General features: G+C 45.0%; 1 protein-coding gene across 1 annotated transcript; it reads left to right on the plus strand.

Moving 5' to 3' along the window:
- Nucleotides 1-13,433: 13,433 nt before the first annotated feature.
- On the plus strand, nt 13,434-47,775 carry slc52a3-1 (solute carrier family 52 member 3-1). Its single transcript, XM_068048849.1, has 4 exons — nt 13,434-13,470; nt 24,578-25,718; nt 40,230-40,353; nt 47,127-47,775. The coding sequence occupies exons 2-4, from the start codon at nt 24,661-24,663 to the stop codon at nt 47,337-47,339; spliced, it is 1,395 nt and encodes a 464-aa protein (XP_067904950.1). The 5' UTR covers nt 13,434-13,470; nt 24,578-24,660; the 3' UTR covers nt 47,340-47,775.
- Nucleotides 47,776-72,089: the final 24,314 nt, after the last annotated feature.

Here is a 72,089-nt window from a genome sequence, read left to right on the forward strand (position 1 = left end):
GTGCGGGCGGTGAGGGGAGCATGTGCAGTGCGGGTGGTGAATGGACCATGTGCAGTGCAGACGGTGACTGGAACATGTGCAGTGTGAGCGGTGACTGGAGCATGTGCAGTTTGGGTGGTAAATGGAGCATGTGCAATGCGGGCGGTGACTGGAGCATGTGCAATGCGGGCGGTGAGGGGAGCATGTGCAGTGCGGACGGTGACTGGAGCATGTGCAGTGCGGACGGTGACTGGAGCATGTGCAGTGCAGACGGTGAATGGAGCATGTGCAGTGTGGACGGTGAATGGAGCATGCGCAGTGCGGGCGGTGACCAGAGCATGTGCAGTTCGGGCGGTGACTGGAGCATGTGCAGTGCGGGTGGTGACAGGAACTTGGGCAGTGCGGGTGGTGACTGGAGCTTGGCAAGTGCGGGTGGTGACTGGAGCATGTGCAGTGCGGACGGTGACTGGAGCATGTGCAGTGCGGGTGGTGACTGGAGCATGTGCAGTGCAGACGGTGAATGGAGCATGTGCAGTGCGGGCGGTGAGTGGAGCATGTGCAGTGCGGGCGGTGACTGGAGCATGTGCGGTGCGGGCGGTGACTGCTGCATGTGCAGTGCGGGCGGTGACTGGAGCATGTGCAGTGCGGGTGGTGACAGGAGCTTGGGCAGTGCGGGCGGTGACAGGAGCATGTGCAGTGCAGACAGTGAATGGAGCATGTGCAGTGCGGGCGGTGACTGGAGCATGTGCAGTGCGGGCGGTGAGTGGAGCATGTGCAGTGCGGGCGGTGACTGGAGCTTGGGCAGTGCGAGCGGTGACTGGAGCATGTGCAGTACGGGTAGTGACTGGAGCATGGGAAGTGCGGGCGATGACTGGAGCATGTGCTGTGCGGGCGGTGACTGGAGCATGGGCAGTGCGGACGGTGACTGGAACATGTGCAGTGCGGGCGGTGACTGGAGCATGGGCAGTGCGGACGGTGACTGGAACATGTGCAGTGCGGTCAGTGACTGGAGCATGGGCAGTGCGGACGGTGACTGGAACATGTGCAGTGCGGGCAGTGACCGGAGCATGTGCAGTGCGGGCAGTGAATAGAGCATGTGCGGTGCGGGCGGTGAGGGGAGCATGTGCAGTGCGTGCGGTGACTGGAGCATGTGCAGTGCGGACGGTGACCGGAGCATGTGCAGTGCGGGCGGTGACCGGAGCATGTGCAGTGCGGGCGGTGACCGGAGCATGTGCAGTGCGGGCAGTGAATAGAGCATATGCGGTGCGGGCGGTGAGGGGAGCATGTGCAGTGCGGGTGGTGAATGGACCATGTGCAGTGCAGACGGTGACTGGAACATGTGCAGTGTGAGCGGTGACTGGAGCATGTGCAGTTTGGGTGGTAAATGGAGCATGTGCAATGCGGGCGGTGACTGGAGCATGTGCAATGCGGGCGGTGAGGGGAGCATGTGCAGTGCGGGCGGTGACTGGAGCATGTGCAGTGCGGGCGGTGACTGGAGCATGTGCGGTGCGGGCAGTGAATAGAGCATGTGCGGTGCGGGCGGTGAGGGGAGCATGTGCAGTGCGGGTGGTGACTGGAGCATGTGCAGTGCGGACGGTGACTGGAGCATGTGCAGTGTGAGCGGTGACTGGAGCACGTGCAGTGCGGCCGGTGACTGGAGCATGTGCAGTGCGGACGGTGACTGGAACATGTGCAGTGTGAGCGGTGACTGGAGCATGTGCAGTTTGGGTGGTGACCGGAGCATGTGCAATGCGGGCGGTGACCGGAGCATGTGCAGTGCGGGCAGTGAATAGAGCATGTGCGGTGCGGACAGTGAATAGAGCATGTGCAGTGCGGGCGGAGAATGGAGCATGTGCAGTTTGGGCGGTGAATGGAGCATGTCCAGTGCAGGTGGTCACTGGAGCATAGGCAGTGCAGGCAGTCACTGGAGCATGTGCAGTGCGGGCGGTGAGTGGAGCATTTGCAGCGTGGATGGTGAATGGACCATGCGCAGTGCGGGCGGTGACTGGAGCATGTGCGGTGCGGACAGTGAATAGAGCATGTGCAGTGCGGGCGGTGAGTGGAGCATTTGCAGCGTGGATGGTGAATGGACCATGTGCAGTTCGGGTGGTGAATGGATCATGTGCAGTGCAGGTGGTGAATGGAGCATTGGCAGTGTGAGTGATGACTAGAGCATGTGCGTTGTGGGTGCTGGAGCTTGACGGGGAGTCTGTCATGTTGGATCTGCAGCGGTTGAGAATCCGTCACGTGCAGGAGAGGATTGGAGCTGTCAGGTCAGTGAGGTGTCTTCATAAACACCCCCAATAAGAAAAAAAGCACAATACTGTGGATGCTGGAAATCTGAAATAAAGACAGAAATTGCTGGAAATATTCTGCAAGTCTGGCATCATCTGTGGAGAGAGAAACAGAGCTAACGTTTCCGGTATGTGACCTTTCATGTTCATTGCAGGCATTGCTCACAGAACTGAGTCGAGAAACACAGCTGGTTTGTTGCATGCAGAATTCAGTCCCTGGCCTCCTGTGTAGCTCTTTTTTGTTGCACCCAGTTTGAGCTGGAGTGGAGATGGCGGAAAAGCTGCAGGGTTTAATCCCAAGAATTTTTGAGCCTAGTCAGGCCCAACAATTTTCAATGTGAGACTGTTAAGGGAGGTAGATTCCAGGGGAGATGACATTGCTAAATGGATACCAACCACTTAACGAAGCTGCTACAGGGCTTCTGGACACCGGCAAGTACAGTGATCCCCTGTCCAGGCTTACATGAAGTGTCAAGTATCACATTGAAATAAAGTTAAGATCAGTTTTCCTTCATAGTAAATATAATACTATAATATTTAGTACTACATATTTAGTTTGCATTTATCTATCCGTATTTTTTCAATATATAAGTGGCTCATTTATCAGAACTAGCTCTCACTGAAGAAAAGTTTGGTGACCCCTGTTCTATGCTCCCCTTATGGGTTCGGATGAGGTGGAGGCAACCTGCTCACTTACATCTGCTTGTGGCTCAGATGCACTTGGCGGTCGTCGTGTAAGTGCCAGTGCGGCACCTCCAAGAGGCTGCTGCACTGACCACGATGCAAGGGCAGCCTCTGACCCAGGGCCCTGCTGCGCAGGTGGTGCCTCAGTCAGAGGGGCCCAGGAGGCTGGTGATGATCATAAGGATGATGATGGCACCCTGTAGGGCGGCAGCCTTGTCCCCTTCGATGACTGCTTGAGCTAGCTTCGCAGTACCTGGCGAGATCAGGTCTCCACATTGCCAGGCAACCTGCAGCAATCCTGGCACTTACACCAGAGTTGTGAAATCAATGCCATCGTTTGAAGTCCTCCATTTTGAATAGTGGTGATTGCAGCCATTTTAAAAACTGTATGAAATAAAGACAGAAATTTCCCTGTTTGTCAAAGCCATCTTAATTTCCATACTGAGTTACAGGTAGCAATTGGTCAAGATAATCACTGAGCATTTAGTTCCTGTAGTGTAATGGAACATTCTCTTGTACTTGCTTCATCTCCTTTCTTCATGCATTCTTTCACTGTTGTGCTTGCTCTATTTTGTCTCTGATTCCTCTTAACACTCTTTTCTCATTCTTGGGTAGTTGAGCTTGGCTGGCAAAGCTGGCATTTGTTGCTGATCTCTAGTTGCCCTGAGAAGGAGACAGCTTGATTAAATTGAGCTGCTGCAGTAGCAGTTTTGATATAACTGTTTTTTTCATAATTTCATAAGAACTAGGAGCAGGAGTAGGCCGTCCAGCCCCTCGAGCCTGCTCCGCCATTCAATAAGATCATGGCTGATCTTTTCGTGGACTCAGATGCACTTACCCGCGCTCCCACCGTGTCCCTTAATTCCTTTATTGTTCAAAAAGATATCTACCTTAGCTTTAAAGACGTTTACTGAAGAAGCGTCAACTACTTCACTGGGTAAGGAATTCCATAGATTAACAACCCTCTGGGTGAAGAAGTTCCTTCTCAATTCAGTCCTAAATCTGCTCCCTCTAATCTTGAGGCTATGCCCTCTTGTCCGAGCTTCACCTGCCAGTGGAAACATCCTCTCTACTTGTATCTTATCTATTCCCTTCATGATTTTATATGTTTCTATAAGATCCCCCCTCATTCTTCTGAACTCCAACGAATATAATCCCAATCTACTCAGTCTCTTCTCATAAGCCAACCCCCTCAACTCCGGAATCAACCTAGTGAACCTCCTCTGCACCCTCTCCAGTGCCAGTATATCCTTTCTCAAGTAAGGAGACCAAAACTGCACACAGTACTCCAGGTGCAGCCTCACCAGTACCTTATACAGCTGCAACATAACCTCTCTGCTTTTAAACTCAATCCCTTTAGCAATGAAGGACAAAATTCCGTTTGCCTTCCTAATTACTTGCTGTACCTGCAGACCAACCTTCTGCGGTTCATGCACAAGGACACCTAGGTCCCTCTGCATAGCAGCATGCTGCAACTTTTTACCATTCAAGTAATAATCCTTTTTACTGTTACTCCTACCGAAATGAATGACTTCACATTTATTAACATTGTATTCCATCTGCCAGACCTTTGCCCACTCACTCAATGTATCTATGCTCCTCTGCAAAGTTTCACAGTCATCTGCACACTTTGCTCTGCCACTCATCTTAGCGTCATCTGCAAATTTTGACACCCTACACGTGGTCCCCAACTCCAAATCATCTATATAAATTGTAAATAATTGCGGTCCCAACACCGATCCCTGAGGCACACCACTAGTGACTGATTGCCACCCAGAATAGCACTCATTTATCCCCACTCTCTGCTTCCTGTTAGTCAACCAATCCTCTATCCATGCTAATACCTTACCCCTAACGCCATGCATCCTTATCTTATGCAGCAGCCTCTTGTGCGGAACCTTGTCGAAGGCCTTTTGGAAATTTAGGTACACCACATCCACTGGGTCCCCATTGTCCACCTTGCTCATAATGTCATCATAGAATTCCAAAAGATTTGTCAAGCATGACCTGCCCTTCATGAACCCATGCTGCGTCTGCCCAACGGGACAATTTCTATCGAGATGCCCTGCTATTTCCTCCTTGATAAGAGACTCAAGCATCTTCCCCACTACAGAGGTTAAGCTAACCGGTCTATAATTCCCCATCTTTTGTCTACCTCCCTTTTTAAACAGTGGCTGTTTTCCAATCAGCTGGGACTACCCCAGAGTCCAGTGAATTTTGGAAAATTACCGTCAGTGCACCTGCTATTTCTCCCGCCATCTCTTTTAGTACCCTGGGATGCATTCCATCAGGGCCAGGAGACTTATCAATCCTTAGCTCCATTAGCTTGCCCAACACTACCTCTTCCGTAATAATGATTGTTTCCAGGTCCTCACCTACGTTCGCCTCTTTGTCAATTACTGGCATGTTATTAATGTCCTCCACTGTGAAGACCGATACAAAATACCTGTTCAATGCCTCGGCCATTTCATCATATCCCATAACTAAATTCCCCTTCTCATCCTCTAAAGGACCAACGTTTACTTTAGCCACTCTTTTTCGTTTTATATATTTATAGAAACTTTTGCTATCTGTCTTTATATTCTGTGCTAGTTTTTTCTCATGTTCTATCTTACTTTTCTTTATAGATCTTTTTGTAGCTTTCTGTTGACCTTTAAAGTTTTCCCAATCTTCTAGTTTCATGCTGCTTTTGGCCACTTTGTATGCCTTCTCTTTCAATTTGATAGCCTCACTTATTTCCTTAGACACCCATGGCAGATTACCCCTTTTCTTCCAGTCCTTCCTTTTCACTGGAATATACTGTTGCTTGTCCACTTCAGAGGGCTATTAAGATTCAACCTGGATTGGATGTGGGATTGGAATCATGTATAGGTTTTTATGAAAGTGCTTCATTTTTTTGGTGAATATTTTTTGAGGACTTATATTTAAATTGTGGGAATGGATTTTTTTTTTGAAAGGCTGAAGATTTCATAGTTGCTGGGCTCTTTTTTTAAAGTTCACTGAGAGGACACTTGAGACATTGTGATGAAAACTTTACTGGAAGTCACATGTCTTAAGATAAATAAACAACAGAAACTTTGGTGTCTTGGGGGAGATGTTTACAGAGAAGTGACAAGGCAAGATTTATGAGCGTCAGGAATTGGTTTTCAGTTCTGCAGTGTTGTCTTGGTCAGTTGGGGTATGGACAGTGTTGAAAAGCAGTTGGAGATGAACCTGCCAAGAGAGCAGCCACCATCAGCTCATCCTTTTCCATCTCTTTGAGAAGCCCTGAGAATCAAGTGTAAGAAATAGAGAAAATGATGCCGCATTTCTCCTGGAAAGCCTGCCAGACTGATCCTCAACGTTGCTTGAAAAGAACTGCTCTAGAAAGATCCCAGCGACATCCGTCTATGTATATTTGGGACACCAGCATAAAGGGACAATTGATATCATTCCAAATCTTCTTTTTCTTCAAGAATTGACAAGTACTTTGGCCAAAGCATCTTTATTTTTCTTTTAACTGGTGTGGGTATGTGCGTGCATGAGTATTTAGAACGGAATGTATATATATATATATGCATTGTCATATTTCAAACTGTGTGGTAAAGCTTTGCATCTTTATTGACTTAGTCTTGTTTTATAATAGATTAATAATTTTGTTGTTTATTAAAGAGACCTGGTTGGTGGATTTTATTCTGAAATAAAAATAGAGTCCATGATTGACCATATTGGTAACCGGGTAAACATTTAAATATATGTTGTGACCTGTGGAGAAGTGGAACTAGAAAAGACAGTGCACTGCTCCCACTCGGTCGTAACAAGGTCCAGACCAGGTAAGGATGGCAGCTTTCCTTCCCTAAAGGACATTAGTGAAGTAGCTGAGATTTTACAACAATCCAACAGCTTCATGGTCACTTTTCCTGATATCAGCTTTTTATTTTAAACCAAATTCAAATTCTCAGACTGCTATGGTGGGAATGAACATTCTCTGTATCACTCGTCCAATAACATAACCAATACACTTTCATTGCAGCAGCTTTTTCGGGAGCAGAGAGTGCGAGCGAGTGAGCAGCTGGGAAGCAGCTTTTTCGGGAGCAGAGAGTGCGAGCGAGTGAGCAGCTGGGAAGCTTTTTCGGGAGCAGAGAGTGCGAGCGAGTGAGCAGCTGGGAAGGTCAGTTTGAAAGTAAACTTAATTTCCTTTTGTTTTCGGCGGAGGCCAGGGGGCTGCTGGGGAAGTAAAACACTATATATTTGGGCGGTTTCTGAACCCGAGACACCACACTTGTAGTGTCTCCCACCCGCCCTCCTCCTCTAACCAAAAAAAAGGACTCGGTGGGGTGTATATAAGGTAAGGCTTTTTCTATTTCTCTGGTTTTATCGTGATTGGTAAAAACTTTTCGTTCCTTTTACATTTAACTAAGTTAAGCTTAAGATTAAAAATGGCAGGAGATCTCAGACCCGTGTCATGCTCCTCTTGCTCAATGTGGGAGCTCAGGGACATGGCTGATGTCCCTGACTCCTTCACGTGCAGGAAGTGTGTCCAACTGCAGCTCTTGTTAGACCGCATGACGGCTCTCGAGCTGCGGATGGACTCACTTTGGAGCATGCGCGATGCTGAGGAGGTCGTGGATAGCACGTTTAGTGAATTGGTCACACCGCAGATTAGGATTGCTGAGGGAGAAAGGGAATGGGTGACCAAAAGGCAGAGAAAGAGCAGGAAGGCAGCGCAGGAGTCCCCTGCGGTCATCTCCCTCCAAAACAAGTATACCGTTTTGGATACTGTTGAGGGAGATGGCTCACCAGGGGAAGGCAGCAGTAGCCAGGTTCATGGCACCGTGGCTGGCTCTGCTGTTCAGAAGGGCGGGAAAAAGAGTGGAAGGGCTATAGTCGTAGGGGATTCGATTGTAAGGGGAGTAGATAGGCGGTTCTGTGGTCGAAAACGAGGCTCCCGAATGGTATGTTGCCTCCCAGGTGCACGGGTCAGGGATGTCTCAGATCGGCTGCAGAACATTCTAAAGGGGGAGGGTGAACAGCCAGTTGTCATTGTGCACATAGGCAGCAATGATATAGGTAAAAAACGGGATGAGGTCCTACAAGCAGAGTTTAGGGAGTTAGGAGCCAAGTTAAAAAGTAGGACCTCAGAGGTAGTAATCTCAGGATTACTACCAGTGCCACGTGATAGTCAGAGTAAAAATGAAAGAATAGTCAGGATGAATGCGTGGCTTGAGAGATGGTGCAGGAAGGAGGGGTTCAGATTTTTGGGACATTGGGACCGGTTCTGGGGGAGGTGGGACTATTACAAATTGGACGGTCTACACCTGGGCCGGACTGGAACCAATGTCCTTGGGGGTGCTTTTGCTAACGCTGTTGGGGAGGGTTTAAACTAATGTGGCAGGGGGATGGGAACCAATTGAGGAGGTCAGTTGACAGTAAGGAGGTAGTAACAAAAGGCTGTAAGGAACTAGATAATGAAGTCAGTGTGACTAAGGGGAAGAGCAGGCAGGGAGCAGATGATGAATGTAAAGGGACTGGTGGTCTGAGGTGCATTTGTTTTAATGCAAGAAGTGTAGTAGGTAAGGCAGATGAACTTAGGGCTTGGATTAGTACCTGGGAGTATGATGTTATTGCTATTACTGAGACTTGGTTGAGGGAAGGGCATGATTGACAACTAAATATCCCAGGATATCGATGCTTCAGGCGGGATAGAGAGGGAGGTAAAAGGGGTGGCGGAGTTGCATTACTGGTCAAAGAGGATATCACAGCTGTGCTGAAGGAGGGCACTATGGAGGACTCGAGCAGTGAGGCAATATGGACAGAACTCAGAAATAGGAAGGGTGCGGTAACAATGTTGGGGCTGTACTACAGGCCTCCCAACAGCGAGCGTGAGATAGAGGTACAAATATGTAAACAGATTATGGAAAGATGTAGGAGCAACAGGGTGGTGGTGATAGGAGATTTTAATTTTCCCAACATTGACTGGAATTCACTTAGTGTTAGAGGTCTAGATGGAGCAGAATTTGTAAGGAGCATCCAGGAGGGTTTTCTAGAGCAGTATGTAAATAGTCCAACTCGGGAAGGGGCCATACTGGACCTGGTGTTGGGGAATGAGCCCGGCCAGGTGTTTGAAGTTTCAGTAGGGGACTACTTTGGGAATAGTGATCACAATTCCGTAAGCTTTAAAATACTCATGGACAAAGACGAGAGTGGTCCGAAAGGAAGAGTGCTAAATTGGGGGAAGGCCAACTATACCAAAATTCGGCAGGAGCTGGGGAATGTAGATTGGGAGCAGCTGTTTGAAGGTAAATCCACATGTGATATGTGGGAGGCTTTTAAAGAGAGGTTGATTAGCGTGCAGGAGAGACATGTTCCTGTGAAAATGAGGGATAGAAATGGCAAGATTAGGGAACCATGGATGACAGGTGAAATTGTGAGACTAGCTAAGAGGAAAAAGGAAGCATACATAAGGTCTAGGCGGCTGATGAAAGACGAAGCTTTGAAAGAATATCGGGAATGTAGGACCAATCTGAAACGAGGAATTAAGAGGGCTAAAAGGGGTCATGAAATATCTTTAGCAAACAGGGTTAAAGAAAATCCCAAAGCCTTTTATTCATATATAAGGAGAAAGAGGGTAACTAGAGAAAGGATTGGCCCACTAAAGGACAAAGGAGGAATGTTATGCTTGGAGTCAGAGAAAATGGGTGAGATTCTAAATGAGTACTTTGCATCGGTATTCACCGAGGAGAGGGACATGACGGATGTTGAGGTTAGGAACAGATGTTTGATTACTCTAGGTCAAGTCGGCATAAGGAGGGAGGAAGTGTTGGGTATTCTAAAGGGCATTAAGGTGGACAAGTCCCCAGGTCCGGATGGGATCTATCCCAGGTTACTGAGGGAAGCGAGAGAGGATATAGCTGGGGCCTTAACAGATATCTTTGCAGCATCCTTAAACACGGGTGAGGTCCCGGAGGACTGGAGAATTGCTAATGTTGTCCCCTTGTTTAAGAAGGGTAGCAGGGATAATCCAGGTAATTATAGACCGGTGAGCCTGACGTCAGTGGTAGGGAAGCTGCTGGAGAAGATACTGAGGGATAGGATCTATTCCCATTTGGAAGAAAATGGGCTTATCAGTGATAGGCAACATGGTTTTGTGCAGGGAAGGTCATGTCTTACCAACTTAATAGAATTCTTTGAGGAAGTGACAAAGTTGATTGATGAGGGAAGGGCTGTCGATGTCATATACATGGACTTCAGTAAGGCGTTTGATAAGGTTCCCCATGGCAGGCTGATGGAGAAAGTGAAGGCGCATGGGGTCCAAGGTGTACTAACTAGATGGATAAAGAACTGGCTGGGCAACAGGAGACAGAGAGTAGCAGTAGAAGGGAGTTTCTCAAAATGGAGACGTGTGACCAGTGGTGTTCCACAGGGATCCGTGCTGGGACCACTGTTGTTTGTGATATACATTAATGATTTGGAGGAAAGTATAGGTGGACTGATTAGCAAGTTTGCAGACGACACTAAGATTGGTGGAGTAGCAGATAGTGAAGGGGACAGTCAGAGAATACAGCAGAATATAGATAGATTGGAGAGTTGGGCAGAGAAATGGCAGATGGAGTTCAATCGGGGCAAATGCGAGGTGATGCACTTTGGAAGATCCAATTCAAGAGTGAACTATACAGTAAATGGAAAAGTCCTGGGGAAAATTGATGTCCAGAGAGATTTGGGTGTTCAGGTCCACTGTTCCCTGAAGGTGGCAACGCAGGTCAATAAAGTGGTCAAGAAGGCATACGGCATGCTTTCCTTCATCGGACGGGGTATTGAGTACAAGAGTTGGCAGGTCATGTTACAGTTGTATAGGACTTTGGTTCGGCCACATTTGGAATACTGCGTGCAGTTCTGGTCGCCACATTACCAAAAGGATGTGGATGCTTTGGAGAGGGTGCAGAGGAGGTTCACCAGGATGTTGCCTGGTATGGAGGGTGGTAGCTATGAAGAGAGGTTGAGTAGATTAGGATTATTTTCATTAGAAAGACGGAGGTTGAGGGGTGACCTGATTGAGGTGTACAAAATCATGAGAGGTATAGACAGGGTGGATAGCAAGAGGTTTTTTCCCAGAGTGGGGGATTCAATTACTAGAGGACACGAGTTCAAAGTGAAAGGGGAAAAGTTTAGGGGGGATATGCGTGGAAAGTTCTTTACGCAGAGGGTGGTGGGTGCCTGGAACGCGTTGCCAGCGGAGGTGGTAGATGCGGGCACGATGGCGTCTTTTAAGATGTATCTAGACAGATACATGAATGGGCAGGAAGAAAAGAGATACAGACCCTTAGAAAATAGGCGACATGTTTAGATAGAGGATCTGGATCGGCGCAGGCTTGGAGGGCCGAAGGGCCTGTTCCTGTGCTGTAATTTTCTTTGTTCTTTCTTCTTTGTATCTAATGCTAGATCAAACCCCCCCCCCCCCACCCCCACCCGATGGCTTCATGCATGATCGCTAGATTCATATCTGAACACATAATTTTTTTTTTATTCATTCATGGGATGTGGGCATCGCTGGCCAGGCCAGCATTTATTGCCCATCCCTAATTGCCCTTGAGAAGGTGGTGGTGAGCTGCCTTCTTGAATCACTGCAGTCCATTTGGGGTAGGTACACCCACAGTGCTGTTAGAAAGGGGGTTCCAGGATTTTGACCCAGTGACAGTGAAGGAACGACGATATAGTTCCAAGTCAGGATGGTGTGTGACTTGGAGGGGAACTTGCAGGTTCCCATGCATTTGCTGCCCTTGTCCTTTTAGTTGGTAGAGGTCGCGGGTTTGGAAGGTGCTGTCGAAGGAGCCTTGGTGCATTGCTGCAGTGTATCTTGTAGATGGTACACACTGCTGCCACTGTGTGTCATGGTTGAGGGAGTGAATGTTTGTAGATGGGGTGCCAATCAAGCGGGCTGCTTTGTCCTGGATGGCGTCGAGCTTCTTGAATGTTGTTGGAGCTGCACCCATCCAGGCAAGTGGAGAGTATTCCATCACACTCCTGACTTGTGCCTTGTAGATGGTGGACAGGCTTTGGGGAGTCAGGAGGTGAGTTACTCGCCTCTGACCTGCTCTTGTAGCCACGGTATTTATATGGCTACTCCAGTTCAGTTTTTGGTCAATGGTAGCCCCTAGGATGTTGATAGTGGGGGATTCAGCGATGGTAGTGCTGTTGAATGTCAAGGGGTGATGGTTAGATTCTCTCTTGTTGGAGATGGTCATTGCCTGGCACTTGTGTGGTGTGAATGTTACGCACAATTAATGCATGATCTGCCAGCATTACAATTCAACCACTCGAAAGGTCATTTTGAAGGTGTCAGAGTTTGCATGTGATCAAGGTGAGGATTAGCTAAATGATTAGATCTAACTGAACGCATTAAGGAGCAAAAAATAAAATTATGCAATGGCGATTTGTTGTAAGGTGTTTTTATAATGGGTGTTGCTATCAGCCATGGTTCAGTTGCTAGCACTCTTGTTTCTGAGTCGGAGGTTTGTGGATTTAAATCCTACTCCAGGACTTGAGTGCAAAATTCTAGGCTGATGCTCCGGTGCAATACCTGAGGGAGTGCTGCACTGTCAAAGGTGCTGACTTTTGGATGAAGTGTTAAACTGTCTCAGGTGGACATAAAAGATCCCATGATGCTTTTTCGAAGAAGAGCAGGGGAGTTATCCCTCTTATCCTGGGCAATATTTATCCCTCAATTATTACAAAAAAACAGATTTTCTGGTCATTGCCACATTGTTGTTTGTGGGAGCTTGCTGTGCGCAATTTGGCTGCTACGTTTCCTTTATTACAAAGTGACTGCACCTCAAAAATACTTCATTGGCTATGAAGAGCTTGGGATGTTCTGTGCTGGTGAAAGGCAAGTATAAATGCAACTTTCCCCTTTTCGGGAATGTCCTCTTAATTGATGTGATCTTGGGAATTACATTGTAATGCCTCTCTGTGATCAATGGAGGGCACTGCTGTTTCAATTGTAAACTGTCAGCAAAGTCTGCAGAACCCTGTCAACTCTCAATTGAAAGTTACTGAATTAAAATGATCTGATAATTCAAATGCTTTAAACATTAAATTCCGACTATGCTGCATTATTTGTTATCTGACTCTTTTTTAGGTCAAGAATTGTGAACAATTAAAAGCATTAGCTTGTGCAAAATTACCTGGGCTGTGGGTCAGGCTGTTCCCAGTGCGTGACCAAATAGCTTTCAGTCATAATGATTTAAAAACCCCTTTTGTTTTTAATGTGTGCAAGTGAGACATGAAGATTAAAACGATTCATTCTGCTAAGTCTCAACTCATAAACCGCACCTTAATCTTATCAGGTAGAGCATGACTGTTGGAATGAACAAAGTACAAAGTGATGGTAGGGGAAAGTGTTATTGGCTAAAGCAGTCATGAGGGTTTGGTTTGGAATTATGCCCATGAGAGTTGATACTTAAACAGTGTAACAGTCCCATTAGCGTTCACTCTAAGATAAGATTACAAGAATTTGATTGCCCATTTCCTTCGGCAGGTAAGAAACTCTCTTGTCTTTTTTAGAGGTAGTCACTTTGTCTGAGCCAGTCTGACCACTTTCAGATACTCGAGCTTTTGGAGCACTGTGGTGTGTAGCAAAGCCTTTCAACAGCAACAACTTGCATTTATATAGCACCTTTAATGTGGTAAAACATCCCAAAGCGCTTCACCGGAGTTCTATCAAAAAATTTGAAACTGAGTGACATAAGGAGATATTAGGGCAGGTGACCAAAAGCTTGGTCAAAGAGGTAGATTTTAAGGAGTGTCTTAGAGGAGCAAAGAGAGGGAGAGAGATGGAGAGGTTAAGGGAGAGAATCCCAGAGTTTAGGCCTAGGCAGCTGAAGGCACGGCCGCCAATGGTGGAGCAATTATAACCAAAACCTATGTTTTGCAATTAGAGGATCAGGTCATTAATCTAAAATGTGCTGAAAGGGTCTTTACCTCCCTCTTAAATAAAGAAAATGCAAATTTCCCAATCATGCCTCCCACATTTAAGTCCAAATCATTAATATATATCACAAACAGCAAGAGACCCAACACTGAGCCCTGTGGAACACCACTGGAAACCACTGTCCATTCACAAAAATCCGTTGGCTACTACCCTTTGTTTCCTGTCACTGAGCCAATTTTGGATCCGGCTTGCAACATTCCCCTGTATCCCATGAGCTTTTATTTTTCTGACCAGTCTGCCATGTGGGACCTTGTCAAATGCCCAACTAAAATCCACGTAGACCACATCCACTGCACTACCCTCATCAATCCTCTTTGTTACTTGCTCAAAAAATTCAATTTAGTAAGACATGACCTTACCTTAATAAACCCATGCTGACTATCCCTGATTAATCCGTGCCTTTCTAAGTGACAGTTTGTCCTATCTCTCAGAATTGATTCTAATAATTTGCCCACCACTGACATCCAACTAACTGGCCTATAATTATTTGGCCTATCCCTTGCGCCCTTTTTAAGTGGGAGAGCAGAGGACAAGAGCTGATCTTCAGGAGGAACACAGAGCGGGGAGCAGTTAAATAAAGCCTGAAGATCGCGGCCTACAGCACTTACCTTCCAGGAGAGCAGCGGACAGGAGTGGACCTGTGGGAGGAACACGGAGTGGGGCGCAGTTAAATAAAGCCCGAGGATCATGGCCTTATAGCACTTACCTTCCAGGAGAGCAGCAGACAAGAGTCCAGGTTGCGCCTGAGATTGAAAAAAAAGTGAACAATGATATCACAGGAAATGTGTAAGGTCATTGGTTGGTGAGTAACTGCTGTTAGGGAGTAAATAGCTGGGTTAGTACACTACAGTTAGGGTGCATGTGTTAATAGCTACAAATTAGAAAAAAAACTTAAAATTAAAATTTATGTAACTACCTTCTAATTAGTTAAGGCACACCAGCAGAAGGGAAAAGCTGGTGAGTCCACTGTTCTGTTTTATTTAAAGCAGTAAGGTTTATTACTGAGGTTATTATTACCATAGGTAAAATTTTAGTATTGGTAGGGTATCTAAGCTACTCTATATGGTAGTGAGTTCCACATTCTAACCACTCTCTGGATAAAGAAATTTCTCCTGAATTCTCTATTGGATTTATTAGTGGTTATCTCATATTTATGACATCTAAGATTAGATACTGAAAATTATGATTAGCCTGCATTTATGCATTCAATTCTGGGCAATGCCCAGGAGTGATAGAACCTTAGAAATATTACGGCACAGAAGGAGGCCATTCAGCCCATCCTGTCTGCGCAGCTGGAAAAACTAGCTGCCCAATCTAATCCCACCTTCCAGCACCTGGTCCATAGCCTTGCAGGTTACAGCACTTCAGGTGCATGTCCAGGTACCATTTACATGAGTTGAGGGTTTCTACCTCCACCACCGTTCATGGCAGCGAATTCCAGACACCCAACACCCTCTGGGTGAAAAGGTTTTTCCTCACGTCCCCTCTAATCCTTCTACCAATCACCTTAAATCTGTGCCCCTGGTAATTGAACACTCCGCTAAGGGAAACAGGCCCTTCCTGTTCTAGGCCCTAATAATTTTGTACACCTCAATTAAGTCACCCCTCAGCCTCCTCTGTTCTAAGAAAAACAACCCTAGCCTATCCAATCTTTCCTCGTAGATGCAATTTTCAAGCCCTGACAACATTCTTGTAAATCTCCTGTGTACTCTCTCCAGAGCAATTATATCCTTCCAGTAATGTGGCGACCAGAATTATACGCAATACTCCAGCTGTGGCCTAACCATCGTTTTATACAATTTTTAAAAAATTCATTCACGGGATGTGGACGTCGCTGGCCAGGTCAGCATTTATTGCCCATCCCTAATTGCCCTTGAGAAGGTGGTGGTGAGCTGCCTTCTTGAACCGCTGCAGTCCATGTGGGGTAGGTACACCCACAGTGCTGTTAGGGAGGGAGTTCCAGCATTACATCCCTGCTTTTGTATTCCATACCTCAGCCAATAAAGGAAAGCATTCCATATGCCTTCTTCACCATTCTATCTACCTGTCATGCCACCTTCAGGGACTTGTGGACATGCACTCCAAGGTCTCGCACTTCTTCTCCCCCTCTCAACATCCTCCCATTTATTGTGTATTCCCTTGCTTTGTTTGCCCTCCCCAAAGGCATTACCTCATACTTCTCCAGATTGAATTCCATTTGCCACTTTTCCGCCCGCTCAACCAAACCATTGATATCATTCTGGAGTCTACACCTATCCTCTTCACTATAAACTGCACGGCCAATTTTTGTGTCATCAGCAAATTTCCCAATCATGCCTCCCACATTTAAGTCCAAATCATTAATATATACCACAAACAGCAAGGGACCCAACACTAAGCCCTGTGTAACACCACTGGAAACCACTCTCCATTCACAAAAACATCCATCGACTACTACCCTTTGTTTCCTGTCACTGAGCCAATTCTGGATCCAACCTGCCACATTCCCCTATATCCCATGAGTTTTCATTTTACTGACCAGTCTGCCATTTGGGACCTTGTCAAATGCCTTACAAAAATCCATGTAGACCACATCCACTGCACTACCCTCATCAATCCTCCTTGTTACTTCTGCAAAAAACTCAATCAAGTTAGTAAGACACGACCTTCCCTTAACGAATCCATGCTGACCACCCCTGACTAATCTGTGCCTTTCTAAGTGACAGTTTATCCTGTCCCTCAGAATTGATTCGAATGATTTACCCACCACTGCAGTTAGACTGACCAGCTTATAATTATTTGGCCTATCATTCACACCCTTTTTAAACAAAGGTATAACGTTCGCAGACCTCCAATCCTCAGGCACCTCGCCTGTATCTACTGAGGATTTGAAGATGATCCTCAGCGCATCCGCCATTTCCTCCCTGGCTTCCTTTAACAACCTGGGATGCAATCCATCCGGACCTGGTGATTTATCCACTTTCAAGGGTCAGACCCTCCAGTACTTCCTCTCTCATTATGCTTATCGTATCTAATATTTCACACTCCTCTTTAACTACAATGTCTGTATCAACCTCTCCTTTGTGAAGACAGAGACAAAAAACACATTAAGAACCCTGCCCACATCTTCCGCATCCATGCATAAGTTCCCTTGTAAATCTCAGATAGGCCCTACCCTTTCCTTAATTATCCTGTTGCTGTTAATGTACTGATAAGACATCTTTGGGTTTTCTTTGATTTTACCTGCCAATAATTTTTCATGTCCTCTCTTTGCTTTTCTAATTTCCTTTTTTACTTCACCCCTGCACTTTCCATACTCCTCTAGGTTTTCTAAAGTATTACGTTTTTGTGATCGTCATAAGCTTTTTTCTGCTTTAACTTACCCTGTAAGCTTCTAGATAACCAGGGGTCTCTAGATTTAGTCGTGCAGCCCTTTATCTTTGTGGGGACATGCCTACACTGTGCCTGTAGAATCTCGCTTTTGAATGCCTCACACTGGTTTGCCACTGATTTTCCTTCAAGTAGCTGTAACCAGTCCACTTTTGCCAGGTCACTTCTTGTAAAATTTGCCTTTCCCCAATTTAGAATTTTTACTCCTGTTTTATCTTTGTCCTTTTCCATGATTATGCTAAAACTAACTGTATTATGGTCACTCTCTCCAAAATGGTCACCCACTACTACTTCCTCCACTTGCCCAGTTTCATTACCGAAGACTAAATCTAGAATTGTGCCCCCTCTTATTGTGCTTGTTATGTGCTGGCTAAAAAAGTTCTCATGAATACAGTTCATGAATTTTGTGCCCTCTGTGCCCTTCACATTGATTGTATCCCAGTTGATATTAGGGTAGTTGAAATCCCTAACTATTATTGCCCTATAGTTTTTGCACTCAGAAATTTGCCTATGTATTTGTTTTTCTATTTCCCCCTCACTATTTGGGAGTTTATAGTACACTCCTAGTAGTGTGGCTGCCACTTTTTTATTTCTGAGCTCAACCCATATGGCCTCATTTGATGATTCATTTAACATATCATCCCTCCTCACATATATAGGCCTTGGAGTGGGTGCAACGCAGAGTCACCAGAATGATGCCGGGGCTACAATGGTTAATTTAAGAGGACAGGGTGCATAATCTAGGCTTGTATTCCCCTGAGTACTAAAGCTTGGGGCAGCCATGGCAAAGGCTCAATGGGGAAAGACCACTGTGTAAGGTCCCCCCACCAAGCTGAACTGAGGGGCTGGATCCATGGAAAACCCCTCGAACTGTATTCGGAAAATCTTTGTTTGCTGTAAAATATATATGGCAGGAAAAATGAAATGGAAGGATGGTGAGGCAACTCATTGAACCTGTATTGAAGGATCTCCTTTGCACTCTTTGTATTTTTTGATTTGGTGCTGTTTGGAACTGTTTTGTAATGTTTTTTTTTTACAGATTTTTATGAATAAAGTATATTTTGGAAATTATTGAAAAGTATTCCCTTGAGTATAAGGGGTGATCTAATTGAGGTGTTTAAGATGATTGAAGGATTTGCTTGGTTAGATAATGAGAAACTATTTCCTCTGGAGGAATCCAGAACACGGAGTCATAACCTTAAAATTAAAACTAGGCCATTCAGGGGTGATGTCACGAAACACTTCTTTACATAAAGGGTAGTGGAAATCTGGAATTCTCTCCTCACAAAAGCTGTTGACGCTGGGGGTCAATTGAAAATTTCAAAACTGTGATGTGATATGGAACCAAGGCAGGTACATGGAGTTGAGATACAGATCAGCCATGATCTAATTGAATGGTGAAACAGATTCGAAGGGCTGAATGATCTCCTGTTCCTATGGAAGACCCACCACCTGTTAGACAAAGCAGGAAGCCCTCTATTTCAGTCCCTTGAGTCGAGGATTAAATGGTTCTAGTCACAACGGCAGTAGCACAGTCACAACGGCAGTAGCACCTCCACAATTAGCTTTACTGCTCATCAGCAAAGTCGGTGGGGGGGGGGGGGGGAAATGTCAGCCAGCGTTCTTGCTTCTGATCGCTATCCAATGACCTGTTGGCTGGTGCAAGCGTGTGGATGTTGAAAGAGAACAGGATTGAATTTGACAGTGATGGTTCCTCCCCCTCCGCCATCAAATATTCTGTAGACATGACTACTGGCCACTTGGCAAGGACCTGGAGAGTGACTATTGCCATGGCGATATGCCTCATTGCAGATAGATCAACCATGAGCTCGTAGAATAATGGAACAGGCTTGAGGGACTGGATGAACTTCTCCTTTTCCTATAAAGGACACCATCCCTTCAGCAAAAGAGAAAGTAAAAGTATGGGGGGTGGGGGCGGAGGTTCAGAAATGTATCATTAAAGGGGAAAGAAACTTTAGGAATGGGTACTGTGAATGTTGAATATGGATGTAAGTGCAGGCCTCTTGTGATTTCTCCTCCTTCTCAAACAGCACACAAAAGAAATGCACTTGAAAGACTCCTACACAGTCTTTGTTAATCATTCATCTGCTGAGCATAATAATGGAGTGGATACTCTCAATTCACAATGACTTTGGAATGTTTCCACGAGCGAGTGTTGGAGCCAGCAAAATGAATCAAAAGCTGGCATAATGAAGCACCTTTAACATAGCACAATGTCTGAAAGGGGTTGGTCACACAGCAGGAGGCAGGAGGAGAGATAGGAGAGCTGACTGAAGGAGAGGGTTGAATTTAACGAGAGGCTGACTGGGGAGGTTCGCATGACAGGCGAGGAGCCAGCTTGTGGGTATTTTAGTGAGATTTTAGTTTCCAGGCCTCATTTTAATAAGGAATCTTGGACTTCTGCCTGAACCCAGTGACCGGCTGATTGGTGAGAGTGGGATTTCGGATGGCCAGTGAGGACTTGATTGAGAGGTCCCCAGCAGTAAGGTAGGTTGTAAAGTGGGGCAAAAGGGGGTGGAAGTCCAGAGGTGATCACAGGGGAGGGACCCACGACCTCTACCACTTGGAAGAACAAGGGCAGCAGACACATGGGAACACCACCACCTGCAACTTCCCCTCCGAGTCACACACCATCTTGGAAATATGTCGCCGTTCCTTCACTGTCGCTGTGTCAAAATCCTGGAACTCCCTTCCTAACAGCACTGTGGGTGTACCTACCTCACATGGACTGCAGCGGTTCAAGAAGGCAGCTCACCACCACCTTCTCAAGGACAATTACAGATGGACATTAAATGCTGGCCTAGTCAGTGACACCCGCATCCCAAAAACAAATTGGAAAGAAATAGAGGCTGGGAGATGCAAGATCTCCTTGTGAGGTCCAGAGGGGGCCCACCTGCTCCTCCTGGGAGAAAGTAAATCTTAAAAATGTAAAACTTAGCTTTTTCACTTTGGTTGGGTGTCCTTGCTGCTTGCAATTTAAAATTAAACGTTGCCAGAACATAGCGAGAAACCCATGGATAAGTCGATTTAGTTGCCCCTGCCCTGTTTTTATCAGGTAAGAGGAGTTGCATTTCTGTGGGCCCCTCCCCCAAGGTGTAGTTGAGGTGGTAGGTTTGAAGGAGGCTTCTGAAAGCGGGAGAGAGATGTCACAAGGCAGAGGTTTAGGAAGATAATTTCAGAGGGCAGGGATGGTGATGGTTGTGCCAACAGTGCTGAAGTGGAGGAAGGAAGGACTGCACAGCAGACTAGCATTGGAAGGATGCAGGATTTGAACAGGAATGCAGAAGGGTTGCAGTGGGAGAACCATAGAAATGTAGAACGATACAGCATAGAAGGAGACCATTCAGCTCATCGTGTCTGCGTGGCTCTTTGAAAGAGCTCTCCAATTAGCCCCACTCCCCTGCTCTTTCCCCATAGCTCGGTAAATGTTACCTTTTCAACTATTTATCTAATTCCCTATTGAAGGTTGATATTAAACCAGCTTCCACCACCCTTTCAGGCAGCGCATTTTGGATTGTCACAACTTGCTGTGTAAAAAAAAAAGTATCCACAAGTAACATCTAGTTCTCTTGCCAATCACTGTAGAATTGAGCAAGGTCATGGAGGGATCTGCAAATGAGGAAGAGGATTTTTAATCAAAGTATTGAGGGGGAGTTGGAACCAAATGGAGATGGACAAGTACAGGAATAATCGGGAGTGGGGCTTGGTATGATGAAGCAGACTATTCACAAACTTGTTATATTTGACCCCGAGGTGAGCTTCCAACCACATATCTGTGTTACCACTAAGACCACCCATTTTCACCTTCTAACATCATCCGACTCTGCCTGATGCCTCAGCCTCAGCTCAATTGCTGCTGAAACCCTCATTCATGCCTTTTGTTACCTCTAGACTTGACTACTCCACTGCACTCCTGGCCAGCCTCCCACATTCTACCCTTTGAAAACATGAGGTCATCCAAGATTCTGTTGTCCATGCTCTAACTTGTGCCAAGTCCTGTTCAACCACCAAACCCTGTACTCGCTGACCTACATTGGCTCCGGGTTAGGCAATGTCTTGATTTTAAATTTTTCATCCTTGTTTTCAAATCTCTACTAAGCTTCATCCCTCCCTATCTCTGTAATCTGCTTCAACAACAACTATTACTTATATTTATAAAGCATCTTTAATGTAATAAAATGTTCCAAGGCACTTCACAGAAGTATAAAGCAAATTATGACACCAACCCACATTAGGAGATATTAGGTCAGATGATCAAATGCTTGGTCAAAGAGTTATGTTTTAAGGAGTGCCTTAAAGGAGGAAAGCGAGGTAGTGAGGCAGAGAGGTTTAGGGAGGCCTCGGCAATTGAAGGTGCAGCCACCAATGGTGGAGCAATTAAAATTGAAGATGCTCATGAGGCCAGAATTAGAGGAGCACAGGTATCTCGGAAGGTTGTGGGGCTGGAGGAGATTACAGAGATAGGGAGGGATGAGGCCATAGAGAGATTTGAAAACATGGATGAGAATTTTAAAATCAAGATGTTGCTTGACCAGGAGCCAATGTCGGTCAGTGAACACAACGGTGATAGAACAGGACTTGGTGCGAGGTAAGACACAGGCAGCAATTTTGGATGACTTCAAGTTTATGGAGACCAGCCAGGAGTGCATTGGAATAGTCAAGTCCAGAGTCTAAAGGCATGAGAGTTTCAGTAGGAGATAAGCTGAGACAGAAGTGAAGTTAGGCGATGATACAGAGGTCGAAATCCGTGGTCTTTATGATTGCACGAATATGAGGTCACAAGCTCATCTTCGGGTCAAATGTGACACCAAGGTTGCAAACAGACTTGCTTAACCTCAGACACTAGAGGGATGGAGAGGGATGGAGTCAGTAGCTAGGGAATGGAGTTTGGAGTGGGGACTGAAAACAATGGCTTCAGTCGTCCCAATATTTAATTGGAGGAAATTTCTGCTCCTCCAGTAATGAATGTCGGCTAAGCAGTCTGATAATTTAGCTACAGTGAAGGAATCGAGAGGAAGACACCCATGAGCTGGGAGTCATCAGTGTACATGTGAAAACTAATCTAATGCTTTCAGATGATGTCACCGAGGGGCAGCATGTAGATGAGAAATAGGAGGGGGCCAACAGAGGTAATGGTGCGGGAGCAGGAAGAGAAGCCATTGCAAGTGATTGGCTGGCTATGATTCGATAGATAAGAATGAACCAGGTGAGAGCAGTCCCACCCAGCTGGATGAAAATGGAGAGGCATTGGAGGAGAATGGTGTGGTCAACCATGTCAAAGGCTGCAGACAGGTTGAGAAATAAGAGGAGGGAAGGTTTACCTTTGTCACAGCCACATAGGATGTCCTTTGTGACTTTGGTAAGAGCTGTTTCAGTGACAGGGGCAGAAACCTGATTGGAGCGATTCAAAGATGGAGTTCCAGAAAAGATGGGAATACATTTGAGAGGCGACAACACATTCAAGGACTTTGCAGAGGAAAGGGAGGTTGAAGATGGGATGATAGTTTGCCAGGACAGTGGGCCGAGGGTTGATCTTTTGAGGAGAGGGGTGATGGCAGCAGATTTAAAGGAGAGAAAGATTACACCTGAAGAGAGAGAACATTAACAGTATTGGCTAACATGGGGACCAGGAGGGGAAGTTGGCTGTACCCAGTTTAGTGGGAATAGTAGTCTTATGGACAAGATGAGATCAGAGAGGGCATGAGAGGAGATCAGAGAGAAACAAGAGAAAGATGGGAGTTTAGCGCTAGTGCAGGGAGGAGCATTAGAGGAAGTTTGCCCTGATGGGCTAATGGAAGGAAGAGATGTGGCAGAGGCAGCTGATCAGATAGTGTCGATCTTAGTGCCAAAGAAGTCCATGAGCTCCTCGCATTTATTGTTGGAGGTGTGGAGGTGTGGGTGGTTTAAGAAGACAGTATGCAGTAGAGAAAAGAAGCTGGAATTATCTTTGCATTCCAGGATGATCCTGCAATAGTGAACAGTTTTAGCTGATGAGAGCAAGACCTGATAGCGTTTTAAGTAGTCCAGCCAGATCTGGTGATGGATGGCTAAACTAGTTGCCCTCTATAATCTTTCAAGTCTGCGTCCCATGGAGCTAAGGGAGCAGACATGAATGCTGTACCAGGGGAAACGGCCAGGGTGAGAGAGCGAGTAATGGTTTTATTGGGAACTAGGGCATCAAAAGTGGAGATGCAGTTGAGATAATCAGTGGCTGCAGAAATGTTGTCATGAACGGAGGGTCAGAGGCAGTTGGGATTTTGAAAGTGAAGGTATAAGTGAATTGGGGGATAGTTTGTTCCAGAGACGTACAGAAGGAGAATAGATCTGGGACATGGAAGAGGGATGTGGGTACTGTGTGATACAAGGAAGTGATCAGAGATGGCCTTGTCTGTAATTGTTACGATAAGACTAGCAAGACATGTGTGATGGCAAAGTCAGGGCGGATGGCCTTGACCATGGGTTGGGCAGTTTACATGCAGGGAGAGATTTAGGGAGGACAAGAGGGCAGTGAACTCAGACGACAGACAACATGATAAGTTATGATGGAGGTTGAAATCCCTGAGGATGAGTAGTCATTCGGTGCAGAGGCTGAGGGAGGAAAACAGGGAAGATAGCACGGTGAGAAAATTTCATCACACTTGGGAGAGAATGATGATTTTGAAAGAGAGGTGAAAGGTCCTACAATCCTCCGAGATATCTGTGCTCCTCCAATTCTGATCTCTTGAGCATCTTCAATTTTAATCGCTCCATGATTGGTGGCTGTGATTAGGCTCTAAACTCTGGAATTCCCTTCCTAAATCTCTCTACCTCTCTTTTCTTTAAGGCACTACTTAAAGCCTACCTCTTTGGCCAAGCATTTGGTCATCTGCTCTTATATCTCCTTATGTGGCTCAGTGACAAATTTTGCTTGATAGCATTTTTCTGAAGTGCCTTGGTCTGTTAAAAGCACTATACAAATGCAAGTTGTTGTTGTTGTTGCTATAATGTGAGTGGCTGAGTTCTAAACCCTGGGGATAGGGGGCTGTTTTGCCCTAGGTGTTCTCAATAAGCAAAGAACACTTTTTTTTTAGTACTTTATTGATAAAAACATAATTGTTTTATTCTGATGAAAGGTCACAGACCTGAAATGTTAACTCTGCTTCTCTCCCGACAGATGCTGTCAGACCTGCTGAGTATTTCCAGCATTTTCTGTTTTATTTCAGATTTACAGCATCTGCAGTATTTTGCTTTTATATAATTGTATTATTGTTTCTTTGCATTTCAGGAGACGTTGCATAGCTCCTCTCAGCCCTGTACTGCCTAATGCAAATGAGCACTGTCCCATAGACAGACCAGTATCACAGCACCATGTCCCTCGCCATCCACTTACTGGCCTGTATGTTTGGCTCAGGCTCATGGCTTGCCATCAATGGTCTTTGGGTGGAGCTTCCGCTTATTGTGAATGTTTTGCCTGAAGGATGGGACCTGCCCTCTTACCTCACTGTCATCATTCAACTGGCCAATGTGGGACCTCTGTTTGTCACTCTCATACACAAGTTTGCACCAGGGAAGATGAAGGAGATCATTGCCATCTACATTATTATCAGCATTGGAATTTTGGCCACCTTGCTGATGGTATTCTGCTGGAAAGAAACAACAGTACTGGCAGGTAAATCTCACAGTATGGCATTTCTCATACTGGCCTTTTTCTTGTCAGTAGTGGACTGTACATCTTCCGTGACCTTTCTTCCTTTCATGATGAGACTCCAGCCAAGGTACATGACCACCTATTTCATTGGAGAAGGCCTGAGTGGCTTTGTCCCTGGTCTTGTGGCACTAGGCCAAGGTGTTGGGATGGTAAAGTGCGTGAATGTTTCAAAACCAGCCAACGTGACCATTGGGAACATCACAGACGAGACAAATGTTTACCAGATTGAAACTCATTACTCACCTGCCAACTTCTCTACTGAAATATTCTTAGCTGTCCTCGTGGTTATGATGGTTTTCTGCTTGGTGTCTTTTGTTTTCCTCACACGGGTCCCATGGTTACCTCACAAGGAGCTTAATGAAGAGCAAGTGTCTAACCAAGTGATGCAAATCTCAACCACTGAAATAGAGCTGAAGAAATACATCTCTGAGCGACCAGCGGATCCACAAAGCTCCAGTCTAACTAGTCCTAGGAAGGCAATGGCTCAAGCTACATTCACAAACGAAACACAACTTACCTTCACTAAGTACTCCAGGCACCAGCTTCTGTTCATTTATCTTCTCATCGTCTGGGTGAATTCATTAACCAATGGTGTTCTACCATCAGTGCAGTCTTATTCATGCTTACCCTATGGAAGCACAGCTTACCACCTGTCTGCCGCTCTGGGTTCCATGGCTAATCCTGGTGCTTGCATCATTGCTTTGTTTTTACCCAACAGGTAGGCATGATAGAAAGTAATGGAATTTGTATACGGTGAGACCATTGTAATGGGTTCATTCTAATGTCTTTTACCATGCAACAGAATTGAGCTAGAACGAACCATGAATTGTGATGTGACGACTACTGTTTGGTCCAGTTTGGAATCAACTTGCTAGGAAATGACTCTGTGTAGGAGCCAATGCCTAGCATTCCTGGAAAAACTCCTCATAGGTACAAATTTTGGTGATTTGCCAAATAATTTACTGGATAAATGGATCAAGAATAATAGCAATTCTCATACATTTTCAGCCAAATTTCTTCCTTCCCCACCCCTAGGAAGGTACCAAATAGCAGTGTGGCGCAGTCCCATGGGCAAAGACGATTCAATGACAGCTGTAGAATTGTAAAAGTTCACAGAACAGAACAAAGCCATTTGGCCCAATGTGTCTGATCTTGCTGTCTGCTAGAGTAAGTCAAATCAATTCTCACTGCTGTGCTCTCTCTCACAGCCCTGTACATGCCGCCCACGAATTTAGCATTGGGACCAACAGCTATACAGATTGGGCTCAGGTTGTCCCAGTACTAACTTATTTTGCACCCATTTTATGCCAAAAATGGGTGCAACGCATACCAATTTCTACCCTGGGGATTCCAGTAATTGGGTGGGTGTGCAGTCAGGTTCAGGCAGGCAAAGCGTTGGGAATTGTGGAGGTGAGCCAGTGTGCCAGCAGACAGACATGCATCAAGAATCAAGCAATGAGCCAGAAGAAGGGTAAGCAAGAGAATGAGATACAGGCAAGCAGGTGGTCCAGCAGTGACTGAGAAGGAAATGCAAGTGTACTCCAAATGCACCTAAATTGGCACCTATACTACTAACCGTAATCACATGGTTTAGGTGATATGTGAAGGGTATGTGTCCTGGCCTGTCGGAAGATCTTAGACAAATCGATGACTCTCGGAAGACCGCCATCATTAACAAGCTCAGTAGGCTCAATGTGGACATTGCAGCACTTCAGGAGACACGCCTCCCTGCGAGCGGATCGCTAAGAGAGCAAGACTACACCTTCTGCTGTCAGGGTAGGGATCCTGAAGAACTAAGACAGCATGGAGTGGGCTTCACCATCAGAAACTCTTTGCTCAGCATGATAGAGCCAGCTTCAAATGGCTCGGAACGCATACTGTCCATCCGACTGCTCTGGTCCAGTACAGCTATTCAGCATCTATGCTCCAACACTCTGCTCCCTACCTGAAGTTAAAGACCAGTTCTACGAGAAATTCCATAATATCATTAGTAGCATTCCTAATACTGAACATTTGTTCCTGGTGGGGGGGCTTTAATGCCAGGGTTGGGGACGACATGACTCATGGCCCTCCTGCCTTGGGTGCTATGGCATGGGAAGTATGAATGAGAATGGACAGAGACTGCTGGAGCTGTGTACCTATCACAACCTCTGCATCACCAACTCCTTCTTTCATACTAAACCCTGTCACCAGGTTTCATGGAGGCACCCAAGATCACGTCGTTGGCACCAGCTGGACCTCATCGTCACAAGGCGAGCCTCTATAAAGAGTGTCCAAAACACAAGCAGCTTCCACAGTGCGGACTGCGACACCGACCGCTCCCTGGTGTGCAGCAAAGTTAGACTCAAACCAAAGAAGCTACATCACTCCAAGCAGAAGGGCCGCCCGCGCATCAACACTAGTTTCTAACTAGTGTTTCTAAATTCACTTGAAAAGGCCCTTCAAAACACTCCTGCAGGGGATGCAGAGACGAAGTGGGCCCACATCAGAGATGCCATCTATGAGTCAGCAATGATCACCTTTGGCAAACGTGAGAAGCAGAATGCAGACTGGCTTCAATCTCACTTTGAAGAGCTGAAACCTGTCATAGCCACTACGCGCATTGCACTGTTAAACTACAAGAAAGCCCCCAGCGAGTTAACATTCGTAGCATTAAAGTAGCCAGAAGCGCTGCACAAAGAACGTCCAGGCGCTGTGCAAATGACTACTGGCAACACCTATGCAGTCGTAATCAGCTGGCCTCCGACACCAGAAACATCAGAGGAATGTATGATGGCATTAAGAGAGCTTTTGGGCCAACCATCAAGAAGATCGCCCCCTCAAGTCTAATTCAGGGGACACGATCACTGACCAATGCAAGCAAATAGACCGCTGGGTGGAGCACTACCTAGAACTGTACTCCAGGGAAAATGTTGTCACTGATACCGCCCTCAATGCAGCCCAATCTCTGCAGTCATGGATAAGCTGGACGAACAGCCAACAAAATCGGAACTCAGTGATGCCATTGATTCCCTAGCCAGTGGAAAAGCCCCTGGAAAGGATGGCATTACCCCTGAAATAATCAAGAGTGCCAAACCTGCTATACTCTCAGAACTCCATGCTATCCTGGTTCTTCTGGATCCCTACCCTGACAGTAGAAGGTGTAGTCTTGCTCTCTTAGTGATTCACTCACAGGGAGGCATGTCTCCTGAAGTGCTGCAATGTCCACATTGAAACTACGGAGCTCGTTGTTAATGATGGCGGTCTTCCGAGAGTCGTCGATTTGTGTAAGATCTTTCGCCAGGCCAGGACACATACCCTTCACATATCACCTAAACCATGTGATCTTCTGAGAGAGGCGGGAAAAGAGATAAAAACCCATGGCAATTTTCTTTTTTTGTTCTTTCGTGGGATGTGGGCGTCACTGGCAAGGCCCGTCCATAATTGTCCTTGAACGGAGTGGCTTGCTAGGCCATTTCAGACGGCAATTAAGAGTGAACCACATTGCTGTGGGTCTGGAGTCACATGTAGGCCAGACCAGGTAAGGACAGCAGATTTCCTTCCCTAAAGGACATTAGTGAACCAGATGGGTTTTTATGACACTCAATGATAGTTTCATGGCACCATTACCTGAAACTAGCTTTCAATTCCAGATTTGTATTAGTTAATTGAATTTAAATTCCACCAGCTGCATTAGCCTGGGCCTCTGGATTGCTAGTTCAGTAGCATTACTACTACGGCACCGTCTCCCTCTATTTGGGAGGAATAGTCTGGGAAATTCCTCTCTGCCCCCACCACCCCCCCCACCCCCCCACCCCCCATCATTGCCCTCCAGGCAATCAAAACTAGTTTAGGAGATCACTCTGGCCCTGATAATTCCTTGCAACGGCTAGGCTTATGGACGATGTGATCTCTGTCCCAGCCAGAAAGAGGTCCATCTCTCCCGAGAAGGAAATCAATGAATTGTTGGTGGACTTAAGAATGAGGGGATATAATCGTTAAATTAGAGCTGGACCATTTAGGAGGGAAATCATGAAAGACTTTTATCCACATAAAGTGTAGTTGAATAAAAGCAAAATACTGCAGATGCTGAAAATCTGAAATAAAAACAAGAAGTGCTAGAAATACTCAGCAGGTCTGGCAGCATCTGTGGAGACAGAAGCAGAGTTAACCTTTCAGGTCAGTGACCTTCATCAGAACTGACAAATATTAGAAATGTAATAGGTTTTATGCAAGTAAAGCGGGGGTGGGGCAAGAGATAACAAAAGAGAAGGTGTAGATAGGACAAGGTCACAGAGAATAACTGACCAGAAGGTCATGGAACAAAGGCAAATGGTATGTTAATGGTGTTGTGAAAGGCAAAGCATTAGTACAGAGAGGGTGTCAATTGACTGTAAAATGAACAGCCCTGGTTCCAAGCACAAACATTAAGAAAAACAGTGGGTAGGCACAGTAGAAACAAACTAAACAAACTAAAATAAAATAAACAAATAAAAACAAAAAAGAAGAAATGACTAAAAATAAAAAGGGGGGCCCGTCATGTTCTGAAATTATTGAACTCAATCTTCAGTCCGGCAGGCTGTAGTGTACTTAATCGGTAAATGAGATGCTGTTCCTCGAGCTTGTGTTGATGTTCACTGGAACACTGCAGCAATCCCAGGACAGAGATGTGAGCATGAGAGCAAGGGGGGAGGGGGTGTTGAAATGGCAAGCAACCGGAAGCTCGGGGTCCTGCTTGCGGACTGAGCAGAGATGTTCTGCAAAGCGGTCACCCAATCTGCATTTGGTCTCCCCAATGTAGAGGAGACCACATTGTGAGCAGTGAATACAGTATACTACATTGAAAAAAGTACAAGTAAATCGCTGCTTCACCTGAAAGGAGTGTTTAGGGCCTTTGATAGTGAGGAGAGAGGAGGTAAATGGGCAGGTATTACACCTGCTGTGATTGCAGGGGAAGATGCCATTGGAAGGGTTGAGGTGGTGGGGGTAATGGAGGAGTGGACCAGGGTGTCGCGGAGGGAACGATCCCTTTGGAATGCTGACAGGGGAAGGGAGGGGAAGATGCTTTTGGTAGTGGCATCACGCTGGATGTGGTGGAAATGGCAGAGGATGATCCTTTGGATGTGGAGGCTGGTGGGCTGGAAAGTGAGGACAAGGGGAACCCTGTCGCAGTTCTGGGAGGGAGGGGAAGATGTGAGGGCTGAGGTGCGGGAAATGGGCCAGACACGGTTGAGGGCCCTGTCAACCACAGTGGGGGGGAATCCTTGGTTGAGGAAAAAGGAAGACATATCAGAAGCACTGTTGTGGAAGATAGCATCATCAGAGCAGATGCGTCAAAGACGGAGAAACTGGAAGAATGGAATGGAGTCCTTACAGGAGGCAGATTGTGAAGAAGTGTAGTCGAGGGAGTCGATGGGCTTATAACGAATATTAGTAGACAACCTGTCCCCAGAGATGGAGACAGAGAAGTCAAGCACGGGAAGGGAAGTGTTGGAGATGGAGCATGTAAAGGTGAGAGAAGGGTTAGGGTTAGATGCAAAGTTGATAAAGTTTTCTAGTTCCGGGCGGGAGCAGGGAACGGCACCGATACAGTCATCAGTCATTCAAGTGTAGTTGAAGTCTGGGACTCACTTCCCAAAAGACAGTGGATGGTAAGACAAATTGTAGCTTTCACCAAGACTCATATCGATGTAATTTTGTTAGGTAAGGGTATCAAGGGTTATGGAGCTAAAGCACGTAAATAGAGTTGAAGTACAGATTAGCCACGATCTAACAGAACTGAACAATCTCGAGGGGCTGAATGGCCTCCTCCTATTCCTATGTTCCCCATTCCTAGTCTGGATAGTTCAGTACCATATGGTATGGTGCATCCACTGAGCTCGAATTTTTAATTTTTAGCAGATAATCTATTAGATCAGCCAGAAATATCAAACAATGGAATTTGCCCGCGAGCAAAATGCACATTTTTAATCAGAATAAATTGTTCTGCTTTGCAGAAAGTTTAATAATAGACCTGTTATTGCGAACGGGAAATGCTGACTTGTCATTGCTGAGTCCTTAGGGTGCTGTGTAGTGCGTTTTATGGATCAATGAATGTCTGCTGGCAAATACAGTTTGAAGTTTTATTTGTTACAATGGACAAATCAGATCAAATATTCCATATAACATCATGGTTCCTGAACTGCTGTGCCATTGGAGATGTCAGAGCTGAATAATCAAAGCAGAAAGATGTATCATTTCTGTTCAGTTTTTGGTGAAGATATGTGGTCGTATTTGAACCCAAGGTGAGCTGCTGACCTGATCTCCACCATCACTAAGACCTTCTATTTGCACGTCCGTAACATCACCTGACTCCACTCCTGCCTCAGCTCATCTGCTGCTGAAAGCCTCTTCCATGCCTTTGTTACCTCCAGACTTGACTATTCCAATGCATTCCTGGCTGACCGCCTATCATGCACCCTCTGTAAACTTGAGGTTATCTAACACTCTGCTGCCTGCGTCCTAACTCGCACCGAGACCCGTTTCCCCATCACCCTCTGTGCTCACTGACCCACATTGGCTCCTGGTCCAGCAAGGCCTCAATTTTAAAATTTTTATCCCTGTTTTCAAATTCCTCCATGGCCTTGTCCCTCCCTATCGCTGTAATCTTCTTCAGCTTCAGAAACCTCCAAGATCTCTGTGCTCCACCAATTCTGGCCTCTTGGGCATCTCAAATTTTAATCGCGCCACCATTGGTAGCCATACCTTCAGCTGCCAAGGTCCTAAGCTGTGGAATTCCCTCCCTAAACCACTCCACCTCTCTACTTTACTTTCCTCCTCTAAGATGCACCTTCAAACTTTCCTCTTTTACCGAGCTTTTGGTCACATGCCCTATTATCTCCTTTCGTAACTCAATGTCAATTTTTGTTTGATGACTCTCTGCAAAGCGCCTTGGGATATTTTGCTACATTAATAGAAACCTAGAATGCGCTCCTTAAAAGCCTCGGTCAATTGAACATGAAAGATTTAGATTGATAGGTTTTTATTAGGTAAAGGGATCAAGTGTTCACTTTCAGCAAAACAGTCACAGACCTGAAACATTCACTCTTTTTCTCTCTCCACAGACACTGCCAGACCTGCTGAGTGTTTCCAGTATTTTCTGTTGAGATTTTTGGCACATTTTCAGATGTATTTTGATCTGTACTGGGCGTCTGTTTGTACTGGACTGCAGCGGTTGAAGAAAGCAGTTTATCCACCTTCTCAAGGACATTTAGGGATAAATGCTGGCCTAGCCAGCGATGCCCACATCCCATGAATGAGTAAAAAAACTAGGCTGCCTATAAAGGAAGTTTTTCTATTTAGTAAAGTTCATTATTGATAAAGCAGATGACAATAAGAACAAGACATTCCCACACATTATAGAAAGTGACTGAAACAAGAATATTATATACTAAAATATTTCAACAAGAAAGCAGCAAAACAGCTGTGTTTCTCTAAATATCTAAATTGTTTGCTTCAGGTTTCTGACCTGAATTCAGCTGGCAAAAAACAAGGTTATCCCTCTGCTCGTGAACATTCATCATTTGGTTTTAGCTCTCCTCTAAAGATAAATTATGATCAGGAAGGCAAGGGTACAGTTATCAGCACTTAGTCAACAAATACAACAGCAATCTTACATGAGAAGTCAGTCTGTCAAGCATGTTAGAACAGAAGAGAGATCTGTCCAGGCAATGAGAAAAAAAAATGCACACTGCAAATGCAGTCCACACCACTTAATTCTTAACGTGCGTAGAAGCCAAATTGTGCTGACCATTTGCCGTTATCACAGGAGTCGATCACAAAAGCACCGCTTATGAGTTATTAAGCAAGTCGGCTATTTTGGGCTGTTTAATAAATACTTACCCTGTGCTTACTAATTATGAAAAGACAATGACTATCTCCAACAAGAGAGCATCTCCCCTTGACATTCAATGGCATTACCATCGCTAAATACCCCCACTATCAACTTCCTGGGGGGGTTACCATTGACCAGAAACTGAACTGGAGTAGCCATATAAATACCGTGGCTACAAGAGCAGGTCAGAGGCTAGGAATCCTGAGGCGAGTAACTCACCTCCTGACTCCTCAAAGCCTATCCACCATCTACAAGGCACAGGTCAGGAGTGTGATGGAATACACTCCACTCGCCTGGATGGGTGCAGCTCCGACAACACTCAAGAAGCTTGACACCATCCAGGACAAAGCAGCCCGCTTGATTGGCACCTCATGCACAAACATTCACTCCCTCCACCACCGATGCACAGTGGCAGCAGTGTGTACCATCTACAAGATGCACTGCAGCAAAGCATCAAGGCTCCTTCGACAGCACCTTCCAAACCCATGACCTTGACCTCCTAGAAGGACAAGGGCAGCAAATACATGGGAACACCACCACCTGCAAGATCCCCACCAAGCCACGCACCATCCTGACTTGGAACTATATCGCCGTTCCTTCACTGTCACTTGGTCAAAATCCTGGAACTCCCTTCCTAATAGCACTGTGGGTGTACCTACCCCACATGGACTGAATGAGCCCATTTTTCAACAACAGCTTGCATTTGTATAGCACTTTTAATGTAGTAAAATGACTCAAGACACTTCATAGGAGCATAACCGAACAAAAATTGACTCTAAGTCAAAAAAGGTGACATTAGGACAGGCGACCGAAAGTTGGAGCGAAGAGAGAGGTTCTAAGAAGTGTCCTAAAAGAGGAGAGAGAGAGAGGTAGAAATTGGGATCGGTTTAGGGAGAGCTTGGGGCCTAGATGACTCAAGGCACAGCCACTAATGATGGGGCAAAGAAAATCGGGGTGCACAAGAAGCCAGCACTGGAGGAATGCAGAGATCTTGGAGGGTTGTAGGGCTGGAGGAGGTTATAGAGATAGGGGGAGGCCATGGAGTGACTTGAACATAATGATGAGAATTTTAAAATGGAGGGGTGAGTAGATCAGGAACCAATGTAAATCAGTAAGCACATGGGTGATGGGTGAACAGGATTTGATGCACATTAGGATATGGATGGCAGCTTATTAGATGATCAGCTTCATTGAAAACTGTCGGCGAGACATTGGTCGTCTCAATTTCTCTGCCCCCCTCACTCACTCTAACCTGTCCCCCTCTGAACTTGAGGCACTCCGTTCTCTCAGGTCTAACCCCGACATGGTCATAAAACCTGCAGACAAGGGTGGTGCTGTTGTTGTATGGCGTACCGACCTCTACCTTGCAGAAGCTCAACGCCAACTCACAGACACCTCTTCCTACCTCCCTCTGGACCATGACCCCACCACCGAACATCAAGCCACCGTCCAAAGGACTGTCACTGACCTCATCTCCTCTGGAGATCTTCCCTCTCCGGTTTCCAACCTCATAGTCCCACAACCCCGGACAGCCCGCTTCTACCTCCTTCCCAAAATCCACAAACGGGAATGTCCCGGCAGACCCATTGTGTCAGCCTGCTCCTGCCCCACTGAACTTATTTCTTCCTATCTAGACTCTATCCTTTCTCCGCTCGTCCAGTCTCTTCCCACCTACATCCGTGACTCTTCTGATGCCCTACGTCATTTTGACAATTTCCAGTTTCCTGGTCCCAACCGCCTCCTCTTCACTATGGACGTCCAATCGCTCTACACCTCCATCCCCCACCAGGATGGTTTGAGGGCTCTCCGCTTCTCCCTGGAACAGAGGCCCAACCAGTCCCCATCCACCACCACCCTCCTCCGCCTGGCTGAACTTGTTCTCACATTGAACAACTTCTCCTTCAACTCCACGCACTTCCTTCAAGTAAAAGGTGTCGCTATGGGTACCCGCATGGGTCCTAGTTATGCCTGTCTTTTTGTGGGATATGTCGAGCATTCTTTGTTCCAGTCCTACTCAGGCCCCCTCCCCCAACTCTTTTTCCGGTACATTGATGACTGTATCGGTGCCGTTTCCTGCTCCCGCCCCGAACTAGAAAACTTTATCAACTTTGCTTCCAATTTCCACCCTTCTCTCACCTTTACATGGTCCATCTCTGACACTTCCCTTCCCTTCCTCGACTTCTCTGTCTCCATCTCTGGGGATAGGTTGTCTACCAATATCCATTATAAGCCTACCGACTCCCACAGCTACCTCGACTACACTTCTTCACACCCTACCTCCTGTAAGGACTCCATTCCATTCTCCCAGTTTCTCCGTCTCTGACGCATCTGCTCTGATGATGTTACCTTCCATGACGGTGCTTCTGATATGACCTCCTTTTTCCTCAACCGAGGATTTCCCCCCACTGTGGTTGACAGGGCCCTCAACCGTGTCCGACCCATTCCCCGCACCTCTACCCTCACCCCTTCCCCTCCCTCCCAGAACCGTGACAGGGTTCCCCTTGTCCTCACTTTTCATCCCACCAGCCTCCATATCCAAAGGATCATCCTCCGCCATTTTCGCCACCTCCAGCGTGATGCCACTACCAGTCGCATCTTCCCCTCCCTTCCCCTGTCAGCATTCCGAAGGGATCATTCCCTCCGTGACACCCTGGTCCACTCCTCCATTACCCCCACCACCTCATCCCCGTCCCAGGGCACCTTCCCCTGCAATCGCAGGAGGTGTAATACCTGCCCATTTACCTCCCCTCTCCTCACTATCCCAGGCCCCAAACACTCCTTTCAGGTGAAGCAGCGATTTACTTGTACTTCTTTCAATGCAGTATACTGTATTCGCTGCTCACAGTGTGGTCTCCTCTACATTGGGGAGACCAAGCGCAGACTGGGTGACCGCTTTGCGGAACATCTCCGCTCAGTCCGCAAGCAGGACCCTGAGCTTCCGGTTGCTTGCCATTTCAACACTCCCCCCTGCTCTCATGCTCACATCTCTGTCCTGGGATTGCTGCAGTGTTCCAGTGAACATCAACGCAAGCTCGAGGAGCAGCATCTCATCTACCGATTAGGCACACTACAGCCTGCCGGACTGAACATTGAGTTCAATAATTTCAGAGCATGACAGCCCCCCATTTTACTTTTATTTTTAGTTATTTTTTCTTCCTTTTTTTTACATTCTTTTTTACATTTTTTACTATCTTTTTTTGCATTTATTTCATTTCATCTTAGTTTGTTCAGTTTGCTTACCGACTGTTTTTTTCAGGTTTTTTTTCAGGTTTGCACTTGCTGCTGTTCAATATTCAGTGTATTCACACCTAATCTGTACTAATGCTTTGTCTTTCAACACACCATTAACATATTGTTTGCCTTTGCTCCATGACCTTTTGGTCAGCTATGTGGCCTGGTCCAATCTGCACCTTCTCCTTTGTTATCTCTTGCCCCACCCCCACCTCACTTGCTTATAATCTGTGATTTTTCTAATATTTGTCAGTTCCGAAGAAGGGTCACTGACCCGAAACGTTAACTCTGCTTCTCTTTCCACAGATGCTGCCAGACCTGCTGAGTGGTTCCAGCATTTCTTGTTTTTGTTATTAGATGGGCTACTGTTTATGGAGGGCAGAAGATGGGAGGTCGGCCAGGAGAGCATTGGAATAGTTGAGTCTGGAGGTAACAAAAGCATGGATGGGGCTTTCAGCAGCAGATGAGCTGAGGTAGTGCCGGAGATGGGCGATACATGGACTGCAGAGGTTCAAGAAGGCGGCTCACAACCACCTTCTCAAGAGCAATTCGGGATGTGCAACAAATGCTGGCCTTGTCAGCGATGCTCACATCCCATGAACGAATAAAAAAGAAATTATGATATTATCCGGCCTGATGTGCATAATGTGCACGGTTTCCAGCTCTGCATCATGGTAACCTTGGTAGCAACCAAGGGCATTAGGTTTGTGGAGTATTGTCAATGGTGCATTCATATTATTCTTTGATTTATGACTTAGAGAACCTGTGCACTTCTGAGTAATGAATGAAAATGACTACTTGTGGAGGTCTCATCAGTGTCAATGCAAATGTCCTAGTTCTACACAGAAAGACAAAAATATCTCTTGGAATCCTGACACAGTGTGTGTACTTTGTACTGCATTGGCATAAGCCTATACACCTGCTGCAAACTACATCTGTGCATTCTTAGATTGCAAAAGGCACACAGAAAACGATCCCACTAATGTGCCACAAGAACTTGTGAAAGATAGGCTCGTGTATTTGCTGAACATCACTGGGTAGCAGCCGTCCGGTTCTCTTACACCATTTCATATTAAAATCTAGTCAAGTCAGCAACATTGGACCTGGCACAATGGACACTTAGCAAGTTTAGTTCCAGATTTTGGCATTTCTGACACAAATAGATATTTTTTAAAATGCCACTTTAAATTAAGAATAAATATTCACTTTGAATTCAAACACAGATCAAAAAAAATTCCCACTTACCAGTACGTTTTGAAAACAGCAATTCATAGCCAGCAGGATCCGTCAGAGAATGAAGAGCTTAATGGTTCCCCATCACAATGTAGCTAATTTCCCAGCACCCAAAATTGGTTAAAATCAGAAGCTGTGCAAATGGACATTTCAAGTTTTTTGGGACAGCTTCCTGGTTGTCGTCTGTTAGTCTCTTTGGCCGGGATTTTATCCCGGTGACGGGGGTCCTGGTGGTGGGCTAGAAGGCGAGAGGAGAGAGTGGGCTGGATTTTAAGGAGCCCTAGACGTCAGGATCTGTGACGGGGGTGGTGGGGGCGGGGGGGGGGGTGGTGGTCCTGAAGATGAGGCCCACCAAGGACCTCGATGCCAGCAAGATCCGGCCCGATCACAGCAGGACCCGGCCCGATCCTCCAGGCAGCGGGGAGGCACTGGTGACCATAATTTGAATATTTAAATCAATTAAATTAATTAATTTAAATATACTTACGCCTCCTCTTGAGGGCCCACTGCGATCTTCAGTACGACGGCCAGCACGCCCGCGCCTTCGGATCCCTGCCTGGGGGAACGAGGTGCAACACTGGTGGGGAGGTGGGAGGAGGTAAGTTTCTTAGTGTGGGGGTTGGGGACGGGGTCAATATAATGTCATGGGTGTAGGGGATGGTGGGAAGGGTTGTTATTTAAAGTTTATGCAGTTTGGGGGGTGGGAGCGAGGATCAGATGGTAAAGGTATGTGTTTTTGGGGGGGAAGGGCAAATAATTAATTTTATTGTTATTGGGGGGTGGGAGAGGGGCAAAAGAGATGTATTTATTTAATTTAATTCAATCTATCTTTTAATATTTAAATACACCAGTAGGGCTGACAGCCCTTTAAAAATGGCGTCAGTGCCTGTGCACAGTCAGCTGATGCCATTGCCAGGGATGGACAGCCCACCCCCTCCACGTGATCGGGGTGGGAGGCCCGCCTGGGCTATTTAAATGAGCCGCCACGCTTGAGATCTCGGCGGTTCTTTGGTGAGCGGGCCGCCATTTTTGAAGCTTGCCGCCAATAAAATCCAGCCACCGTCCTGGCCCATTGGCAGATCCCCAGTGCAATTTTACAGCGGGCAGCCAATTAACTGCCTGCCATCAGGGACACTGGCCCTTTAAGGGACAAACCCCTGCTTCCAAAGCTGCCGGTGAGGGTTGGGAGGGCTGGTCTTGCCACAGGGGCAGCCATTGCTGTCAGAGGGAGCCTCTGGGGGCCATTGATTACCACCATTGGAGGGACCACTCCTGAGGCCACCAGGAGGCCGCTAGGTCTCACCTTCAGTAAAATCGAACTGAAGGCAGGAAGCTGCTGTTAAGTAGCCATTAATTTTTAAAGACCTCTATTAGGCCACTGTTCATCATTATGACAAAACACTTACTTATATCCCGCCCCCCCCCCACCCCCACTGCCCCCACCCCTCCTTACAGGCAAGTAATCTCCTGGGAAAGTAAAAAAAAACAGGGGGAGAAAAACAGGGATAATTAGGGGAAAAAATTTCTCTTGGATCTCCTCAGGCAGTCAAAACTAGTCCAGGAGATCCAAGTCAACGGGTAATATCACTCTAGGAGTTGAAGTAACAGTGATGAATGAATTGCCTGCAGGACGTGTGCATGGTGATCTACACTTACTGTCGTATCAGTTTGGATCTCACAATAGACACTTTCTAGAGAGTTTTCTTTGGAGCCATGCCAAAAAGTTCTAATGAGAAATGTGTTTTAAAGAAAATGTATTTTTGACAAGGCAACATAAGGACTGCTTTTTATGGAACGTCATCATGCCCCAAGCCTCCTCTATACAAGGAGGCATAAACAGGTGCCTTGAGCTTTCATAAGGGAAGGTATTTTGTTCAGGGTAATAACTTTGATTGGCAGCTCAGTGGGCCAATCCTCATGGTACAGAGTTAAGGGAGGGTCAGAAAACTCTCTTTTTCTTTCTCTCTTTCTCTCCCTTTCTTTCTCTTCTTTCTCTCTCTTTTTTCTTTTACTCTTTTCTCTTTCTTTTCTTTCTCTCCCCCACTGGAGAGGGAACTCTGAGGCAGTGAGAGATCAGGCTGAGGAATGATAAGGGATTTCAGTCTAACTAGTCTAGAGACAGTGAATTTGTAAGTATTCTGGCTTGAAAATAGAAAAGATTTGTATAATTTTTACTTTACATGAGGACCATGAGTAAATAAATGTATCTCGCTGCAAAGCAATATTTTATTCACTCAAATACCCCATGTGAAATAAAACAATTGGCTGGTTTTACATTTGTCATTGTCTTACAAGTTGTTTTTCAATCTTTTTTCCCAAATGACGGGACAGCACGTGTAGGGTCATGTGAGAGATTATGATATCCTGTACACACAATAAGTGGCTTGTGTTATGATTCCTGGGCTATGCTAATGTTTGAAAAACATATTGGGCTGTAAAGGTACACTCCAGATCATAGGGGGCACAAGGTTCACTTACAGGAGTGACCAGTTACATCAAAAACAAGATAAATCGAGTTGGACCATGAAATCTGAAGTAGTCTGTTCAGTTGGTCAGTGCCTATGTTGCTTTGGTTATTGTATTAGTGAGTTAGTTCTTTTAATGGTTTCTCTATCAGACAGGAATTATAAACAATGTGTTGCATCCATGGTGAGAGGATAGTGTGCATTCCAAAAATAACATATTTATGAAATAAAAATGTCTAATTCATTCTAACTTACAATGAGTCTCTCTCTTGGCCTTCCAAAGGTTATGTAATTACAAAATAAAGTTCTAGATTGTTATCTCAGTCAACACAGACTTCCAGATTGTCTGGCACAATGACTGGTTTTGAAGAAACAGTTCATTAGAGAATGTCACAATGAGAATTTGACAAGCTTCAATCTGATTTTTTCTCTCCCCCTCATTTTTCAGGTCCTTAGTATTGCTGGGATCCCTCTCTCTGGTTGGTACAGCGTTTGGCGCTTATAACATGGCAATGGCTGCGCTAAGTCCATGTCCCTTACTCCAGCATTCGGAAGCTGGTGCCGTTCTGATTGTGAGTATGGAATAAAAGGGAAGAATAAAGGCCTGTCAGAAAATGCAATGTCAGGTAGCGTGGGGATTCGTAACTCCAGAGTTGCCTTCAAAAATCAAATGGTGACAGAGTCTTGTTACTATTAATGTCCTCTTTAATTAGTTGATTGTCTTGCACCTTATCAAATGCCTTCTGGAAATCTAAGTACAATACATCCACCAGTTCCCCTTCATCCACAGCACATGTAATTTCCTCAAAGAACTCCAATAAATTGGTCAAACATGATTTCCCTTTAACAAAACCGTGTTGATTCTGCCTGATCACCTTGAATTTTCCTATGTGCTCTGCAATCATGTCTTTAATAATAGCTTCTAACATTTTCCCTAAGCTAACTGGCCTGCAGTTTCCTGCTTTCTGTCTCCCTCACTTTTGAATAAAGGAGTTACATTTGCTATTTTCCAGTCTAGCGGAACCTAGGGAATTTTGGAAAATTAAAACTAACACATCAACTATCTCACTAACCACTTCTTTTAAGACACTAGGATGAAGTCCACCAGGACCTGAGGTCTTGTCAGCCCGCAGCTCCAACAATTTGTTCAGTACCACTGCCCTGGTGATTGTAATTTTCTTGAGTTCCTCCCTCCCTTCCTGTCCTGATTAACAGCTAATTCTAGGATTTTACTTGTATCCTCTATAATGAAGACTGATGCAAAATACCTGTTCAATTCATCTGCCATCTTCTTATTGTCCATTATTAATTCCCAGACTCACTTTCTGTAGGGCCAACGTTCACTTTGTTAACTCTTTTCTTCTTAAAATATCTATAGAAACTCTTACTATCTGTCTTTATATTTCTAGCTAGCTTTCTCTCGTACTCTAATTTTACCTTCCTTATCAATCTTTTAGTCAATCTTTGCTGTTATTTATATTTGGTCCAATTTTCTGACCTGTCACCCATCTTTGTGCAATTATATGCTTTTTATTTAAGTTGATACTATCTTTAACTGTTTTAGTTAACCATGGATGGCGGGTCCCCCCCCCCTTGGAATTTTTCTTTCTCGTTGGAATGCATCTATTCTGTGTATACTGAAATATTCCCTTAAATGTCTGCCAGTGTGTCTCTGCTGACCTATTCCTTAACTTTATTTGCTAGTTTACTTTAGCTAGCTCTGTTTTCATGCCCTCGTTATTGCTTTTATTTAAATTTAAAATACTGGTCTTGGACCCACTCTTCTCTCCCTCAAACTGAATGTAAAATTCAATCATATTATGATTGCTGCTACCTAGGGGTGCCTTAACTATGAGGTCATTAATTAATCCTATCTCGTTGCACAATACCAGGTCTAGTGTAGCCTGCTCTCTGGTTGGCTCCAGAACGTACTGTTCCAAGAAATTATTCCGAAAACATTCTATGTACTCCTCATCAAGGCTACCTCTGCCCATCTGACTTTTCCAGTCTATATGTAGGTTAAAATCCCCCATGATTATCGCTGTACCTTTCTGACAGGCTGCAATTATTTCTTCCTTTATACCCCTTTCTACAGTGTGGTTAATGTTAGGCGGCCTGTTCACCACTCCCACAAGTGACTTCTTGCCTTTATGATTTCTAATCTCTACCCAAACTGCTTCTACACCCTGGTTTCCTGAACTCCCACTCATTCTTAATTTGGCCTGTGCTCTGCCTGTATGGTGACTGTGGGAAGCCTGAAACCTCTCTATTGTGCTAATACCATCATTAATTAACAGAGCCACCCCTCCACTTCTTCCCAGCTCCTGTCCTTCCTAAATGTCATGTACCCTTCAATATTCATGTCCCAATCCATGTCATCCTGCAGCCATGTCTCTGTAATGTACTGTTAAAAAATAAGGGGTCGCCCATTGTACTTATTTATTTCTATTTCTAGCTTACGAGAGGGAAGGTGAATGGACAGACCAAGTAGAACTACAGCAGACAGAAGGGTAGTGAATAGACAGATCAGATATACTATTGTACACCAAGGGGTGGGGAACAAAAAAAACATATATAACAGTTGCATACAGAAGGTGGGGAATGTTTTGACTAGACTGCCCAGCAGGCTGATTAACACTGATATCATCAGGTATTTTAGGAGAAAGTTCCAGGCAATTATTGATTCAGGTATTGAACTGCGTGTTCTGTTGCATGTTGAAGTTGGCCAGATGGACTGATGCATTCCTTCTGATTTTAATCACAGGTCTTGACTTTCGTTTCTTGTTACATTTTTCAACCTTTCTAGTGTCCTGCACAAGAGCCTTGCCCTTGCTTAGGTTTAAGATAAGGGATTAGTTGTGGATGTTTCCTTATCCTCCCTTTGCAAAGCCGCTTTCCCACTGATGGACTGCAGTAATTTTAAATTTTCATTTAAAGCAATGGAGGTTTGTGATTGAATGTGTAATATTTTCTCATATTTTGCTCCTGTACATTTTCAGGGGATTAAAAAAAAATCGTGATCATCCATCAAGTTTTACAATGTATTAAACCCTGTGGTGGCTTTAATCAGATTATTTCAGCTGTTACAAACGGTTTAATTGCTGCATCATGGTAACCAGTTTTTCAGAGTCCTTTATTACTGTGAGCATTCCTCTCCATTCCTACTCTCTCCCACTCATTCTTAATTTGCCAGGTGGATGCCAGTGTTGTGGCTGTACTGGAACAGCTTGGCTAGGGGTGCGGCTAGTGCTGCAGCACAAGTCTTCAGTACTATTGCTGGAATGTTGTCAGGGCCCATAGCCTATGCAGTATCCAGTGCCTTCAGTTGTTTCTTGATATCACGTTGAGTGAATCTGATTGGCTGAAGACTAGCATCTGTGATGCTGGGAACCTCAGGAGGAGGCCATTCAATTTTCTTCATGCAAAAGGTGATGGAAGTGTGGAAGAAGTAGTAGATAGTAGCTCTTAGGTTTTTATTAGTGGAGAGTATTAAGGATATGGAGCCAAGGCAAGTGAGTTAGAATACAGATCAGCTATGATCTCATTGAATGGTGGGTCAGACTCAAGGGGCTGAATGGCCTCTTCCTGTTCCTATGTTCCCTAAGGTGAAAGGCAACTTCAATGCACACGAGCTTTCCAGAGCAGAGAAGGTTGAGGGAGATTTCATAGAAGTGTTTAAAATCATGAAGGGATTTGAATGAAGAGAAACTGTCTCCCATAGCAAGGGACAATGATTTAATGTGATTTTTGAAAGAAGCAGAGTGGGAGATGAGAAGAAGCTTTTACGCAGTGAGTTGTTATGATCTGGAATGCGCTGCCAGAAAGGGCGGTGGAAGCAGATTCAATAATAACTTTCAAAAGGAAATTAGATAAATACTTGAAGTGGAAAAATTGCAGGGCTGTGGGGAAAGAGTAGAATCATAGAATGATATAACACAGAAGGAGGCCATTCAGCCCATTGTGCCTGTGCCGGCTCTTTGAAAGAGCTATGCAAATGCATCGCAATGTAAATTTTTCCCCTTCAAGTGTTTATCCATATATCTTTTGCAAGTCGCAGTTGAATCTGCTTCCTTTCAGGCAGTGCATTCCAGATCACAACAACTTGCTGTGTGAAAGAAAGTTTCCTTATGTCAGCAGGGGAACTGTGATTAATTGGATAGCTCTTTCAAAGGGTCAGCACAGGCACAGTGGGCTGAATGGCCTGCTTCAGTGCCATATCATTCGCTGTTTCTATGAAAGCAGGTCCTGGGAGAATACTGTTCTTACCTTTTTAAAAAAAATATTGCTTGATGCCATGTCATGAGCCTTCCTAGATTAATAAGCTTTTAAATCAACACAGACTGGAGCTGAGAATTTGCCTGGTCCCCTGGGGCTACAATTGTTCAATCTAAAAACATTATTCCAATTAGTCTTCCTTTAAAACATTTATACATCAGCACTTTTGTGGTTTAAAGAGTTATTACTTCTGGCCATAAAATACTAATTATATAACCATAATTTTCATGATTGTAGGTTATGTACAGATTGATTTAATAATATTAAATTTTTTATATGAGCCAAATTTGTTCCAGCCAGCAATTTCTTTCACATTTTCCAATTTGATGCAGCACTTTTCATATTCCATTCTTTAAATGCTTTACTCTGTCTAATATTTTGTTGTAGTGACAGAGTTAAGCAAGGCTGAGAGCAGCTGAGATTTTACCCGGAGCAGACAGCTGGGGCTTCCAACTCTCCTTGTGGCTCAGTTTCCTAACATTACACAGGAAAATTAAGAACAGTAATTAGGAATGTAACTCCTTTATTCAAAAAGGGAGGGAGACAGAAAGCAGAAAGCTACAGACCAGTTAGCTGAACATCAGGGAAAATGTTAGAAGCTATTATTGACGATGTTATAGCAGGGTATTAAAAAAAAATCAAGGTAATCAGGCAGAATCAATAGGGTTTTGTGAAAGGGAAATCATGTTTAACCAATTTATTGGAGTTCTTTGAGGGAGTTACATGTGCTGTGGATAAAGGGGAACCAGTGGATGTATTGTACTTAGATTTCCAGAAGGCATTTGATAAGGTGCCCCATCAAAGATTATTACAGAAAATTAAAGCTCATGGCAGAAGGGGTAACATATTGGCATGGATAGAAGATTGGTTAGCTAACAGGAAACAGAGAGTAGGCATAAATGGGTCATTTTCTGGTTGGCAAGATGTAACGAGTAGTGTGCCATGGGGATCTGTGCTGGTGCCTCAACGTTTTACAATTTATATAAATGACTTAGTTGAAGGGACCGAAGGTATGGTTGCTAAATTTGCTGATGACACAAAGATAAGTAGGAAAGTAACTTGTGAAGTGGACATAAGGAGGCTACAAAGGGATATAGATAGGTTAAATGAGTGGGCAAAGACCTGGCAAATGGAGTATAATGTGGGAAAGTGGGAAATTGTCCATTTTGGCAGGAAGAATAAAAAAGAAGCATATTATCTAAATGGTGAGAGATTGCAGAGCTCTGAGATGCAGAGGGATCTGGGTGTCCTAATGCATGAATCGCAAAAGGTTGGTATGCAGGTACAGCACGTAATTAGGAAAGCTAATAGAATGTTATCGTTTATCGTGAGGAGAATTGAATACAAAAGTAGGGAGGTTATGCTTCAGTTATACAGGGCATTGGTGAGACCACATCTGGCGTACTGTGGACAGTACTGGTCTCCTTATTTAAGGAAGGATGTAAATGCGTTGGAGGCAGTACTGAGAAGGTTTACCATACTAATACCTGGAATAGGCGGGCTGTCTTACGAGGAAAGATTGGACAGGCTAGGCTTGTATCCGCTAGAATTTAGAAGATTAAGAGGCAACTTGATTGAAACATATAAGATCCTGAGGGGTCTTGACAGGGTGGATGTGGAAAGGATGTTTCCCCTTGTGGGAGAATCTAGAACTAGGGGTCACTATTTAAAAATAAGGGGTCACCCATTTAAGACAGAGATGAGGAGAAATTTTTCTCTCAGAGGGTCGTGAGTCTTTGGAATTCTCTTCCTCAAAAGGCAGTGGAAGCAGAGGCTCTTTGAATATTTTTAAGGCAGAGGTAGATAGATTCTTGATAAGCAAGGGGGTAAATGGATGGATATGTGGAGTAATCAGTTCAGCCATGAACCTATTGAATGGCAGACCAAGCTTGAGGGGTCGAGTGGCCTACACTTGCTCTTAATTCGTATGTTTGTATGCTCATATGTAACAGGAGGAGGCCATTCGGCCCCAAGGCCTGCTCTGCCATTCAATTAGATTGCAGTTGATCTCTACCTCAACTCCATTTCCCACCTTTGCTTCATATTCCTTGATACCCTTACCTAACCAAAATCTACCTGTCTCAGACTTGACGGCATCCACAGCCTATGAGAGAGAGAGTTCCAGATTTCCGTCACCCTTCATGTATAATAATGCGCTCCTGATTTGCCACCTGATTAGCCTAGCTCCAATTATATGATTCTGTCCCATTGCTCTTGTCAGCTTTGGCTCCATTGTTAGCATTCTCACTTCTAAGTTGCAAGATTCTGGTGGCTGAATTTTACCATCCTCCCGAAGCAGGGGTCATGGTGGGGGTGGGGGGGGGGGAGCCCGGAAAATGCCTCTGGGAGAGGCCCGCCACGGTCCTCGACGCCGGGAAGGCCCTGCCCCATATTACCGGTGATGGCGAAGCCTAGTGGCGATCCCCCCGCCGCTCGGTGACAGGAGCAGGATTTAAATATGTTAATTAATGAATTAATGACCTACTGGCTCCCATCAGCTGTCCTGCTGCCATATTCCGGCTGGTTGACGGGACTCCCGTGCCGTCAGAACTCCGACCATGCTGTTTAAGGAGCTGTGTGTGAATGGGCATTGGAAAACTGGTGTCGCCTGAGAACGTTTGGACTCAGAACTCTAGTTGCTGGTGTATCAGGCTTTGGCCCAACTCAGGAGAACTGCTGGGGGAAGGGAAATGAGGGGAAAAGGAAGGCATGGGACCAATCCCACAGTAGGTGTTAAATTCCATTATAATCTCTATGGCTGTGGAACCACTGAGCATTTATGCCAATATCACTAAAAACAGATTATCTGGTCATTATCGCATTACTGTTTGTGGAAGCTTGCTGTGCACAAATTGGCTGGTGTGTTTCCCATATTACGACAGTGACTACACTTCAAAGGTACTTCATTGGCTATAAAACGCTTTGGGATGTGCTGGGGTCGTGAAAGGTGCTACATATAAATGCATCAAGCCAATCTTAGGTTGTTGAATGAATTAATATTGTGCACATTTTATTGAGCTAACTTTGTTTTGTGCCTTTGTATAACAATCTGTTTTTCCTAATCACGCAGATCCTTTCGTGGATTTTGTTTTCCGCAGCCATGTCGTATGTCAAGGTCATGACTGGAATCATTTTGCGCAATGTGAGCCACAGTGCCCTGGTGTGGTGTGGAGCAGCAGTACAGTTGGGGTCCATGATTGGAGCACTGACAATGTTTCCACTGGTAAATGTGTATGACATTTTCAAGGCAGGGGACAGCTGCAACACCAATTGCACCTTCTAACAACTAAACAAAGAAAGACAATAGACTCAGGTTGTGAAGAAACAGAAAAATACAATTTATACTGACCTAGTGTTCTCTGTATGTCACTGGCCAGAATTTTACCCTAGGCAGACGGGAGCTGGCCACCGACGGAAAAGCTGGCGGTGAACCCGCTTCTGCCTCGCCTAGGGATTCGACCCCTATTTTGCGGGTCCCCAGGCTTCAATTGGTGTGAGGCGGGACTTCCACCTGCTTGAGGTAGGAAGTCCCGCCTAATAGAGCTGCCAGCCAATCAGCAGGTCAGCAGCAGTTGGGCCCAGCAGCACCACTGGGAGCGGTGGCCACTGCTGGGACTGCAGCCCAACATGAGGACAAGATGCCTGGGGCCGGGAAGGAAGGTAAGTTTTGGTTGTCTCGCCAGGGATAATCGGTCAGGCCCCGGTGAGGCAAAGGTGATTGTTTGGGGGGATGGGCGTGTTGGGTCTTGGGGGCAATTGGGGTAGAGGGGGCGGCCCTCCTTCGGGCACAGGTTGCCCGATCATGAGGGCCACCCCTGGACGCTGAGAAGTCACCTGGTTGCATTAGGTGGCTTCTCCCGGCTCCAGGATGCCCACTTGCGTGGAGATCTGCATGGAGGCGGGCAAAGGCCCTTAAGTTTTTCGCCGCCGCTGCCCTGCATAAAATGGCGGCGGAGACATGAGCAAGTCGGGAAGGTTTCCTGGTGTCTCCTGCTTCATTTACGCCATTCTGCTCGTCGGGGTGGTGTAAAATTCCAGCCACTGTGTCAATATACAAACTGTTTCTCAGAATCATTTATTAATTTTAATTCACTGATCACAAAAAATAGATTTCAATCTATAATCTTTGAACTTTTGACAAAAATCTTGGGGTTTTTACCTCCTTTTAAATGTATTCTCCTCCTTACTGGAAATGCATACTGCTCGCTAAACAGAATGACTAGAAACAGACTATTTCCAGTAGAGTGGCCTCGAATGAAAGTACATTAAAGCAAGATTAAATGTAAGAGATTTGGCATAGAGAGGAGTAGGTACTTTTCACTGCAGAGGGTCATGAGGGAGTGTAATACATTATTGGAGTTACTGATTGAAACAGAGATCACGTCGACATTTAAGAATAGGTTCGATAGGTATTTGATGTAAAAGGGGAGGTGCTTATTGGGGATTTGGACTACTGCTTGTTTAGATGCTTGCGTGCAGCAGAAATAACATTTATATCATGTATTATAATGTAACACATTAAAAACAAGTTTAACTTACCATAAAACTGGTTATTTAATGTGAGTAGAATGTCCAAGAACTTTCATCCATACAGGACTACACTTCTGTCTGGATCCTAGGGCTTTCGTTGGAAATGTTGCCTGAGTCTTGGGAATTGCTAGTTGCTGCGGACAATTATGTCTGTAGGATGCAGCATGAGAGTCGCAGTGTTCACCGTGTTTGTAAATCAAGACAACACACATACTGTACAATGACAATCCAGTGGAAAATTTGCCAGTATTTACAGTGAGCCTCAAGTAGTCAAGAAAAAAGTTGTTTTCTTCCACCGTTTTATGTGGTTTAAGCTGCTGTTGATGTTTGGATGTGCAACAGCCCCGACAAACAAATTTCTCTGCAGCACCTGTGGAAGAGCCTGTCACTCTAGAATTGGCCTTTATAGCCACTCCAGGCGCTGCTTCACAAACCACTGACCACCTCCAGGCGCTTATCCATTGTCTCTCGAGATAAGGAGGCCAAAGAAGATGTTTGGATGAAAAAATGTTTTGGCACTGAGAGCGGGACTGATGTTTGTACTGAGGTCAGTGCAAGCTGCTGATGAGGCACTTGAATACTGGCCTTGGATATTGTGGTGGCATTCAGTCAGTCTGGTCAGCTACAAATGATGGCAAATGACCACTTGTTTAGGTGCTGGCCATCGGAGAGCAGATGATGGGAAAAAGTTCCCATCGTTAATTATCTATCCAGATCAAACCTGTAGTTTACCCATCACAGCATCCGACTGACTCTTCAATGGCTAAAATTGTCATTTCACAACGGTAAATCTATTCCAAATCTTGATTCCTTTTTGTGCATGAAGGTGTTCTACATGACAACAATTAAATGGACCCTAAACAGATAGTTCATCAAAGTCTACCAACTCCACCCCTCTCCCTGGCAACTGTCTGAGACAGAACCAATCAGTCCGCAACCTTGGTGTTATATTTTACCCTGAGATGAGCTTCTATCCACATATAAATGCCAGCACTAAGACCATCTATTTCCTCCTCCGACTATTCCCATTAGCCTGCCTCAGCTCATCTGCTGCTGCAGCCCTCATTTATGCCTTTGCTACCTCTAAACTTGACTATTCCAACTGGCTGGCCTCCCATATTCTACCCTCCGTAAACTTGAGGGCACTCAAAACTTTGCTGCTCGTGTCCTCATTCACAACATATTCTGTTTATACATCACCCTTGTGCTTGCTGACCCACACTTGCTCCTGGTTAAGCAGAACCTCAATTTTAAAATCCTCATCCTTGGTTTCAAATCCCTCCATGGCCTTGCTCCTCCTTATCTCTGTAATGTCCTTCAGCCTTAAACCCCTATGAGATATCTGTGCTCCTCTAATTCTCACTCTTGAGCATCCTTGATTTTAGCCTAGGCCCTAAACTCTGGAAGTCCCTCCCTAAACCTCTCCGCCTCTCTATATCACTTTCCTCCTTTAAAACATTCTGGAAAGCCTACTTCTTAGACCAAGTTTTTGTTCATCTGCCCTAATATCTCCTTCTGTGGCTCGTTGACTTATGTTGTTTTATTATGCCGCTGTGAAGTGCCTTAGGACATTTTACTATGTTAAAGACACTATATAAGTATAAGTTGTTGTTGTTATTCTCTTGTTACTGTTCATTTCCCCCTGCACAGGCACAAGCACAATGGGCTGAATGGCCTCCTTCTGTGTTCTATCATTATATGGTTCCATGACATTGCTGCCTGGCCAACAGAATGTTGCGGGTTGCTTTCTTATTTTATTTCCACACAAGTTTGAATCACAAGCTCCAACAGTTTTCCAATGTTCCATTGGAAAAAAGGTTCCGAAGCTAATGGACCAAGATTAAGAAAAAAAAAACAGTGCAATTGATCATAAATGGGGTTTCAGGCTGGTTTATTGATTGATTTAACTCTGAGGGTCTTCGCTGTAGGGTTGCCAACTCTAGTAGGACATATTCCTGGAGGTTCCATCACATGATCTCCCACCTCTAACAGACCTGTGTAGTCCTTTTACCCATTATCAATATTTCTATAACAAAAATATATACAGAAGATACTTCATTTCTATTAATGCTCCAATTATTTTTCTCCTAAGTTGTTCACAGAAGTGCTCTGGAGAGTAAGCTTAATTTTCTAGAGACTCCAGGGCCATCCTGGATGGTTGGCAACCCTACATCAGTGGAATAGTAAACTTCCAAAAATGCAAAATATTCAGGTTTTTATGGGGAATCTCCTGTTGGAATCTAATCAATGCATCAACTTTTCACATTAAAGAAGAGGACATATATAGAAATTAATGAAATGTATAGCTGTAACAGATATCAGGGATAAACCTCTAGTCAGAGAACACAAAATGTTTGCAGGTGGTGGTGTTCCCATGCCCCTGCTGTCCTTTTCCTTCTAGGTGGTGGAGGGTGCAGGTTTGGAAGGTGCTGTCGATAAAGCATTAGCTGCAGTCGATGGTACGCACTGCAGCCACAGTATGCTGGTGGTGGAGGGAGCTTTGATTCAAGACAACTTTTCCCCCACTGAATTCAGGATACTGCACTGCATTGCTGTACTGTTCCTCTCCATTTGTCAAAGCTACTGGGGCTAAAATTCTTCTTCTGCTTTGGCCTCCTTGTCTCGAGAGACAATGGGTAAGCGCCTGGAGGTGGTCAGTGGTTTGTGAAGCAGCGCCTGGAGTGGCTATAAAGGCCAATTCTAGAGTGTCAGACTCTTCCACAGGTGCTGCAGATAAAATTGGTTGACAGGGCTGTTACGCAGTTGGCTCTCTCCTTGCGCTTCTGACCTTTTTCCTCCTAACTGCTAAGTCTCTTCGACGTACTCTCATGGTATCCTGGCAATGCAGATACAGGAATGACCAATAGGGGGCTCCCACACTCTGCTGGAAGAGGGATTTCAACAGACGCCGTTACTGCTGCTCAGAAATACCACAATACCTGGTGAAGAAATTACTTCAAAGCATCTTTTTCTCTTTTCATGCCAATTGTTCTCTCCCATTTTCTCCCCTCACTCCTGCTTCTCTGGTACCTTGTCCAAGCAACCACTATTTACGAGTTAGCCTTGATGGTGAACCTAAGAAATAAGAGCAGGAGTAGGCCATTTGGCCCTTCAAGCCTGACTGATCTTCTACCTCAACTCTGAAGTGATTTATGACTTTAACCCCTTATAGGGACTAAACCAAATCAGGAGTAAATCCCTATGAATCTCCTTTAATCAAGTTCAAACTAGACCAATTCTCAGACACTTATTTGGGTCCAAAGAATTGTACTAGCTTTCCCTCAAAGAAAGAAAACTAACAAAGAATGTTACCATCTTCCCAATAGCCTATTTTTAATAATTATGGCTAAGTCATAAATATCCCAGATATTATAAGGGTCTGGGAAACTCTCTTCAATACATATCTCTCCACTTAAACAGCCACAGAGAGCAGGTTCTTGTAGTTGTACACAGAAAACTACATGAGACAATTTATTAACTTTTATATATTTATTGAAGAATTTTTTTATTTTTTTTATTTTAGAGATACAGCACTGAAACAGGCCCTTCGGCCCACCGAGTCTGTGCCGACCAACAACCACCCATTTATACTAACCCTACAGTAATCCCATATTCCCTACCACCTCCCTACACTAGGGGCAATTTACACCGGCCAATTTACCTGCAAGTCTTTGGATGTGGGAGGAAACCGGAGCACCCGGCGAAAACCCACGCAAACACAGGGAGAACTTGCAACCTCCACACAGGCAGTACCCAGAATTGAACCCGGGTCCCTGGAGCTGTGAGGCTGCGGTGCTAACCACTGCGCCACTGTGTAATAAACTTCTTAAGTGGATAAGTATATCACAATATCAAATATTACCGAGAGATGTAACACATATTCTAATTTCTAACATAGAATCCAGAAGTTTAACCTTGCTAATGTTACAGCAGAATTATCTTAGAATATCCAGAATATCCATCAAAATTTAAAGTAAACTTTTACCATAAATCCCCCGAGTGGGATGAGAAGTATTGTTTGAGGAACTCAACACAGCTAAGTGGTTGCTTCAGTATCTTTCATGTTTATACTATTTCTAAGGCATCATATGATCTCTTAGCATATAGGTACTGCCTTTCTGTGTGTGTTTTTCTTGCTTTCAAAATCCATATTTGGTAGTATCATTAACTAACTCTCTACTTAATATTTTACTGGAAACCCCCTGTTTTTTTGAAGTTGTGAGCATTTATCTGGTCAAAATGTTTATAATTGTGTTTACTTGACCTCTTGTTCCTGTAAGTCCATTTTCATTTATTGTTTTATTATCTATAATTGCCTTTTTAATGGTACCTTAAAGCAACCTCCGGAGCCGATTTGTCTGCATCAACAACCCCATAAACTAATTAAGTTTATTGCTACCTCTTACTGATGTCAAACAGGATATTTCAATGTGTGTGTTTATCTTTCAATTCCCTGGCAACAGAAATTCTATTCTAACAGGGACCATGAAATATTTAACTCTACCTTCTTAAAGGGGAATTTCAGTGAGTTCTGGAAACTGACCATTTATTCAATCTTCCATTCTAAAAGGTATAATATATTAACTATATCTAAATGATACCTAATTAAGCCTATTATACCGATATTCCATCACAACTCCACCTTCCTGCACTATCCTCATATCCCTTAGAGTCCAAATATCTATCGGCCTTTGTTGTGAATATACTCAATGACTGAGCATGCACAACTCTCTGGAGTAGAGAATTCCAAAGATTCACAACCCTCTGAGTGAAGAAATTTCTCCTCATCTCGGTCCTAAATGGCTGAGCCCTTATCCTGAGCAGCGGCAGATCGCTCATCCGAACCTGATTCAGTCCTTGCCTCGCCCACACATCCAACTGGATGATGATCAGGAGAAGAGGGAACCCAGGGCAATTGTTCCCCAACATAATTCAAAGGGCACTGAGGCCAGTTGGAATGCCCTAACTGAAAAAAAATCACAAACTAGACGATCAAACCTAGGGACTTTCCGTTCTCTATGCCTCAGATACTTAATGAATAAACTCACTGAGGCTCATTTTGACATTGGCTGTATTCCGACCAAGGCGGGAGGAGTGCACTGTTTATTCTAGTTCCACTTCTACATGGTCACAACATATATTTAAATTTTTTTCCACTTAACGATACGGTCAATCATAGACTCTATTTTTATCCCAGAATATACACCATCCAGGTTATCAGTTTATTATAAAACCAGTAATGAAGTAAAGCATAAACACACAGATTGAAATATTAGAGTTCCTTTTTTACCTTAGCCCCTTACACTAACACACACACATACACCAGTTAACTGGAAAAATAAAGGGATTTTTGTTTTTAGAGCTCTATTACAGACAAAATAAAACACTTGGGTTGAATACTTACTCATTCTTGAAGAAACAGCAGATGAGATATGTTGTGTTCCAAAACTTGCATACGTCTGGCCTCCGAGCACACGGAAACGGGTCACTGGGATCTTTTAGAACAGTTCTTTGCAGATGGCATTGAGAATTAATTTAGCAGGCTTTTCTTCAAAGACAGGAGACAAGATCTGTTGACACATTGGACTTCTCAGAGTCTTTTAGAGAGGTGCTGGAAAGCTGAGCTGGGTTGTGCTATTCTCTCTTCCTTGGTAATTCTCTTCTCTCCTTGGAAGTTCTCTTTGCCCCTTGTAAGTTATCTCCCTTTTTATACAGTTCAACCCAACTCAAAACAATTCAAAAATGAAACTGACAGCAGGAGGTCAACCTTTTGACCTCCATCAATCTTGACTTGTCACTTCTTTGTAAACAACCTTTCCAGGTGTCCAAAGTTCTCTGTTGTTTATTGAGCTGGAAGTCAGGCGGCTTCCCAGAAAGGCATGTTGTTGTTGCTGGAAGTAAAGTGATTTCCTGGAAAGGCTTGTTGTCCACACTCGACCTCTCAGTGCCCCTTTTAAAAAACATTTCCAGGGATTATTTTTCAAAGTCAAATGACCTTTACATGATCCCTTTTGAAAACCCCAAAGTTTAACATTTCTTCAATCTTTCAAAAATGAATCCTCAAAAAATGTACTTAACAGAACACAGAGGCACTTTCGTAACAGCCGATAGCATAATTTGGTCTTTATCGATCATCTGCCTGTTATACACCTCTCCTGAAAATAGGAAGAGATGTATAACAGGCAGTTGAATCACTACCTCCTGTTTTACACTATCGGCCAATGTAAAAATCACTCCCAGTGAGCCAGCGGACCAGCTTCTCTGTATGTTTCAGATAAAGGTAACTATAGCCCATGCCATCTCTGTGCTTAATCTCCTGAGCGAGCATAATTGTTTTATGCTGTTTGAGGCATGTTTCAGGCTCTTAATATTTTGGGTCTGCCTCTGGCATTGCATGTCCTGGGTCGATGAAGAGTTATCTCTGAAACATGAACTTATATTGTCTTTATCAGACTGTGTTTCCAATGCTTATCCATTATTTCAGATTGTCAGTATTGGCTGTTTTTCCTTTTAATCTTTACATAAACACACAAGTCGAAGGACGGAAATTTAATATGACTATCACTTATGGCTGGAAAAAAGAACACTTTTCTATCCAGTAGAACTTTAATTTTCCTTAAGCCTATTGTCTTTTAGGTCAGTTTTCTATTTTGACTTCCTCAGCCTCAACATTGTGTCCCCCTGCCTCCGCCTCCGCATTCCCCTCCTCCTCCACGTGAGGTACCATTCCTGTGAAGTTAAGACAGCTGCCTGCTCCTTTATCTCTGTCAGTATCTTATTCAGCCACTAGTTGGTGTCTGAGAACAGTCCAGGATGAATCATCCTGTTTTTGTTCTGTTTGCTGTCTCTGCTTGATGATCCTGTGGACGATCTGTGTCTGAAGGAATGACAACAAACATATGTCATGTCCTATCACTTAATAATTTAGCATTATGCTGCCTTCCATTCTAAAATGCAATTCATAATTCTTTACAACTGCCCTGCTAACACATAATGGCTTGAATACTCTTCAAATACTTCTCAAATTCTCATTGTTTTTGTCATTTAACTGCTATAAGAATAAAATAGAGGGAAAAGTTTTTTTCATTATTCTTCCATGGATTGTGAGCGTCTCTGGCAAGGCCAACATTTGTTATCCATCCCTAATTGCCCTTGATAGCTGAATGGCTTGCTAAGGTATTTCAGAGGGCAGTTAAGAGTCAACCACATTGCTGTGGGTCTGGAGTCACATCTAGGCCAGACCGGGTAAGGATGGAAGATTTCCTTCCCTAAAGGACATTAGTTAACCAGATGATTCACATTATACAGCAGCGAAGGGTCAAGGCAAAGGGAATAAAGCAGCTGACCTTCATTCTCTTGTGGTACATAGTCATAATTTGGAAGCAGCTTGTCAGATCTTGGTGCTATCTGTGGTCAGTCAGTTGGTCAATGATGTCAATGCCTTCTCCAAACTAGTTGATGAGGAGTGGAGGGGGAGTAGGTGTTGTTGGGGGGAAGGTTTACCAGCTTCGTTGCAAGCAAAACAGAATCTAATCTAAAGTAAAATATCAACAGCAAGTGCCGGGGCACACCACTTTTTGGGGCAGTATTTTAGGAATCTCCAGCTGAATGTTAACCTACTTTTCCTTTCCTCAGATGCTGACAGAACTGGAAATATTCTGGTTTTATTTCTGATTTCCAAACCTTTGTATTTTTCTTTCTTGTCTTCCAACTGAACTGAAATATAAAACAACTTACTCTCACAATTGCCCAGAATCTTTTTGAATCCATAGTGGAATCACAATTGCTGCAACAGCTGTCCAAATCCCTAGATGGCTTTATCTTTGTAAATTTATAGGCTCAATTTTAACCTAACTTGCCAGGCGAGAATCTCACGGGATCGGGAGCAATGCCGGTTTCGCACCCAACACAATATTGGTCTCCAGCGAGGGTAAAACCAGCATTGCACCCGATCCCTTCAGTTTCCCATCCTGCGAATTAGGTTCAAATTTCCCTCTCATGACTCAGTATGACATTATGGACCCAGTGTCACCCAGACCAGTAGACAGAATGCCAGGTGCATGCGCTGAGAGCTATTTGTCCGATTTTATCCTTACTTCATTGCCTAGATTCAGATTGATAGGCCGAAGTGACTCTGTGCAGTTAGGGTCAGTGGTCTGTGACCTTCTGGAAGTTTCTTGTGTGCAGAGGCTGCAGAGGGAGCCAGCCTTTATATTTGACCTGTCCCCTAGCTGCAGCAGGGGAACTTGGTGCTGACTGTGCAGTAGGTCATTTAATGCTTCATTCATTCTCCTGCATTGTCATTCTGCAGCTTGATAAGCTGTAGAAAAGATGCTTTTTTTTTTGTAGTGTTCTTCTCACAGAACATAAATCCCGGTATCTTTAGATGTACGATGAATGCAACAGATGGACTGGTATCCAGTGAATAAGCTGGAAAACAGTAACCTTGTTATGGTTATTGATGTGAGGCAGGAACAATCTTATGGGTCTGGGAGGATTGTAAACTACGTGGGAAATCAATACGTATTTATTGCTGAGTCCAGCTTTAATTTACTCAGACTAGAGTCATTGCGTGTTTTGAAAGTCAATGATGCTGCTCCCTGAAGTTTAAAGAGGCAATGCTGATTTGCTCTGTGTCTCAGTTGGGATCTGCCTCAGTGAGCTATAGGCTGAAAGGGGAGGAAGGTAGGCAGGAGGGGTGCATGGGGTGAGGAGGCAGCTGGAGAGGAAGAGTGGGGAGGAAAGAGGTTGCCTCAGTGGAAAGTCGGAAGTGGAGATGGGAGAGGAGCCAGGTTTCCTAGCAACATGTGATGGAGGATTCTTAGCCTCTTCGTTTGGTAAAGGTGACCAGCTTTGTTGGGTGCGGACTGCCGCCTCTTAAATATGAAGGTGGGGAAACGTAACGACAAGACCGCCCTGAGTGATGTGTGTGTCAACATGATTGTGCGAAGAGAAAAATACATTGCAACACCAACTGAATTGTACAAAACAGAAGCAAGGATGGATATTACCCCATGGTACATCGACATCTGGTACCGAGTAAAGTTTGCTTGGGAGCTGAAACAGATCCTGGTCCTTCGGGGATTGGCTTTAAGACTCACCAAATGGATGGCTCTTTTAACTGCGACTCCAGGGTATTGGAAATCGAATTCAAGAGAAAGACTAATCTGGCAAACTCAGTGTCTAATAAATCACTGAGATTATTTGGTGTAAATATGATTTTTTCCCCCCTCATTTATTGATGTGCTTCATATTATAAATTGATTAAAGGGCAACAGCAAGGGGAATGCATTTTCAGTGCCGTATGCTATCTCCCTGCATCTATTTTTCAGTAGTGCTTGTCTGGATCAGTTGGTTATACTCAGAGTTAAAAGGTTAATTTTATGGGTTCAACAACAACATTTATTTATGTAGCATCTTTAACACAGTAAAACAACAACCCAAGGTGTTTCAGAGTGATGTAAGGGAAGACTATGATTGCTAAGCCAAAGAAGGAACTATTAGGAGAGGTGGCCAAAAGCATGGTTGAAAAGGTGGGTTCTAAATAGCGTCTCAAAGGAAAAGAAGGAAGTGGAGAGGCAGAGGTGTTTTGGGAGGGAGTTCCAGAGCTTAAGGTCGAGACAGCTGAAGGCATAGCCGCCAATGATGGAGTGAGAGAGGAAATGCACAAAAGGCTAGAGTCAGAGCAATGTCTGTTTAAAGGGGGTGGTTTTAGGGCTAGAGGAGGTTACAGAGACAGGGAGGGTGCGAGGCCATGGACGGAATAGTAAATAAGGATGAGAATTTGAGGCCTTAGGAGACCAAGAACCAATGCAGATCATTGAGGACAGGGCTGGTGAGTGAGATAAGCCTGGTGCTGGGCTAGGATACTGGTAGCAAAACCCTGTTCGAGGACCTGGGTGACAACTCAGTTCAGTAGTTAAGTAGTGCTGCATCATCAGAAAGGCTCAGCTGGATGGAAGTGATATGAGCTGTTGACCCTGCTGACGTTTGTGGGAGCGAAGGATGGGGTTCATGAAACATGGTCTTTTAGACTTGGGAGTGTCTACTTCCAGAAGAGGCCATGTGGTGAGGTGTAAGTGGCCAGCTTGAGATGAGTATGCTGGTTTCTCCCCACAAAATGAGGGAGCTTCCGTAAGAGCACTGCTTTTTTTTGTTTAAAATAAAAGGTCATCTTCAGGGGGTCCGCACCCACTTGCTTCGAGGCGCACTAGCCTCTGATTCTATACTGTGCCCTCTGTAGGTCGAGGGCAAGCAAACACCCAGCATTGGATGCCCTTACCCTCAGCCTTGCTCCCCCTGACGTGGGTACCAGGTAACGGGGTGGACAGAGGTTTACCATGCCCTGCAGGGCCTCCCTGAAATGGTGGCCACCTCATGAAGTTCTGCTGGAATTCAGGTATGAGGACAGCAGGACCCCTAGGAGCAGGAGTAGGCCATTCGGCCCCTCGAGCCTGCTCCACCACTCAATAAGATCATGGCTGAACTGATCGTGGCCTCATCTCCACTTTCCTGCCTGCCTCCCATAAGCCTTTCCTCCCTTGTAGATCAAAAATCTGTCCAACTCAGCCTGGAATATATTCAATGACTCAGCCTCCACTGCTCTCTGGGGTCAAGAATTCCAAAGATTAAGACCCTCGGAGAGACGAAAATTCTTCTCATCTCCGTCTTAAATGGGTGACCCCTAATTGTGAAACAGTGCCCCCTAGTTCTAGATTCCCCCACAAGGGGAAACATCCTCTTAGCATGTACCCTATCAAGGCAACTCAGAATCTTATATGTTGAAATGAGATCTTATATTCCCTGAAGTTTAGAAGAAACAGAGCTGATCTAATGAAAACATATAAATTTCTTAAGGGGCTTGACAGGGTAGATGCTCAGAAAATGTTTCCCTGACTGGGAAATTAGAACATGGGGTCATAGTCTCAGAATAAGGGGTTTGGTCATTTTGGACTGAGATAAGGAGAAATCTTTGGCATTCTCTACCCCAGAGAGCTGCGGTTCTCAGTTGTGGAGGTTGTAAGGCAATTAAGGGATATGGGGAAAATGCAGGAAGGTGGAGTTGAGGTAGAAGGTCAGCCACGATCTTGTTGAATGTCAGAGCAGGCCTGAAGGGACAAATGTCCTACTCCTGCGCCTATTTCTTACATTCTAATGAACCTGATACACGTTTAGGAACATATCTCAGACCTCAATATTCAGCTGCAGGGCATGCAGCCTGCACACCAGTAGACCTGAAAATGGATATGCCCGAATTTCAAGATTGTAGTCTCCTCCGACCTTTTCTCCACTTGTGCCCAGCCTGTCGCAATTAACGTACCTCAAGCTCCATGTTTAGACCCTTCCCTTTCATTCGCTTTCACGATGCCCCTCAGTAGCATCATCCATGTGCATAGAGCTTCCACATGTACACCATTGACACCCAACTTTACCTCTTGACTTCCACACTTGTTCCAGCTGCTGTCACCCTGTCCAATAAGATGTCCAAGATTAAGACCTGGATGAGTTCCCAGATTGATGCCAACCTAAAACTATGCTGTCATGAAAACCCTACATGCCAAATGAGAAATATTAATTTAATCAGTTGGAACCTTACCTGAGACTTTTATTGGAAATTGTTACTGTCAAACAGAACCGCCCCCCCCACAACTTGCCAAGATGAATCATATTAATGTTGTCATATGAACATTGAGTTTAAAATGTTGCTGGAGTGAAGAAATGACTTGTTAAAAAAGCACCAGACACTTGGCTGGAAGGACATTTTTATACTAAAAGATGCTGCTTGTGGTGACAAAGGACTATTTATTCCCTGCTCCAATTGACCCAAAAGGATTTTGATCAACAGACATTGAAGGTGTGGAGAAGAGCATTCCAGAGACTGCTGGCGTGATACGATCCACACAGCTGGGACTGATTGGGCCAGCTGGTCACATGACTAACAGGCTGGTCCAGGTTTTTTTGAACTAGCCACAGATAGTTTTGAACTCACGAAAGACTGTTTGCCCCTGGACTGAGAAGACCTCTCCTGTCTACTCCCATCTCTTTCTCACAAGCTACTGGACCCACGTGGAACATGTGAACCTCAAGAGAGAAGAATACTGGGCCCCGACAAAAAGCAAGACCTACTTACAATCAAGGACTCTTATAATATTAGAGGGTAAAGATATTCTTTACAATATTGATAAGAAATAAATTGCCACCCGAATGAAATTCCCGTTTGCGCTTTTGACTTCAAGAGGAAGTTGGATGGCCACCTGAGGGAAATAGTCTTGCAGGGCTACAAGGATCGAGCGGTGAAGTGGGAGTGATTGGATAGCTCCGTGGAGAGCGGCATGGCCTCGATGGGTAGAACGGTCTGCTTCTGTGCCTTAAATGACTCAATGACTCTAAGAGACAAATCTGTCTCTCCATCTCTGTCTCTGAAACTAGTGCTCATGACGTGGGGCTTTTTTCATCATTTTGTAAATATAATTATTTTGGTTTGTATGAATGACCTTTCTGTTAAACTGCTTTGGCAGGATGTCCTCGTGAAAATTGACCCCTCTCTGCGAGCTCGACGAACAGTAACCAAAACCATCTTCAGACATTGCCTCAAACTTTTCCACTTTATTTCTTCTGCTTTTTTCTGTCTCTATCTGCATGTGTGTATCGCGTATGCATGCTAGTGTGGGCACGTCACGTATCCGTAGACGTTAACCGAATTAGAGTTTAAGTTTAATAAAGTTCAATCTTTCTTCTTAAAAATGATGGCCATGAAACCATTGTCAATTGTTGTAAAAACCCATCTGGTTCACTAATGTCCTTTAGGGAAGGAAATCTGCTGTCCTTACCTGGTCTGGCCTACATGTGACTCCAGACCCACAGCAATGTGGTTAACTCTTACATGCCCTCTGAAATGGCCTAGCAAGCCATTCAGTTCTCCCTAACCGCTATGAAGTCAATGAAAAGGAATGAAACTGGACAGACTACCCGGCATCGACCTGGGCACCGGAAACGACAACAGCAAACCCAGCCCTGTCGACCCTGCAAAGTCCTCCTTACTAACATCTGGGGGCTTGTGCCAAAATTGGGAGAGCTGTCCCACAGACTAGTCAAGCAACAGCCTGACATAGTCATACTCACGGAATCATACCTTACAGACAATGTCCCAGACACTGCCATCACCATCCCCGGGTATGTGATGTCCCACCGGCAGGACAGACCCACCAGAGGTGGTGGCATAGTGGTATACAGTAGGGAGGGAGTTGCCCTGGGAAGCACTGAGGGTGGCAAGGGCACAAAATGTACTCTGGGTGGGGGACTTCAATGTCCATCATCAAGAGTGGTTCGGTAGCACCACTACTGACCGAGCTAGCCGAGTCCTAAAGGACATAGCTGCTAGACTGGGTCTGCGACAGGTGGTGGGGGAACCAACACGAGGGAAAAACATACTTGACCTCGCCCTCACCAATCTGCCTGCCGCAGATGCTTCTGTCCATGACAGTATTGGTAGGAGTGACCACCCCACAGTACTTGTGGAGACGAAGTCCCGCCTTCACATTGAGGATACCGTCCATTGTGTTGTGTGGCACTATCACCGTGCTAAATGGGATAGATTTCGAACAGATCTAGCAATGCAAAACTGGGCATCCATGAGGCACTGTGGGCCATCAGCAGCAGCAGAATTGTACTCATCCACAATCTGTAACCTCATGGCCCGGAATATCCCCCACTCTACCATTACCATCAAGCCAGGAGACCAACCCTGGTTCAATGAAGAGTGCAGGACGGCATGCCAGGAGCAGCACCATGCATACCTCAAAATGAGGTGTCAACCTGGTGAAGCTACAACCCAGAACTACTTGCATGCCAAACTGCATAAGCAGCATGCGATAGACAGAGCTAAGCGATCCTATAACCAACGGATCAGATCTAAGCTCTGCAGTCCTGCCACATCCAGCCGTGAATGGTGGTGGACAATTAAACAACTAACTGGAGGAAGTGGCTCCACAAATATCCCCATCCTCAATGATGGGGGAGCCCAGCACATTAGTACAAAAGATAAGGCTGAAGCATTTGCAACAATCTTCAGCCAAAAGTGACGAGTTGCTGATCCATCTCGGCCTCCTCCTGAAGTCCCCAGCATCACAGATGCCAGACTGCAGCCAATTCGATTCACTCCACGTGATATCAAGAAACGACTGAAGGCACTGGATACTGCAAAAGCTATGGGCCCTGACAATATTCTAGCAATAGTACTGAAGACCTGTGCTCCAGAACTTGCCGCGCCCCTAGCCAAGATGTTCCAGTATGGCTACAACACTGGAATCTACCCAGCAATGTGGAAAATTGCCCAGGTATGTCCTGTACACAAAAAGCAGGACAAGTCCAACCCGGCCAATTACCGCCCCATCAGTCGAATCTCAATCATCAATAAAGTGATAGAAGGTGTCATCAACAGTGCCATCAAGCGGCACTTGCTTAGCAATCACCTGCTCAGTGACACTCAGTTTGGGTTCCGCCAGGGCCACTCAGCTCCTGACCTCATTACAGCCTTGATTCAAACATAGACAAAAGAGCTGAACTCAAGAGGTGAGGTGAGAGTGACTGCCCTTGACATCAAGGCCGCACTTGACTGAGTACGGCATCAAGGAGCCCTAGCAAAACTGAGGTCAATGGGAATCAGGGGGAAAACCCTCCGCTGGCTGGAGTCATACCTAGCGCAAAGGAAGATGGTTGTGGTTGTTGGAGGTCAATCATCTGAGCTCCAGGACATCACTGCAGGAGTTCCTCAGGGTACTGTCCTAGGCTCAACCATCTTCAGCTGCTTCATCAATGATCTTCCTTCAATCAAAAGGTCAGAAGTGGGGATGTTTGCTGATGATTGCACAATGTTCAGCACCATTCGCGATCCCTCAGATACTGAAGCAGTCTGTGCAAAAATGCAGCAAGACCTGGACAATATCTAGGGTTGGGCTGATAAGTGGCAAGTAACATTCGCGCCACACAATAGCCAGGCAATGACCATCTCCAACAAAAGAGAATCTAACCATCTCCCCTTGACATTCAATGGCATTACGATCGCTGAATCCCCACTATGAACATCCTACAGGCTACCATTGACCAGAAACTGAACTGGAGTAACCATATAAATACCGTGGCTACAAGAGCAGGTCGGAGGCTAGGAATCCTGTGGCGTGTAATTCATCTCCTGACTGCCCAAAGCCTGGCCAAGGCACAAGTCAGGGGTCTGATGGAATACTCTCCACTTGCCTGGATGGGTGCAGCTCCAACAACACTCAAGAGGCTCGACACCATCCAGGACAAAGCAGACTGCTTGATTGGCACCCCATCTACAAACATTCGCTCCCTCCACCACTGAAGCACAGTGGCAGCAGTGTGTACCATCTACAAGATGCACTGCAGCAATGCACCAAGGCTCCTTAGACAGCACCTGCCAAACCTGCGAACTCTACCAACTAGAAGGACAAGGGCAGCAAATGCATGGAACACCACCACCTGCAAGTTCCCCTCCAAGTCACACACCATCCTGACTTGGAACTATATCGCCGTTCCTTTAGTGTCGCTGGGTCAAAATCCTGGAACTCCCTCCCTAACAGCACTGTGGGTGTACCCACCCCACATGGACTGCAGTGGTTCAAGAAGGCAGCTCACCACCACCTTCTCAAGGGCGATTAGGGATGGGCAATAAGTGCTGACCTAGCCAGCGACGCCCACATCCCATGAATGAATTAAAAAAAAAGCTCTGTCCAGACCCTTCATGATTTTGAATATCAAATATTCAATTTTGAATATCTATCAAATCACCTCTCAGCCTCTCTTCTGCAAGGAAAACAGTCCTAACCTCTCTGTCTATCTTCATAGCTGAAGTTCCTCATCCCTGGAACCATTCCCGTGAATCTTTTCTGTACCCTCTCCAATGCCCTCACGTCTTTCCTAAAGTGCGGCGCCCAGAACTGGACGCAATACTCCAGTTGAGGCCAAATGAGTGTCTTATACAAGTTCAACATATGCCCCTATTAATAAAGCCCATGATACTGCATTCTTTATTAACCGCTCTCTCAGCCTGTCCTGCCACCTTCAATGACCAAACCCCTTATTCTGAGGCTGTGACCCCGTGTTCTAATTGCCCAGTCAGGGAAACATTTTCTCAGGGTGGGGAGGTATTGTTGGGGCTGCTGGCACCTACGAAACCTCACATCAGTTATGGCAGTGCGGGCGGGTGTGGGGGGGGGGTGGTGGTGGTGGTGAGGATCAGAAATTTGAGCATATTCAAATGAGTCTGTGATGCCTCCCCACCCCAGCTCATACTGTTCTCCCTTTCAGAAAGTCTTAATCTGCAAGGCACTGATGGCACAGTTGCTGAATTAGCATATGGGACAGGAAGTTAGATGAGAAAATTCTGAGGGCTTTTGGCTCACATCCTGTCAATGCTGTTATGAAATATATGGGTTTTTTTTAATTCCACTAGTTGTATGTGTGAGAAGACGAACTTCTTCATAATTAAAGTTGCTAATTTATGTAAGAGGCTGCTGCACAGCTCAGCAAACATTGACATATTGAGAAGGCAATTGGACAGATTCCTGGTTCAGTGAGAAGAATGATAATGAGTTTGGTGTAGGTGAGAGAGAGAGAGGGCTGATAAGTGACAAGGAGGGCTGGGCAATCTGAACAGCCTCCACCATTCTTATTCCTGTGGGTATTTTAAGATATCAATGTGCAGCTGAAGATCTTGATATATCACAAAGCTTCTCTTCGCATCAACATGGCAATGTTTAAGTGGAGTGTTCCTGGCATTAATCCCTGGCCCCCTAGTTACCCAGTACCACAACAATACAATTTTAGTGTTTAGCTCCTGGTCCAGGAATGCTTCGATTTTAATATTTTCTTCTCTTCACAGCCTCACCCCTCCCTATCTCTGTAATCTCCTCCAGCCCTGCAACCCTTCGCAATCTCTGCGCCCCTCTAATTCTGGCCTCTGGTGCATCCCCGATTTTAATCGCTCCACCATTGGTGACCTGGCCTTCAGCTGCCTCGGGCCTAAGCTCTGGAATTCCTTCCCTACACCTCTCTCCCTCTCTGCCTCTCTCCCCTCCTCAATCACTTCTTCAAACCTACCACTTTGACTGAGAACTTGGTCACCAGTCCTGATACCTCTTTATGTGGCTCAGTGTCAAATTTTGTGCAATAACCAATAAGCAAAAATGTTCAAAGAGATATTTTTAAAAGGCACACAATTTTTCTTTCATGCCCTGATGATATTTCTCCTGGGTTTGCAAGCAGCAGCTGGTCTGGAGATCAATCAATTCGTGGAGAAGCACCTTGAGATGGTTTACGATGTTAAAGGCACTATACAAATGCAAGTTGTTGTTGCTGTTACCGATAGCAAGTCAAACTGGGTGAATGTTTTATTGCAACTTGTTATTCCTGCTGCCTCAGGAGTTTTTAAATCTAGCAATGGATATGGAGGCCTAAGATCACCTGGTATATAATCTGCCTGAGGTGACTGGTGTATTCAGGTACTGGATATAGTTACACTCATGCTGTAGGTATTTTTGTATATTCAGAGTAAAAACAAACATGAGGGGCTGAATTTTACAGCACCCCCCCTTTCCCACTGGCATTGGGGGGTCATGGTGTGTGGGGCCGGAAAATGCCTCTGGCAGAGGCCCGCTATGGCCCTCAATGTCGGGAAGGCCTGGCCCGATATTGCCGGTGGCGGCGAGACCTCGTGGTGACCCCCCGCACCCCCCTCCCCACTGTCACTCAGCGACAGGAGCCCAATTTGCATAGGTAAATTTATTTAAATAAATGTATGAATTACTTACCCGCTCCTGCCGTCCGTCCCGGAGTGATACTGCTGCCAGTGGCAGGCACTCCCGCGCCTTCGGAACCCTGTCCGGGGATCTGAGGCGGGACACTGGTTGCGGTTAAGTGTTTCAGTGCGGGAGTGGAGGGAGCGGGGTAAAACTTATCTGATTGATGTAGGGGATGGTGGGAAGGGGTAAAGCTCACAGTTTCTGAACTGTGGGGCGGGGAAGGTCCGGTGAACAAGCTATGTATATTGTGGGGGAGAGGGCAAGGAATGAGTTATGGGGGGGGAGGCGGGGAGGGGGGGTTGCTGGGAGAGGGGCAAGAAACATTTATTTAGCTGTTTTGAATCAATTTGAAATGACTATATCTTTAAAAATTTAAATTAAATGGAAGGGCTCAGAGCCCTTTAAAAATGGCGTCACGCCAGTGCAAAGGCTGCTGACGCCATTGCCGGGAACTATCCGCCCGCCCACTCCACGTCATCGGTGTGGGTTGAGGGGAGGGTGCACCGCCCCAGCCATTTAAATGAGCCGCTGTGTTCAATATCGCGGCAGCACCGTGACGTGCAGTCCACACGGGTGGACCGCCATTTTTGAAGCTCGCCTCTGACATCGGTGGCGAGCTTATAAAATCCAGCCCGAGGTCTTAGCTGGGAGGAGGCATGTTAGAAAACTTTTATTTACACCTCCCAACAGAGAGGGCAGCAGAGAGGCAGTATACAAAAGATATTCCAATACAACAAGCTAGTTCAATACTGTATGCTGCAGTTACTGTTGGTTTCGGTATTTAAAAAAAAATGAAGTGGAAAAGTGGCTGTAAGTGTCAGCTGGCTCAGTGATAGGACACATTCCATAGATTCAGACGGCTGTGAGTTCAAGCCCCACTCTAGAGGCTTCAGCGCTTGCCCAGGGAGTTTTTTGGGGGGCTTTAATGCTGAAGTTGTGGTATGAAATGGGAAAACCCCATAAAAGAAATTCCTGGTGATAATCTGGGCAAACACCTTCATAGTACTGATAGTTGCACTGTCGGAGGTGCCGTCTTTCGGATAAATCAAGGACCCATCTGCTCTTTCCATTAAGATCACATGTCAATATTGGAAGAAGAGCAAGTGAGTTTTCTCAGCGTTTTGGCTAGCATTTATCCCGCAACAAACATCACTTAAAAACAGGTTATCTGGTCGTGTAAATCATAGCTGTTTATGGGATCTTGCTGTGTGCAAATTGGCTGTTGTATTTCCCTATGATACAGCAGTGACTGCATTTCAAAAGTACTTTACTGTCTGTGAAGCACCTTGGGATGTCACGCAGCCATGGAAGGTGCAATATAAATGGAAGATTTCTCTTTGTGCTTAGATAAAAATAACCTTGAAAAGTTTTTTAAACTCTTAGCTGTTATTTATGGAGCCATTGTTATTAATATTGTTTCTCAGCATTTGGGGTAAAACTTCTGTAATAACCCCACCCAACAATACAGTAAGTGAACTCCAATCTTGCACTCATGCAGATGTTTACATTGAAATTATTGAAAGTAGAAATTTCACACCATTGTTCCTTCTGTGTTTGCCAAACACTCACTTGTGCTGATGCATGTCACTGAGTTGTGAATATGTCATTGCCTTCTTTGTCTCTGATGTCATCACAATGGGCAGGTTCTGTTTTCTCTCTCGCATTTCATAACTCCTGATCCATCCCTCAATCGAGGTGATGTCACTGTAGGATTTGCTGCTTCTGCTAAAGAAGAATATTAAGAATGATGGTGTTAATGAACAATTCAGTTTGGCCTGGGATTCACAGTAATGCGGAATACTGCTAGCAGAAACTCAGTTCTACCCGGTCCTGCACTGTCAGATGGCCAGTCCCATACAGCTGGTTGGGAGGTGCTGGCACCACCTGGCAATCCTATCGCCTTCCACAAGTTCTGTCCCTGCCACAAGGAACACTCTGTGAGAAGGACAGCTCCTCCATCTGCTCAGAGATTTAACTCACTGTCGTCCGACACTTTTAGTTCCTTCCCAAAGGGCAGCTTCGAGAAGCAGACTGTCATATCCCAGTTAATGAGTCTGTGGAAAACAGACTAAGAAGCAGAAACTGATTCTTGTCACAAAGAAAGAAAGACTTGCATTTATATAGCGCTTTTCACAACCTAAGGAAATCCCAAATGCTATGGCAGCCAATTGTGCATAGCAAGATCCCACAAATAGCTATGTGATAAAGACCAGGCAATCTTATTTTTTTAATGATGTTGATTGAGAGCTCTAACAACAGCGATAACTCCCCTGCTCTTCTTCGAAATAGTGCAATTGGATCTTTTATGTCCACCTGGACAGCAGACAAGACCTCAGTTAGCACCTCCTCTGAAAGATGGCATCTCTGACAGTGCAGCACTCCCTCAGTACAGCACTGGAGTATCAGCCTAGATTTTTGTGCTCAAGTCCTTGGAGTGGGACTATGATCCTACAACCTTCTGACACACAGTTCTGACACAGACCCGGGTTCAATTCTGGGTACTGCCTGTGTGGAGTTTGCAAGTTCTCCCTGTGTTTGCGTGGATTTCCTCCGGGTGCTCCGGTTTCCTCCCACATGCCAAAGACTTGCAGGTTGATAGGTAAATTGGCCATTAGCAATTCCTCCTAGTATAGGTAGGTGGTAGGAAAATATAGGGACAGGTGGGGATGTGGTAGGAATATGGAATTAGTGTAGGATTAGTATAAATGGGTGGTTGATGGTCGGCACAGACTCGGTGGGCCGAAGGGCCTGTTTCAGTGCTGTATCTCTAAACTAAACTAAACTAAACTAAACTAATCATTATGCTACTGGAACCTTCCAGGTTGCCACAGGTGATATCAGTCATGTCTCAGAATCCTCTGTGCACTTCTGCATAAGGGAGGTCGCTAAGGCTCCATAAACTCTGAGAACTGAGAAGACCAGAAACAGAGAGCTCTAGGATTCAACAGGATTGCAGGATTCTCCATGGTTCAGGAAGCTATTGACGATAAATGTGTGGCCATAATAACACACAATAAACGGGAGGATATTGAGAGGGATAGAAGAAGTGAGAGACCTTGGAGTGCATGTCCACAGGTCCCTGAAGGTGGCAGGACAGTAGATAAAGTGAAGAAGGCATATGGAATGCTTTCCTTTATTGGCCGAGGTATTGAATACAAAAGCAGGATGTAATGTTGGAACTGTATAAAACACTGGTTAGGCCACAGCAGGAGTATTATGTACGGTCTGGTCACCACTTTACAGAAAGGACGTAATTGCTCTGGAGAGAGTACAGAGGAGATTTACAAAAATGTTGCCAGGGCTTGAAAGTTGCAGCTGAGAGGAAAGATTGGATCGGCTAGGGTTGTTTTCCTTGGAGAAAGGAGGCTGAGGGGTGACTTAATTGAGGTGTACAAAATTATGAGGGGACTAGATACAGTAGACAGGAAGGACCTGTTTTCCCTAGTGGAGACGTCAATTACCAAGGGACACAGATGTAAGGTGATTGGTAGAAGGATTAGAGGGGACATGAGGGAAAACTTTTTCACTCAGAGGCTGGTGGGTGTCTGGAATTCACTGCCCGGATCAGTGGTGGAGGCAGAAACCCTTAACTCATTTAAAAGGTACCTGGACCTGCAGCTGAAGTGTTGAAACTTGCAAGGCTACGGACCAGGTGCTGAAAGGTGGGATTAGATTGGGTGGCTAGCTTTTTCAGCTGGCGCAGACATGATGGGCTGAATGGTCTCCTGCTGTGCCGTAACTTTTCTATGGTTCTTTGGTTATATGTGAGCCCCTCATTTAAACTTGGAGGTGTTCAAGAACAGGAAGGGATTCCTGGTAGTACTCTCACCTCTGAGTCAGAAAGTTGTGGGTTTAAGTCCCACTCCAGGGCTTGAGAACAAAAATTATGGCTAATACTCCAGTGCTGTGCTAAGGGAGTGCTACAGTGTCAGAGGTGCTGTCTTTCAGATGAGGCAGTAAAGCGAGGCCCCGTCTGCCCTCTCAGGTGGACGTAAAAGATCCCATGATACCATTTTGGAGAAGAGCAGGAGAGTTTCAATCAACATCACAAAAGCAGATTATCAGGTCATTATCACATTGTTGTTTGTGGGAGCTTGCTGTGCGCAAGTTGGCTGCTGTATTTCCTACATTACAACAGTGAGTACTTTAAGAGTATTTCATTGGCTGTGAAGAGTTTTGGGAAGTCCTGTGGTCATGAAATGCAAGTCTTTTTTTTTCTAAATTCCTTTGTCTGTTATTATAACAAAGTTGCTATTTATTCTTTTAAAAAATAGATTAATGGTAAAAATAGCAACTAGAAGTATTCATGTGACTGTATTGCGGAGGAAATTGCTCAAGGACAATAACACTAAATAGGCAACTGTGAGTCGGCAGCCTAATCTACACCCCACCCAATTTTCTTTCCCATACCAGCCTCTAAGAGTCACTCAGTAACTGTATTAATATCTTCATTTAAAACATTCAGAATGATGTGGGGATTCAATTTAAATGAATCCATTTTAAAAGCAGAGAAACAAGAAGAAACACATTTTAGAGTCAACAGGGTAAGCTTTCCCCTGTTACATTCAACATTAAACACACTCTTTATAAACCATATTACTTATTTTTCCACAGATAGTGGGGAGCAGAAATCTTCATTGGAATTAAGTCTGATCTGAATTTCAAGATTCCTGAAATGTATTATTCATGTATCTTGTGACATCACTGCAGCCACCTCTTGGCAATGCGAAGGAGTTGATCATGCCCTCTAACCTTGCTTATGAAGAGTCTGCAACAAAATTAAGCTTTGGGGTAATTTACTCCAAGGTTACGACTTCAACACTTTCACAGGCTTCAAGGCTCTATTTAGATTTGAGTATAAATGCCTGCTGGACGGGCCTGGCCTATAAATTCTCATCTATATTGCTCTGCTCTTCATTGGGTGCAATCAGTGACATTCAGTATATGCTTGACATTCTTTGCATGGTGCAGGGGTGAAATGCAGTCTCTGCAATAGTGAAGTGACTGAGTGCGAGTCGCAGTTTGTTCAGGAGTGTCCCAGATCCAAAGTGCTCGACCGTTGAGTCCAGTTGATGCCATAAGTTAAACAAAAGTAAAAACGCAAGGTAATGAAGACAGAAAATACTGAAAATACTCAGCAGGTCGGACAACATCTGTGGAGAGAGAAACAGTTAACGTTTCAGGCCGATGACCTTCTGTCAGAAGTAATATTTAAAAAGTTAAGCATTAAGAGTAAATCAGATGAAAGCAGTGTTTTCTTTTCTCTCCCTTTTTTTCTCTCTCGTTTCTGAAAGAGGCTGGTTCTTGCTGGGTAAGTGATGGGCTCTGACAGCCCTCTTCTCTCTTGTCCCAGTTGTCCATATCTAAGGTTCTAAGGTTGAACAGTCAGGATCAGTGAGTGGGCTACTGCTCTGATGGGATATCATGGACAAGCCAAGCCAAGCCAATTCTGTTCTCAGCCAATATCCAGACAGTTGGGACGTCTCAGCTGAATATTCCAACTGCTAGTCTATGGACATTGAGTCCAATTGTTGACAACCATTTGCCATCCCAACTGAGATCAGCTAGGTCAGTGAAGAAAAAGTACAGCAATTTATATAGTACCTTTAATGTAGAAAAACCATCCCATCATTCCCAACCATTGCCAGTGGGTTGGTTTCATTAAAATTCTGCCCAATAAGTCT

This window comes from Heterodontus francisci, chromosome 16 (genome assembly GCF_036365525.1).
Source record: "Heterodontus francisci isolate sHetFra1 chromosome 16, sHetFra1.hap1, whole genome shotgun sequence".
Taxonomy (NCBI): Eukaryota; Metazoa; Chordata; class Chondrichthyes; order Heterodontiformes; family Heterodontidae; genus Heterodontus; species Heterodontus francisci.

Bases quoted from the DNA above. Each gene is read 5' to 3' on its own strand.
- slc52a3-1 (XM_068048849.1), top strand. From the start codon at position 24,661: ATGTCCCTCGCCATCCACTTACTGGCCTGTATGTTTGGCTCAGGCTCA. The intron at 25,719-40,229 runs GTAGGCATGATA...CTCATTTTTCAG, and splicing joins GCTTTGTTTTTACCCAACAG to GTCCTTAGTATTGCTGGGAT. The intron at 40,354-47,126 runs GTGAGTATGGAA...CTAATCACGCAG, and splicing joins AAGCTGGTGCCGTTCTGATT to ATCCTTTCGTGGATTTTGTT.